Source organism: Gordionus sp. m RMFG-2023, chromosome 1, assembly GCF_954871325.1.
Source record: "Gordionus sp. m RMFG-2023 chromosome 1, tfGorSpeb1-WG-v2, whole genome shotgun sequence".
Classification (NCBI taxonomy): domain Eukaryota; kingdom Metazoa; phylum Nematomorpha; class Gordioida; order Chordodea; family Parachordodidae; genus Gordionus; species Gordionus sp. m RMFG-2023.
The window spans coordinates 25389504-25461592 of record NC_088775.1 but is presented as its reverse complement, the minus strand read 5'-3'; the positions used below and the strand labels follow the sequence as shown (position 1 = coordinate 25461592).

At 26.4% G+C, this 72089-nt stretch overlaps 2 protein-coding genes across 3 annotated transcripts in view; one reads left to right on the top strand and one right to left on the bottom strand.

Annotated features, from left to right (window-relative positions):
• Nucleotides 1–33793: 33793 nt before the first annotated feature.
• On the bottom strand, nt 33794–61832 carry LOC135931585 (uncharacterized). Of its 2 annotated transcripts, XM_065468812.1 has the most exons (10): nt 61694–61821; nt 51038–51199; nt 47804–47943; nt 47098–47267; nt 45712–46859; nt 40817–41054; nt 39627–39774; nt 36580–36732; nt 36096–36283; nt 33794–34612 (listed from the first exon to the last, which is right to left on the bottom strand). In XM_065468812.1, the coding sequence occupies exons 3-10, from the start codon at nt 47841–47843 to the stop codon at nt 34487–34489; spliced, it is 2211 nt and encodes a 736-aa protein (XP_065324884.1). In that variant the 5' UTR covers nt 47844–47943; nt 51038–51199; nt 61694–61821; the 3' UTR covers nt 33794–34486. The 2 variants fall into 2 exon arrangements, with proteins under 2 accessions (XP_065324884.1, XP_065324885.1); XM_065468813.1 differs by lacking the exon at nt 51038–51199 and having other exon boundaries at nt 61694–61832.
• A 5017-nt stretch (nt 61833–66849) lies between these two features.
• Nucleotides 66850–72089, top strand: part of LOC135923490 (metabotropic glutamate receptor 1-like) — a 9657-nt gene continuing 4417 nt past the window's right edge. The window contains exons 1-3 of the mRNA XM_065458272.1: nt 66850–67125; nt 67442–67605; nt 70310–71864. Of these exons, the coding sequence (XP_065314344.1) occupies nt 66850–67125; nt 67442–67605; nt 70310–71864 (1995 nt within the window). The remainder of the gene's footprint in view (nt 67126–67441; nt 67606–70309; nt 71865–72089) is intronic.

The window sequence follows — 72089 nt, the reverse complement described above, 5'->3', positions numbered from 1 at the left end:
CCTAGCCTATAATTTTATTTATCCCCAAATAGGGGCACTTAGCCTATAATTTACTTATTTACCCACATTTGGGGGCACTTAGCCTATAATTTACTTATTTACCCTCATTTGGGGGCACGCAGCCTATAATTTTCTATTTACCCCAATTTACGGGCACATAGTCTAGAATTTTCTTATTTACCCCCAAGGGGGCACGCAGCCTAAAATATAATATTTTCTATTTATCCCCGAATGGGGGTGCGCAACCTCTGCCATTATTATTTTTTTTTTTTGTAATGTAATTTTTATAAAAATATTTATTTATAATGTATATTTATATATATTATTTATTATTCAAGAATAGTTTGACTAAACAAAACTTTTAGATGAGATTTATTTTGTGAAATGTTGATCAGGAATAATTTACCAACATTGTATTTAGAATATTTATAGCGTGACCATATCATGATTTATAGTAGGTGTAGTATTGTCTTTTGTTTTTGCGGTTAATAGCTGTATGTTTTAAAGCTTTAGTGATATTACTGTGTTGTGAGTGTTTTAGAGTATGACATAATATTAATACTTTCCTATATAAGTAGTTTGTGTAATGGGAGGATATTAGGTGAGTTCCAGATTTGGAGATGAGAGAAGGAAATCTGATATTAAGAATGTTTTTTATAGATTTATAAATGAAAGTTTGTATTTTTTTGAGATTGGATTTTGTAATATACCTTTGTTAAATTTATTTATAATAATATTTGCCATAATTTGTTTATAGAGTAGTATTTGTTAGTGGTTTTTGTAAGTTTGGATGTAATATTGGGATTAGTGGAACCCTTATGGTCAATGATGACACTTAAATAATTAAGTGACTTAGTGAATAGAATATTTTTATTATTAAATAATAAATTGTGATGTAATAAGGAATTTGATAGAATTTTTGTTTAATAAAAATTAATTTTAAGGTTCATATGATATAAGTTGTTAGAAATTGTTGTAAGGTTGTTATTAATATTATTAAAATCTTCAGTAATAATACAAATGTCATCTGCGTAGCAGATCCATTCGACATTTTGAAGTTTACATGAATTAATTAGATCGCTAATTAGTAAGTTAAATATATAAAAAGCATCTCTGTTTAAAACCACATTTTATTTTAAAATATAGAGATGTTAAATTATTGGCTTTAGAGATGTCAATGGAATAATACAGGTATTGATCATGGGCGGACGGCGACACTACGATCTGGTGGCCATTTTTTATACCCCCCCCCCATTTTGCAGGCCTTGGGCTCGGTTCCCTTAAATGGCTTTTTTGAACATAATTTTTATTGTTTATTATTTTTGAAAATAAGTTCAAAACTATTTACATTTTTAATAAAATAAAAGAATAGTATGACACGATAAACATATAAAGAGCTTATTTTGAGTACACTTGGAGAAATTTTGAAATAGGCTGAACCAAATATTTCATCATAATACTTTATTGGATTCAATAGACATCAGATTTTTCTTTGCATTGGAATGTATAAATAAATTATTTAATTATAAAACAATTTTGTGCAATGTTTTTCAAAAGAATAATATGTATTTGGCAGAGACTCTGAGAATCGCCAATATTATTGTATTGCAACTTCAAACTAAGAAATAATATTGACCATGAATCATGAATTTTTTTGATTGTTGAGGAGAAAGCCAAATTTATGAATTTGAGATCCTCAAGCTTAGACTTGCACCAAGAAAAACGAATCATAATATAAATACGAATCAATTGAGGATTATTATAAAATAACAGTTTATATTCCACTTTTGGACACATTCCTGACTCAAATTCATGAAAGAATTATGGTTCGCCAAATGGCGCTATCTAATTTACAAATTTTATTGCCTATAAATCCTTCAGAGGAAATATTAAATCTTAATCTCAAAAAAATTAAATATTTGGCTGAATTTTATTTAGGGGATATTAATGTATCTAGAGACAAATTGATTTTTGAATTTAAATCTTGGTACCAAAGATTAATTCTACTAGATAAAATTCTGAGAAGCGCAATAGAAGATTGCATAGTTTAAAATAAATTTTGCAGTGTTTTCTAAATATATTAAAACTACTACATATTTTGGCAACATTACCAAAAATCACAAGCACAAATGAAAGAATCTTTTAGTTATTAAGGAGAATAAAAATCTAAAATTTTAATCCAATATTTTTTGTTATTTATTATATATACCTTTATTTTAAATTTAGTTATAAATTTATTTTAAAATATTTATTTCCAATATTTTTTATGTGTCCGAAATTGATAAAATAAGATTGATTATAATAAATTTTTAATGATGATTAGTTTTAGTTAAAAATATAATGCTCCAAAAAATCTATTTCAATATAAAAAAAATTACGACTCCTTCCGTAAAAAATTCTTGACTACGCTCCTGATTGTGTTTGATATCTATGTTGTGTATAATTGGATCATATCATAAATAAATTGTTTAATTTTTGCTAATTCTCTATTATTTATAGATTTAGTATTTTAGTTAGACAACTCTTAAAATACACAGAAAGAAATAAGCATATTCTAATTTATTTTCAAATAGTATTAATCAAAACTTGAAATTCAAAAAATATATCAAAATTTTAGTGCCCAGGCTGGCTTATTAAAATTGATTTGCTAGACCCTGCCTGATATTTTTTGCACAATTTACCAGGCCTGGCCTGTAAAATTTTTTGCCTAGTCTGGAAATTTACTTAATAAAATCCGAGCATTTTAGCAAATTTCTAAAACCCACTGGATTATCAATTTTAGACCTGAGATCGTCGGAATCGCATTTAAACTTGTGTATACATATATATATATTCTTAAAATTTCAGAGAATTTCATTACCATTAACGTAGCAATTATTTATCTAAGGTGTGGGGGGAAGATGGGGGGTTTTCACATATTGGGGGTGGGGGGGGGGGGGGTGGGCTTCGTTTCCAAATTCTTATCTGCCTGCAGAACTAGTTAAATACTTTAAATACATTATGATTTTTGTTGACTCAAATATTTTTGAATCTTTATGATTCAACTATTTTTTTTAGATATTTCATGTTTTTTTTGGTAGATTTAATAGATATAGAAGTAAAATACTTATATTTTCATTTTAAAACCGAGTTATATTTCCAAAATTTTTAGTGCACTAATTTTAAAGCGATAATGTAATGCTTAAGCAGTATAACTTTAGAATGCTTTAATCCTTTTAATAGATAGAATAAATAAATAAAGTTAACAATATAAAAAAATTTCTAAAAGAGATTTAACATAGAAATAAGAATATAGAACCACTATAGTAATTATAATAAAAAATTAAATAAACAAAATGCATCGAAAAATTAATATTATATAATTATAAAAAATAAACTTTTATCATATTTTAAAATATGAGACTTGACATCCCTGGCTATAGCTTTGATACTTTTATAAATTAGTAATGGAGCTTTAAAAAAGTAGTCAAATATATTTGTGGTATCTTTGAAAAATGTGATATGCCAAATAAGATGGTTTGTTTATGGTGAAATCGAAAATGATTATAGATGCTTTTTTATCCTCAAGTGCTAATATTGAGCTATTGTTTAGTAAAATAATATACTTTTAATAAGTGTGCTTTACTTTTATAAATGGATAAGATTAAAAGTCCTTTCGATATAAATTATAGTTCCTCTGGGAAGTATTCTGTTTTCCAATTTTTTTAAATTTCATTTATAACAAATTTTTTATAAGTGAAAATTTGAACAAAAAAATGTGCCATAATATTATATATTCGAATTACGATTTTTCTTTTAAAATATATGAAGAAATTTCTGGGATGATTTTATAAAAATGAAAAAATTCAAAATAAATGGAAAAAAATCCCGACTTGATATCAATATAAATATTATGAAAAAAAATATAGAATTTTATCTTTAATATAAATTAAGAATAATTCGAAAGTTCAGAGCAATATTATCTGAATTTCATATGGTAGGTGGGTACTCTATTCTTCAGTCAAAATCATATCTATTAAAAAAATCACGCCATTCTAGAAATTTAGATTTGTTATAACCCTATGACACAATACCCTAAACTAATACGCGACATTTTGTTCAAATAAATTTATTTTGAATCAAATCATTCTTTTATTTGAGTCAAATAAAAATATTAAATTATATTCTATTTAAAATGGTTTATTTTTTCAATAGATATTTTACAAATAGATTTGGTAACAATAATACTGAGAATATAAAAAAAAACTTTGTTAAATCAAGCATAACGACTTATGTTGTTGTAAAGATTTATTATCTGATTGCAACCAACTCGTAATATTTGGCTCTGTTGGGACCTTAAAAATGGTTTTATCTAATTTTTAAATCATATTCAATACTAAAATTCAAAAAAATTTAATATTTTGCTTGAATTCCGAGCCAGTATACGTTACCATTTTTCTCTGTTATTATTTTTTACATTATAGCACATGATAAAAGTTGCATTTAAATTGGAGGAATAGTTGGATCATTTGCGATAAATAAATTTTGGTCATTTTTCTTTTTTTTTAATTATTTTTTTTAAATATTTTACTATAAAAAAAATTTTTACAAAATGTTATTATGAAATTATAAATTACGTTTTCAATTATCTTTATAATATCAATTTCCTTTTATAATATTTTTATAAATTTTTCATGTTAAATTAGATAATTACTTTTTATGTAGCATATATTTTACATGAAGAATATTCGCTATATTTTATAATTATACTCTATTATATATAGTTAATATGATACTTCATGCCCCTAACTAATTGTTTATATATAAATTTCTTGATTAAAAAAAATTTATATGGAAAAAAACCTAATTACACAATTTTCAATATAAATTTTTGATTCATTTTTAAACTAGTTATTTCATATTTTAAAATCAATTTTGAAGATAATTTTTTAACATATTTTAAAACATAAAACTATGTTAGACGACCCCTATTTCCCACCGTTTAAAAGAATATATACATAATCCCTGCGTGATAATAAATTTTGGACTAGAAACAATATATAAATAGGGTGTGATATATTGTAATTTTATTTACTTCATTATCTGGTGGTCATTCTTTCGTTATTAATATTTTACTAGCTTAATAGTTTAAAAAAACACTTTTCTCAATGTAAAACAACTCACTTCGATCCCAGATACACTTTATGACCAATAAGAAAAATGGGAAAAGGTGTTTATCCATCTCTCGTAACCCCTTCCAGTAATGAACAAAAAGCTTTTACTGAGTTTTAATGTATTTCGCATCTAAATATTAGAGATTGCCATCTTTAAGATATCCCTCTTCTTAGTTTTTCTCAAAATAAGAAAAAGGCCTTGATACTTTACCTAGCAAAAATATAGGTATTTAAGTGATAACAAGAGTCACAATAAATTTGAATTTAAGTTGCGATTAACCCTGACCCACCATGGAGTAAGATAATCCTTAGAGGTCGATACTTACTACCATTTTCCATTAAAACAATAAAATTGCTAATAGATAAGATTCTATAAAAAGCTAGATTCTTCATTCAATAATAAAATATGCCCTAATGGGGTCATTCTGATTCCCTGGCCTCGAGGGAGGCTATTCGTGAAGGATTACATGTGTTACGATATTTCTTAAACATTAATTAAAAATTTTATGATTTCAGCACAGGACTTAAAGCAACTTAATAAATATTCAGATTTATATTCAATCCTTTCAAATTTATATACAATGGTCCTATATTTGAAGGTTATATAAAATTAATGTCAAAAATCTAAATTTCTCCAAACCAATTTTTTTTATTTAAAACAAAAAATTGGAAATATTAGAAGTCCAAAACAAATTTTCCCTGTAGGGCCTACAATTTAGCTTATATTAAAGGTTTTATCAAGTTAATTTATTTTCTTATAAATATATTTATTTATTAGTTTATGATATTTTAATAATTTTTTTATATAGATATTTTAAAATTTCTGAATTTAGAATCCAATTTAATACAATACAATCTCAACATATTTTCTATGATTGTTGAATAAAATAATGGTGGATACAAAAATTTTAACGTTATATTTAATTCATTTGTTATATTAATATAATAAAAATAAGATTAAATTAATCTTTCTTTTTTTTAAATATATTTCCTTTTTTGTATGTTTACCTAATTTAATTATAAAAAAAATATTTTTAAATTGAATTTCCAAATAGTTTTAGTTTCATTTAAAAATTTACAAACGATTGACACTTTTTATTTAAAAATTATAAAATAGATTCTAAAAAAGGCGCCTAGTGTTATATCAGCTAAGCTGAGTATTCCTAATTTTAAGTTTAAGGTTTTAAACTTAGACATTTTAACATGGAAATTATAAAATTGTTTCATGATTAATAGGTGATGGTTTAAAATTAGGGATCCAGGTTAACAAAACCAAACCCTAACGGAACAAACTTCTAATTTCTGAATCGAGCGCATTCAACTGTAACTATAACCAATCTTTATATCAAATTCATAAAAGCTGTGAAGATAAAACTTTGTAATTTTCTTTAACCAGTTGAAACCCTATTTCTTAATTTGAAGACCATTTGAAAATTGATACTTTACCTTAACTTCTGGGAGTTATCAAGAGCTATGCTATATTATTTTATTTTTTAAATATCGTTTCAAATTTCCAACAGATTGTATCATTTATAAGCATTTTTTCTGAAAATTAGAAAATGAATTTAGACAACTATTAGTAGTCAGATATGTTTAAATATGTGAACAGATATTATTCATTACCGTTGTTATACGGGTAAGAGAAGACAAATAGTATTGTGGATGGAAAGGTTTGCACATTTATATTGTTCATTGTTCGAAAATATGAGCTACTGGAAACGTTTATATATTTGACCATTATGTTACATAACAATACGTAAGCTAATATTGTTTTTTTCGTCATGTAGATTTTAAAGTGGGCCAAGCGGGTTAAAAAATATTTTGGTTCTTTATTAGTTAATATTTATAATTAATTATTACAATCGTTGATCGGGATAAAAGACTTTCCTTTTTTTTGTTTAATAACGGTAGAGTTGGATAACAAACTAAAAACTATGTTTTGGAAGCATGTTGATGCAATGCGCACATAGAGAGAAAGGCATTTGGGGAGACATGAAATTTAGGTAAGCTATGATTTGTATCGTATATAATTAATTATGATCTACCTCTCTGTAATCAATATATAACTATGATTTGTATCGTATATAATTAATTATGATCTACCTCTCTGTAATCAATATTTAACAATGATTCAGCTAAAGGTTTTATGCATATTGATTCGGAAAAAAAGGTGTAGTTTCGAACTCAATAGGAATACCATGATAAATATAAGTAGATAAATAAATGTGGTTTCAATATGTATAAAATTTGATGATTGTAGTGAATATATTCAAGATATTTGCTATAGGAAAATATGGGTATATATAATAATTATAATAAGAAGATTTAAAAAAAAATTATTCGGCTATCCAAAAAACTTTTCAAAAATTAAATCAAATTATTTGAAACAATTCGATATGTTTAAAAATAACCATCTTACCATTGGATTTGATTCGAAGGAATTTATTAGTATTTTAGATATTTTCATTTTTTACTCATTATCATTTTTGCCATAAATATTAATTCTAAAGTAGAAAAATAATATGGGAAATTTATTTTATTCCTCCTTCCCACCATTTTTTCGGAAAATTTATTTAAATATTAATCCCACATTAAAAAATAAATTGATTTATTTAATATTTTAATTATAAGTTATTTAAAATAATTATCAAAAAATGTAATCGTTTAAAAATAAATAAACTATTTTAATAAAAAATAACTTTAACATAATACATTATCATTCATATAATAAGTTTTACTAATCATAATAAAATTTCTTCAATCAATCAATATTTACAAAAATTTATATAATTTATTTTGTTAGTAATTTAAATTCTAAAAAGGGTTGTAAAATTATTAATTGTTTCACTGGATAAATATAATAATAGTAATTATGACTAGAAAAACCTCACCACTACCCACCATCATTAAGCATCCTCAATTTTTATTATCCCCTAAATATAAAAGACATGATTAATAATGATAAAACGGTAACATTCACGGTTAAAGATATTTTAGCCGAAGAATTCAAAAACGTAAAATTTACTCAACAAAATTTATTCGATTCTGTATATTCCTCAACTATTTTACTGTCCACGGTGGAGTCCCATTTTGGAAGTAATAATCTCTTTTATAGTAGTATACTTATTCCCCCATTTCCTTTTCCGGAAACAAGTGACGCGAGTGAAATTAAAGATAATTCGAAGATTCTCAAAGATTTATTCTACAATGATGATGTCATGTCACAACGAAATTATTGTATAGAGGAAAACATTGTGACAACGCATCCCTTGAATAGCAGCTGCAGACTGACAAATAAAGCGCACCGGAATAAACGTAAAAGAAGAAAAGCAGCGATCAAACATTTCTCGTATCATTCCTACGATAATATTTTGTGCTTGACTAGACCCGATGAGCGACATCGCCAAATCATTAAAGATGATTATATCAGCCCTACAAAACTTGAAAATGGAATTTATTGTCATGACATTGGGACCCTTTCTCTAGATTTTAAAAATAAAGGAACATTCAATGATCCACGTAATTTAGAACTTACGGACTCGATAAGCGAAATATACGACAAATGTGAGGTTGAAGAAGAAAAAAGTGTTATGGCTAATTCGTGTAAGAATAATCCTAACAATAAAAACAGGAGAGCAAGAACGGCCTTTACCTATGAGCAATTAGTATCTCTGGAGAAAAAATTTAGGATCACTAAATACCTTTCGGTGGGGGAAAGGTTGAGTATGGCTATGTCTCTGAGTCTAACAGAAACTCAAGTCAAAATATGGTTCCAAGTAATATGATTTCTCCTTTTTTTTATTACATAAATAACATTTAGCATGACACATCTTTCATTTTTCAATGAAATCCAATTAAAATTAAACATATATTTTGAATTTGTATATAAAGTAGTAAAAAATTATGTTAAACAATACAATATCTGACTTTTTTATAATTAGAAAGAAAAAAACAGCATCAATTTTATTGAATCATTTCATATTTTAGTTATTGGGAGGGGAAGGGGAATTATTGGCTTGGTAAGCTCTGATCATTTCTAGTAATACTTTTTACTTTGCCAAATATTTTCACTAGTTCTGTATAATTTTGAATCTTACCTTATATTAATTATTATCCCAAATAGATTAATACATCTTATTGATTCAAAAATATGATTTACCTTAATTTTAAAATTTTATTCGGACACCTCGGACAAGATTTTAATTTATTTTTTATCTCTAAAATACTTTCCTCTAGCAGTGCTTATCTTATGACCACTTCTTTCCTTGTAAATTTTCTACTTTTTCCTCAGTCCAATATTTTTTTGTCATTTATTTTTAGATGGGACTAGAGCCTATTTTTAAATATAAAAGTTCAAATAATCGGACTGAGCTTTGAAAATAAAATGATCAAATAGGCCAGGCAATTTATTTTAAATATTTTATATTTTAAGATTGAGTCCGGCCTGTTTAAAATAGGTCCAATAACGAAGTTTAATTTTTATATTTTTAATAATGGAAAATAGGGATAAGACAAGATGTTGAGAAATTGGTTCATTAATAAGCTATTCAAAATTAGAGTTTGAGCAAAATTCTTTAAAATTTTATTTAAAGAAGATTTTTGATAAAATTTTATTTAAAGAAGAAAGATTTTTTGATAAAATTTTACCAAAATTTTCCAAATATTTTTTATAAAAAATCTTTTATAAATGAATATTTTGTAATATTTTTATTAGTGATCTGCATCGGGCCTACTTTTTCAAGCCCGGCCCGAAATTTTTTTAAAAAGGTTTTGCCGGCCCGGCCCGAACTCGAAATTTTTTAAAAAAGTTTTGCCAGCCCGGCCCGAACCCGAAATTTTTTTAAAATAATTTACCGAGGCGGCCCGGCCCGAATTTATTTAAATATAGAAATTAATTTTTACAATTACTCAAAATAAAAGACATATGTTATATGTCGTTTAGTTTTAATAAATAAAATCAAATATTTTTATTTTACATAAAATATTTTGATAAATTTAAGAAAATTTCCAAAGTCCGACCCGACCCAGCCCGATTTTTTTTAAAAATATTAGGCCCGGCCCGAACCCGATTATTCTAAATAAAATTAGGCCCGAGCTCGGCCCAAAGCCCGTTCAGGCCGGACTCGACGGGTCGGGCCTAACTTTGCAGATCTCTAATTTTTATTCATAAATAATCTTTTTAAAATGAAATCACAAATTTTTTAAAATTCTGTGCAAAATTATAGTTTTAGGCAAAGAGCAATATTTTTTTTCAAGATTAAATTTAACCGATAAATTGTAATGAAATAAGTCATTATGCGTATTGCCTCAGTTAATATGTATAATGCCTAACAAAGGGGTCAAAAATTATTGGTAACAATAATGTATCGTGATGTCATCTTAAGTTTAGATAATCAAAAAAGTCTTATATGAATAGAATGATGGTGTAAACAGAAATAAGTTTCCAAAAAAAGACGAATCTTGACACAGTCTAAAATCTTATTATAATTATAATATATAATCTTGTACATCATATAGAATAGAAGAACAAAATGGAAAAAACAAAATCCTGGACATGGAATAAATCATTCTTTCAAATTTGTTCACAAAGACTCTTTAAACCAAAATCGTGATAAAAACTTATTTGAAAATATTCGATATCCTCACGCGAATTCGAACGACTCTTACAATTCTTCGTTTTTATATATAAATCCTTTTATAAATCACGAGGATGGCTTAATTGACGGGGTGGATAAATCTAAATCCAATTCTTTCTACCTGGATATTCCTACATCTATCACAGAGAGAAACCAAAATATGAATTTGTCGTCCAAGGAAATGAACTATAGACCCAATTATAATAACCCTTACATCGCTAACCTTTCTTATCAATACCCTAATCCATCTTTTTTCTATTACTACTACAATCGATTTTTAAAAACAAAAAGTGATAGCTGTTCTAATTACATTTTTAATGCAACCGATCGTATTTCTCAATCAAGAGTTAAGGATAATAAAACCGAAGAGCCTAATTTCCAAAATACACGTGAATCAGATAGTTTATTGCCGTATTCAGGTCTCAATGAGTCGGTATCTCCATGATTAAATAGCATTTTGGTTAAATATGATTCATATTTCTCGTTGAAAATTACAAATTTTCTATCTCAGTCAGGAGTTAAGGATAATAATACCGAATATCATTAAGGTATTTAGGCGTGATTCATATATTTTATTGTTACATGCGAATTTTAATGATCTCCAGAATAAACATTTTTTTTTTTGAAATAATATTGGTTCAAATTTTTAATTCAGATTAGTTAAATGAAAACATTTTATTTTAGAAAAAATTTTGAAATGGGCGCTCATTCATGGAATGAACTATCTAGGTCATTTAATATTAAGTAGATGTCGATATCAGACTATGATTTACGAATAATAAATACATTATAATATATATTTAATTTATATGTTGAATATCATGTTATAATTATTGGTCAAATAATTGTTAATTTATGATAATTAATTTGGATGAATAAAATATTAAATCTTTATACTTTCATCTACAAAGATTTAATTTGTCTAATTTATATTTTAGGTGCAAAATTATTTATATGTTATTTTAACTTTATGCGAAGTGTTTATAGCTAGAATTTTGCAGGGATAAAGTATGAAGGGGATAATCAATTGGGGAACGCTAGGGCAGATAGTCGGATATATCAAAGCATACATGCATATAATTTTTAAGCTAAGATATAGAAGTCTCTAAGTCATAAATAAAAATATTTTTTAAAATATAAGACATTTCTGAAAATTTAAAAAGTATACACTATATGTAGATGTTAGAAAAAATATCTAAGCTTTTAAATTGTACTCCTTGCTGACTATTAGTGATATCTCATTATTATTATTTTATTGTCTTTGAGTATTATGTGATGAGAGATGGTGACTGTTTATAAAGAATTAAAACTTTTGGGCAATTTTTTTGGGTGATGGGAAGTTTATTGTTATTTATTTACTTTAATAATCTTATAAGCAATCTTCTAATTTGTGTATAACATAACACGATATTTTTCCCCAGAAACCTGGTGAAGGATGAGCCCTTTAATGATAAAAATGAATCCTTTTTATTTCAGTTTTCTATTTTTTAACATAAATACTTTGAAATAAATGTTAAATTTATTGAATATTATCATTTTTTTAAATTTTTGGGGGAATTTTATTTTCCTTTTTCACGATTATAGAATGGGGAGAACTGATTTTGGACAAAATATTATGCGTCTCAAATGTAAGATCTTAAATATCAAAGAGATGGATGGCATATTAATCTTAAAATCTCATTAGCCTTCTAAAATATTTGTCATTTAAAATTAAGGTAATTGAGTCAAAAAACTGACCCCCGATCACAATATAATATATAAAACAACTATCTGTCTTTCATTATTAAATATAGTTGGTCTAATAAATTTTTTAATTAATTCTCGCTTGTATTTTATAATGATTATTATATTAAAAATTAAAAAAAAGGATATGATTGTTGTAACTTTAAAGATTAAAATGTACTGTCGTGGAACAAGTCATAAAATTTCGATTATTTTCAGATTAGGGTTTTCATTAAAACACAGATTGAACCGTGAAATAATGATAATTTAAAAAGCCGAGCAAAATAAAATCATAGTTGCTTCATAGGAATTAATTATGAATCAACTTAAAAATGGGGTATAAAACTAGTGATGACCATACCTAAATATTAGGTTTTTTTAATGATATGACACTGTAATGCATGGAAGTTTTTGATTTTTTTGGCAAAAAGGGTGTTTAAAAAGCATAAGAATGGAAGATAGGAGAAAATATATCATATAATTTTATTAAATGTAGTATGTTTCGTTTTATAATTTTTTTTAACAAATATACAAATATACTTAAATTTTGGATAATATTAATCTAGAAAGTTTTTCATTACTCATAATTAAGCACAATGTTTAGAGCAATTACAGTAGACATTTGGTTTTAATTAAATTTAATATGATAATGCTAAGTACATGTTTAAATGATTTAAATTGATATTTTATTTTGTTTGTTTTATTTTTTTTATAATTTTTAAAATAATGTTTTGAACCTGCACTGCATTATATAACTTTTATATTATTTTTAAACATTTTTTTTTACTTTTTTGTTCAAATGATACTCTAAATAATATAGTTGACATGTGCTTTATCATATTTAATGTATAAATAATGCCAACAGGGTAGCTTGTTTTAATTATATGATAATTTACATTATAAACCTATTAGTGATATAACTGCATAATATTAGAGATCATAGTTGAGTAGTATAATGATAGATTGATAGTTTATCATTATCAATATAATATTATGTCTAAAATGAATGAAAGTGATGCAATAAATTTTGATATCATTAATAGGATTAGAACAGTTGCCCCTAAAACGGGGGGGGGGGGGAGGGGGTCCGAAGCAACTGTTTCTAAAAATTTTAGTAAGGCTATTAAAAATTTATAATGATGAATCAATGAAATTTTTAAATTAAACATCATTTTTTTACACCAAAGGGAATGGCAGAAAAGTCAATTGTTCAAGATGATATTGAGGATATCTGCGAATTTTACCATTTTAATTCAAGTCAAATTTTTGAAGAAATATTGAAGTTTCGAAACATTTATAAGATGACTAAAACAGGGGATGTAATTATTACACGTGACCAGGCGCGTACGCAGCGGGGGGGGACAGGGGGACAAATCCCCCCCCCCCCAAAGCCAAAAAATGCAGATGCCGGATTATATTTTTCAAAAATATTATTGTTAATATTAATTTATATTTGTTAATATTTATTCTTATCTCATATATACATATATATATATTTATATATTTAATTACATTTATTTATCACATTCATCTACTAAGTTATTTTATCAATCAATTTCGATTTCAAGTTTTCCTTGGCTTAATTTACCTATTATTTTCAAATTTTAGTGGCGTAATATTTATCTAAATTTCTAATAAAATAATAATTATCTCTGAAACTCCTTGTCCAACAGGGAGAAAAAAATTGCAAGCTTGTCCAACGAGATCGAGTCTCCGCCACAGTAACAGCTATTTTGGAGTTAGAAGAGCTGATTATTAAGCTATTACTGAAATATCACAATGGCTTGAAAGAAATATTTCCTCAGAAGCAAGAAAATTATTGGATTCAATACTTATTCCAAATTTTTTTTCTCATTAGAATGTATTATTTAATTATACAACTATTTTATGTAATACTTTTCAAAAACATAACATTGACTTGATTAAGAAGATGAGAATAGCGGAGAGCATTTTATTAGAACTCAAGGAAATAGAGCTAGTGTTGTTGAAGAATTTCATATTTTATATGTTATTGTTGAGTCAAAAGCAGAGCTATACGTGTTAAATATTTGTCCCCCTCGACTTGCAGCAAGCAAGCTCATCATCAAAACATTAATATAGGATCAGTAGAAGAGTATTATAAAACAAATGTCCCCTCTCCCAACCTTTTTCATATGGTGATAGAAAAAAATATAAATATTTGTTATATTTTTATCATGAAGATGTTAAAATATCCTAGGATGCCTTATTAGCTGAATAACTATGATTAAAAGATTAACTATGGTTGATACAGTCCCAAAAAATGCTATGGATGCTTTTTATTTCAAACACATTTTAGATTATACTCCCAATTATTAAAATGGTTATATATATATTAGCAGCTCTTTAGTAAACTAATGAGATAACATTCACTTTTTTAAGAAGAATAACAGAGCCTTGCAGAGGTACCATTTGCAGGACCAGGCCATTATTTTAAAATTTTTTCCGGCCCGGGTTTTTTTTAAAAAAATTTTCAGGCCCGCCCGAATTTTTTAAAATAAATTATATTTATTTTTGATATTTATAGCTAATAATGGCGATTTCAAATATTTGGTTTTAAAATATACAACTCGGCTCGGATATTTTTTCTTAAAAAATTTTCAGGCCCAGCCAGGGTGTTTTTAAAAAAAAAATTACGAGCCCGGCCCGGGTATATTTAAAAAAATTAAAATACGGTCCGGCTCAGGGGCCGGGCCTGCAAGTCTGTGAAAAACATACCTATGAAATACAACATCTGAAAGTAGATTGAATGATTTGGATCTTTTGAATATTCATAGACATTTAACGCCAAGCAAGGATTGATAATTGAAAAATTAGCTCAAAACATACAAAATACAATTATTCCTAAGAAACTTTTTGTGTATTAATTTATATTTACAACATTTAAATTTTTTATACATAAAAAGCTCAAAAAATTCAAATTTCAATTTTAGGTCATTTAGGTGATTCATATCGTGGGTTATATTCACTTTATATTTTATGATTCACATTTAAATGCCGGTTTATATATATAATTTTTTTAATTCACATTAGTTTAAAATTGTGTATTAGAAAAGTTATTAATCCTAATAAATTTATGCTTAGTATTTTTAATTAAAAATATTATTTCTTAAAAAAATTTATTATCCCCCCCCAGTCCAAATTCCTGCGTACGCGCCTGCACGTGACCTAGAGTTAGATTCTAAAGATTTGTCAGATTCTGAGAATTGTAAATTTATTTAATTAAAATATTTTTACTAATACATTATTTAGCTTTCTCTTTTGATGGTAATTCTGAGACTTATGATTCAAACTGGAAAAACTATTCGTTTATTTTACCTTATCGTCTACTTTAAAATTTTTCAGCTTTCCCTAATTTAACAATTTTAATATAAATAATGATTACCCATTCCTACTACCTCATGTATACGCCGAAAGGGCATGAGTAAAATTAAATTAATTAAAATAAGACTTCGTACCATGAAAGATCCATTTCTTTATAATTTAACCATTTAATTAATGGAAAAAATTTATTTAAACAATTAAATATTGATGAAATTATAAGTTCTTTTCTTCCCTTAATTTGTCTAAATGATTAATTTAAAAATAATATTTTTAAGGTATATATTTTCTTACATTTTATTTTTTATTATATATTAAAGATTGATGCAATAAAAATTATTTTTGAAATTTATGGGTGTCAAAAAAAATTAACCATTTTTTCGAAGGAAGGGGGTAAGGGGGTATATTCTGCATCCATCGCTCAAAAAGTGTAGGGACCATTTTAGAAGTGTGGAATATTTGTAAAATTTGATTGTAAATACGAATCGAATCGAATATTTGCATTAATTGGGAAAAAGTAATTTATAAAGATACGAAAATTAACATTAAAAAAATTCCGGAAGTAACATGTTATATAATGAAGAATAATCTCAAATATTTATGAATAATTCGAATATTTATAAAAAAATTTGAATACGAATAATTCGAATATTTACATATTATTTCGAATATTAACGAATAATTCGAATATTTATTATTATTTCGAATATTAACGAATAATTTTGAATATTTACAAATATTTTAAGGAAATTTTAAATTATACGAATAATTTGCTCGAATAATAGATGAAAAATTATCAGATAAATTTCCCTTATTCTTCTAGAATTCGAATAATTTGTTATATGTTTTCTTAAAATACAAATCGAATCGAATAAAATCGAATCATATAAGGGATCATTCTTTATAGGTATAATTGTGATTAATCGTTGTTCAATATTTAATTAAACAAAAATTAGGATTTCAAATGTTTTATATTTTATTCTAGCAGAATGGCTAAAGTGGGATAATATTTTTTGTAGATATAGCGGAAGTTTCAATAAGATATTTATGATTTTACTTAAGAAAAGGGAGAGGGGTCAAAATTTTCTAAAAAAAATCAATTAAATTACTAATATCCAGCATTCACAATTTTAGGACAATAGATTTTTAAAAGCGTCTTTAAATTAAAATAATGGAAATCATATTACAGGGGGGGGGGGGGGTATTACTAAATCGTTTCCATTTATTTTATTTTTTCTTTGTTTTTTTAATTTTGATTTTAAGTTTTCCAGATATCACATATCTCATTTATAAATAAATATATATTTCGAGAGGGGGGATCAAATACCTGGCTAACCCCCCTTAATACGCTAATGGATTGCTTCAATAAATTAGAGATGGTCTAATGGTAGCATAGTTTAAACATTTTTAAAATATTAAAATATTTTAAAATTTTGTTATATTATTTTTATATTATTATTGTATAGCGCACTTTAGATTAATATTATTAGTGTTGTTAAAAAGCCTGGGTCAAATTTTAAAAACAACCAGATTGAAATTCTAGCCAAAATATATTATGTAGGATAGTGATCTGCATCGGGCCTAATTTTTCAAGCCCGACCCGTACCTAAATATTTTTAAAAATGTTTTGCCGGCCCGGCCCGAACCCGAAATTTTTTTAAAAAAAATTATAAATTTATTTTTATAATTACTCAAAAAAAAAGACATATTATATGTCGTTTAGTTTCAATAAATAAAATCAAATATTTTTATTTTACATAAAAAATACAATATAAAATTGAGAAATTTAGATATATTTAAAAAAAAAATCCAAGGTCCGACCCGACCCGGCCCAAATTTTTTAAAAAATATTAGGCCCGGCCCGAATCCAATTATTTTAAATAGAATTAGTGCCGGGCCGGGCCTAACTTTGCAGATCTCTAATGTAGGACTCGAGATTTGGCATAGAGGTGCAAACCTTTCTGCCATCTTCGAGCAAAATCTTCAGGCTAACACAATATTATTTTGGCTATAATTTTAATCGGGCCGTTTTATAAAAATAGACCTAAATCGCTTTAACAACACTAAATATTATGCATGATAAAAGTTTATACAAAATATGTTTATAATTACATTTCAAAATTTAAATTTTTAATACCGAAATTTTATATTCAATCTAGTCTCGCGGCATATTTAAGGGATGTCAATCACTCATTTTACCCCCACTCTCATTTTTTATATATAAATGGGATTAAATATGTTAACTGAATAGTATTCCATATTTACAAGAGAAACCTGACAATATAATTATAGGGAAACTTTTGTAGTGATAAGTATAAAGAATGTCGTTTATAGAGAATAATTTTATAGAGGAAACAATTATAGAGAATAACTTTTATAAAAATATAGTTTATATAGAATCGTTTTCAGAGAATAATTTTGCAGAAAATATTTTTTGAGAGAATGCCATTTGTATAAAATCAGTACAATAACCATTTTCCTTCTGATACTTTATTTATCAATGAGAGTAAAAATAGTATTTAATAATGTAGTTTAACGACTTCAATAGGCTTATTATAAAAGATCATGTTAATTCATCAATATTTATATGGAAACTTACTATTATTTTTAAATCAAAGATTACCAATATAAACAATCTCGATAATTTTTCATATATTTAAATATATTTTAAAATTAAATATTCCATTACTATCAAACGTGTTACGAATTATTTATCAAAGCAAAACATAGATTATATGATCATTGCTCTAGACTTAGGAACAAAAGTGCCTATTTTATAGGGGGAGGGGATATATATTTCTTTAAATAAGGCTATCAAAAATTCTGTTTACTCTTAGAAACACTTAATGTGCTGTGAAACTTCTTAACTTGAAAGTCTTGGTTCATAATTACACAGGTTTCGGTTGAAAGAGCAATTTCAGAATTGGAATATATTTATTGGGCAAAGATATACTAGATGATTTTTTAATTATATGTTTGTAATCCTCATTTTATATAAATATTGACAATAAAATTTTTGATTAACTTTAAATTGTCTTTTAGTCTTCTTATTACTTAATTTTTTATATGTATATATATGAATATACATATAAAAAATAAAATAATTATTAAACTTTTATTAACCTTAAAATATTATTGAACCTGAACCCTAATTTCAATCTTTGAACGTTATTGATTTTTTTTATGTGACTCTGATTGTGAAAAGGAGCAAAATGGCTTCAATTGCAAGAAGATAGTTGAGGGCTTGGGTTTAATGAGATGATAGAAAGGCTAGAAAGATATGGGAATAGATCAGGCGCGTACGCAGGAATTTGGTCTTGGGGTGGGGGATAATAAAAATTTTTAAGAAATATTGTTATTTAAAAATATTAAGCATAAATTTATTAGGACTAATAACTTTTCTGATACACAATTTTAAATTAATGTGACAAAAAAATTAATATAAACTGGAATTGAAAAACTATAAAATAAATGTGAATTATAAAATATAAAGTGAATATAACCATGATATGATATGAATCACTTAAATGACCCAAAATTGAAATTTGTATTAATTTACATATAAAGTATAAAATTAAATGTTGGAAATATAAATTAACACACAAAAAGTTTCTTAGGAATAATTGTATTTTGTATGTTTTGAGCTAATTTTTCAATTATCTCATCCTTGCTTGGCGTTAAATGTCTATGAATATTCAAAAGATCGAAACCATTCAATATACTTTTAGAAGTTTTACTTCATAGGTAATTTTTTCAGAGACATGCCGGACCGTATTTTAATATTTTTAAACCCCGGACCGGGCCCGAATTTTTTTTTTAAAAAACACCCGGGCTGGGCTTTAAAATCTTTTTTTTAAAAAATATCCGGCAAGGCTGTATATTTTAAAATCAAATATTTGAATTCGCCATTATTAGTTATGAATCAAATATTTGAATTCGCCATTATTAGTTATGAAAATCAAATATTATAATTCGCCATTATTAGTTATGAAAATCAAAAATAAATATAATTTATTTTAAAAAAATTCGGGCCGGACCTGTAAATTTAATTTTCAAAAAAGCCGGGCCGGGCCTAATAATTTTTTTAAAAAAAATTCAGGCCAGGCCGAAAAAAATTTTGAAAAAAATTTAGGCCGGGCCGAAAAAAATTTTGAAAAAAATTCAGGCCGGGCCGAAAAAAATTTTGAAAAAAAATCCGGACCGTGCTCTGCAAATGGTACCTCTGCAGGTCTCTGTTATTCTTTTTAAAAAAGAGAATGTTCTCTCATTAGTTTACTAATGGGAAGAGTTGCTAATATATATATAACCTTAATACATTAGGAATATAATCTAAAATGTGTTTGAAATAGTGCAAAGCATCTATAGCATTTTTTGGGACTGTATCAACCATAGTTAACCTTTTAATCAGATATTCAGCTAATAAGGCATCATAAGATACTTTAACATCTTCATGATAAAAATCTAACATATATATTTTTTTTCCTATCACCATCTGAAAAAGGTTGGAAAGGCTTATGTGAGTAATATCTGCGGATTGGTAAGTGCTGCATGATGAATTAAAAACCATTAATTTATTTGGGTTATAAATGTATCTAAGAGAGGGGACATTTGTTTTATAATACTCTCCTGCTGATCCTATATTAATGTTTTGACGATGAGCTTGCTACAGGTCGAGGGGACACACGTATAGCTCTGATTTTGACTCAACAATAACCTAAAATATGAAATTCTTCATCAAAATTAGCTCTAATTTCCTTGAGTTCTAATAAAATACTTTCCGCTATTTGCACCTTCTTAATCAAGTCAATTAGTTGTATAATTAAATAATACATTCTAATGAGAAAAAAAATTTGTAATAAGTATTGAATCCAATAATTTTCTTGCTTCTGAGGAAATATTTCTTTTAGTGATATTTCAGTAATAGCATTAATAAATCGGCTCTTCTTACTCCATAAAAGCTGTTAATGCTTGATGGCGGAGACGCGATCTTGTTGGACAAACTTGCAATTTCTTTCTCCCTGCTGGACAAGGAGTTTCAGAGATAATTATTATTTGACTAGAAATTTAGATAAATAATACGCCAATAAAATTTGAAAATAATAAGCAATTATTATGCCAAGGAAAACTTGAAATAGAAATTAATTGATAAAATAACTTAGTGGATGAATGTGATAAATAAATGTAATTAAATATATATATGAGATAGGAATAAATATTAATAAATATAAATTAATATTAACAATAATATTTTTGAAAAATATAATCCGGCATCTGTATTTTTTGGCTTTGGGGGGAAGGGGGGGGAAGGATTTGTCCCCCTCCTCCCCCCCCCATCTGCGTACGCGCCTCTAATAGATATTTTTTAAAGTTATCCAAGATTAATTTTTGAAGTAAAACAAAACTTTTTATATTTACTTCTGTCTTGTTTTTCGTTTTATTTATCCGGAAGAAACAGAAATACTCATAAATAACAATTTGATTATTGTATATTAAAAAATAAGATTAAATATGATGGGCATATCTCAAATCTAAGGATAAGCCTGGCGAGTGAAAAATTTTGGCAAATATTTTACTTCTCATAATGTTAGATTAAAGAAAATAAATTTCACTTTTTCAACTCTAATAATAAATCATTTTCTCTAGACATATATAGACCTAAAATATATTTTAATTCTAAGAAAACTTGGATATCTTCTTGTAGCGATTTAATATTTTCTAAAAAGGTTATTTTGAAATAATCTTGGCATTTTAATTGGATTCTTAAGCGACAAGCACTAACTCTACAGAAGGTAAGCTTGGATTCATACAAGTTAAACTATTATGCTGAAAACCTTAGCTATTTCTGTTTTGTCTTACATAAAACAAAATATTTGCTTCTTCAAATAAAATTAGTTATTGGATATCGTTTTTAATTATTTGATATGAGTAATTTTATTTTGAGTAAACTACAAAAGTAAAAATCTTTTCAATGAAAATTATTTATCGTTTGGTAAATCATAAGGAAATTATAGATATCTAGACCTGTGCGCCGACGAAATATCGGCGGCCGGCGCTATTTTTAAAAAATCTCATCGACGGCCGGCGGCCCGCCGATTTTTAGCAGCCGTCAATAAAATCGGCTTAAATCGGCGCATAAATTTTTATAAGATAAATTTTTTTAATTGCTTATTAATTTAAAAAAAAACAAATAAATATACACTATTCTACAGATATCTCGGCATATTTTTTAATATTCATTTAATAGAAAACTTATTATATCCATAGATTTCTTAATTTTATAATTATCATGTATAAAAATTATTATATCCATAGATTTCTTAATTTTATAATTATCATGTATAAAAATTATTTTATTAAAATTTTTGGGACATAATAATGATCTCCTTGAATTTAACGTCAATCCAGCGGTAGAGAAAACTCTTTCATTAGGTATGCTAGTCGCCGGAATACAAAGAATTTTTTTGGCGAGCCTGGAAAAATTGGCAAGTTCACTCTTCTTTTCTCTTCATAAATTTATAACGTCCATATCTTGTGAATGTCGTTTTCCAAGAAAACTGTGGCATTCTTGTTCTAAGTCAATCATAATTTATATTTGTTGAATGAATTTAATAATTCATCTTCATCCTCATTAGCTATATTTACTACCTGATTATCATCATTCTCTATAAGTTTAAGTTTTATTATAAATTCTGAAGCTGAGCAATTTTGCTTTATTAAATACTTTGTCACAATTGTCAATTTTTAAAATCTTGGATCTAAAAGAGAAGCCAATACCTAAATTTTAAATAAAAAATAAAAAAATATACTTAAATATAATTACTTGCAGATTACAAACCGGAAATCGTAACGCAAGGTTTTTTTTAGCATATTTTCCTTAAGTGAAATAATTTCAGAACTATCACTATCATTTACTATTAAATGTGTTTCAATTTCACTTCTAAAAAGTAACGTCAAGTTTAAAGTAAGCCCTTTTTGTACTGAAAGAAATTCGACAGTTTCTTTAAATTTTGAAAGAAATGCTAATAGTTCTTCTACCAGATCAGATTCATAATTTGATAATTTGAGAAAGTGTTTCACAATTCTTTTCAAAACATTATTAATTAAATTCTTATTTAATCCAGATATGCTTTCTAGCATAATTAAAATACTATGACAACGTGTTGGGATATTTAATTTTAAGGTTTACATATGCGTGGAATTATTGTTATTATTATCATTGGAATTGCCAATTTGAAAACGGGTATCCGGGTATGGATCAATGCTGTCAAGATCTAACATGTCTGATGTTAAATCTATTGTACTTAAGCATTTTCTTTGATATTCATCGAATTCAAATTCAACCTCTGCGTTTTATATCTTAGAGCAGTAATAATTTCTCTATTCTTTTTGCAAAAAAATTTCCAGACTGGATTTTTTATTATCCAGAGTTAATACTAAAATTATTTAAATTATTAAAGTAGATGCATCCATTTTAAAAATATGTAAAATTATGGTAACTTTTGGAATTTTAGATTTTTGATTGGAATTCTATAATGTCGTCAATATAATTAAGATTTTAAAATAGTAGAAAATAAAAATTCATCAAAATCCTGATAGACATTAAAAAATTACAAGAGTGATGTTGACCAATTATTAGAATAAAAAGGTAGAAAGAAATTTCTGCGCCAGCCGTGCGCCGCCGATATGAAAATCGACGGCGCGCCGGCGTGATTTTCTTAAACGACGGCGTTTTCGGCGTAACCAAAAAAGGCCGGCCGGCGCACAGGTCTATAGATATCCCTTTTATCCAGCAATGGGCAAGATTTTTGTCCATAATCCCGCCAGCCCAATATTTTTTTAAAAAATTAACACCCCCTCCATGCCCGTCCATAGTTTTTAAAAATATGTCTGCCCGCCTATTAGTCTAAAATTCTTTACTCGCACCCCGCCCATTAGTCTAAAAGATTTTACCCGCCCGTCTATTACTTATAAAAATTTTAACCCACGTCTGCCCATATAAAATTTAATTAGCTCATTCTTACAATTTAAACATTTAATAAAAAAATGATTTCATTGCAACATTACATGCCTCAAAAAGTTTTATAATTTAGGAAATTACTATATTCAAAAAAACATTAAATTTAATACAGATAAGAAATTTTTTTGATCAAATAAAATTTGTGAAAAAAATATAAATATAAAATAATATTTATTGATATTATTTGTAATTAGAAGCAAAAATAATGAATCCACAATTGTTCTAAATAAATTTTCTCTACATTGCTTTCTATGTTTTACTTTCCAAAGAAATAAAGAATTCTGGATTCAAACATGTTCTTTTCTAAAAACCTTCCAGCTAGTGCTAATTCCTCGTTCAGAAGAAGCCATAGTTGCTGGAATTGCCAATATTTTTCTAACTAATCTTGATAGCTTTGATAAATTTTTTTCTTGCCGTTTCCACCAAAGTAGGATATCATGAAGTGAGATATTTAAATAAAAAGTAAAACCATTTATAATAAATAAAAAAAGTAATTTAAATTAAGTTTATAAATTGTAAACTACTAAACTAGTAGCCTAAAATTGCTAAATTATACAAATCAAATCGTTACTTTCGGATTTAAATATTTTGTTATATCATAAGTAGAGGTGCTCTACTCTGTAACAACTCATCCTTCCATCTGTTATAGTTTTTGACGGATGTATCTTTTCAAGCATCGTATTAATAATTTATTAACCTTAATTTAATTCATTTTGCTTAGGTGGAATCTAGTAAATTTTCATCCATGTCAATGTTATATTCTTCCAAGCAAATATAATCCTAAATGTTTTTGATATATTTTTTTTATTTAAGTAATTTCTTCCGATGGCAAAATCCTCAGTTATCGCAATTGATATTAAAAAATGTTGAAATTTTAGGAAGCATATATTTTTTTAAATGTTTACTTAATGATTTTAAAGAACAAATAAAAGTTAAAAAAATTTTATCCCGCCCTCCTTAAATTTTTTTAACTCGCCCACCCGTTTTTAAATTTTTTAGCCCACCCGCCCACCTAGATTGGAAGACGTGGGCGGACGGGTTAAAATCTGTCCACTTTAAGCCCCTAATTTATGGTAATGTGAGACCTTTACAAAAGGGTAATTTTTTAGATCATCACCCTATTTTTATGTTTCTAATAAAAATTTCACCATATTAAGAGAAGGAAGTTTAATTAACTAAAGTTTGAATAACTGTAAATATGCAATGATAAATAGGGGGATAGGGGTATATGTCCGGGCCGTGCAGTATGGTCAGCTATGAATGGATCATATGCTCAACCCTATTTTCACAATAAGTCTATGTATTAAACCTTCTTACATCCCATCCCACATGCAATTAACTATAAATCGCGATTTTTAATAGTATTTAATTACAATAATATTTCGATGCGAAGAAATCTAATCCAGTTAAACATTACATTACATTAAAACGATTTTTTTTTAATAAGATGATATTAATTTAATAATATATACCAATATAATATGTAACGATATTTTTTCTTATAATATTATTATTATTATATTTAATAGAAAAGCAATTATGAGAATACAAGATAAAGATGAAGGGAAAAAAAATGGAAAAAATATAAGGATTAAAATATTTAAAAAAAATATATATTATTATAAAATTAATTTATAATCATTTATTTCATTTTTTTAATATATTATGTTATTTTTTTTATTTTACAATTTAAGTCTCTTTATTTATAACTTTCCTTTTTTTTATTAAACTATTAAATGTATAATATAAAAATTATTTATAACTTTTTCTTAAACTTTTAATATTAAATAAATAAGTTATTATATAATAATAAAAATAATGAGGGGAAGAGAAAAAAGATTATTACATTAAATATTAATCTATGAACTATTTAGAGTCAATAAAAATTCTAAAGTTAAAAAAAATTAAAGACAATTTTTATAATAATTATATAATATAATACTTCCTACTAGCCAGTCATGACCGAATTACGAGTGCTAGTTTAATTTAATGTTTAAATTCGTTTCTAACGTTTTTTTTAAATAATCAAATCAATTTCTTATTCAAATAATTATTATCTTAGAAAATTATTCTACTAAATAAGATTTAGGTTTTTTATAAGTTTGATGAATTAATAATAAACATCCTATATAAAAAAATTTAAACTTGCACATATAGTCTATCTCTATTGCCTGAATAAAGAAAATCTAACACCCTTCCTCATCATTTTGACGGGATATTTAGTTTCTGATAAAAAATTGATGAAATAAATTGAAGAGGTATTGATGTATAAATCTGAAAATAATAAATTATTTATGGCAGCAAAGTAGAAATAAACATATCTAGTAAATTTAATAGAGGCAGAAAATTTCTTCCAAATGATTAGTTAAACAATATGTTGGAATTCAGATGCGTTAAAAAAATATTCTTATATAAATATTGACGAAATACCCTATAATATATCTCTTATATATTGACAGAACGAAACATTATCAAATAGGTAGTGCAAACGAAAAAATATATTCATAATAAGAAAAAAAAATTGGCATGTATTTGACCTTTGGTCCACTATAACTAAACCTATGCACCGTCATCTCACATCACAGCTGCTGGCTAGCCATATCGAGAAGACCCTCCGAAAATAGCCTGCGTTGACAGGCTAGCAGCTTATTTTGATGGAGAATGTTTAAAATACTATTCAATAATATTTTATATATTTTATTTTTATATTCATGAATTTAAATTATTCATTATATTTAAATTAAATATGAATTTTATTGATATGTTTTCTATACTATTATATATATTTTCATTTTCAATCATTCAGTCATAATATTTAGTAGAATTAAACCAATTAAAACACCGTTTATAACTATAAAAACAACGTCTTCTACTTATAAAATCCCAGTTATGTGTTGTGAACAGAGTTGTTAAAAGACACATGAATCTAGATACAGATACAAAGTAGAATAACATATCTAGATACAGTTACAATTTTTATTATACTTAAAACAGGATTCATGTTGTTCTAGAACAGAAACTCTGATTATGAGAGCATAAAATACGTAAATAACATTTTAATAATTTGTTCTCATTCAATTCGAACATCATATAAAAAATATCAATACCCCTATTTTTCGTTTTTTTGAACAAATTCTCATTAAAACGATCATTTATCATAAAAAAAATTTTACATTAAACTTATGATCTGTTAATTGAAATTTAACGGAATATCTATAAGTTAAAAAATTCTAAATAAATTTATTGCATAAAATAATTTTGTGAAAGGTATAGTTTTTAATAATTAATGGACGTCATGGCAAGGATTTATATATTCCTTTATATGATAAAAATATCTTTCTCAGTCTTGAACTGATATCAATAATTTAAATATGGAAAAATAATAATATTTAATGAATATTTCTATATTTTTTTATATAGTTTTAATATTTAGTATATGGTGAATTTCATATCAAATCAACCAAGGTTTCAACCCGATCCCTTTCAATTTTTCTTAAATTGCGCATTCTGGTAGTATATACTATAAATAAGAGAAAAAAATGAAATTTTACCTTCCAATTTACCCGCCAAGATATGGGTGATTAAAGCGCGGAATTTGACAAAATGCACCACATTTATTTTTAAATATAGAATAATTATGTTAGAGAAATAATTTAAACTTTATTATGTAGTTTAATAATAGTTCTTTGATATGACATAAAAATAAATATAATAGAAATCAGATTAATATCGAAAACCGGTTGTATAAAACCGGAAATTGCCATATAGTTTAAACCATGCTCTATCCGAATTAGAAATTCATAATATTATGGATCAGAGAATAGTTCTAAAAAAATTCCTATATTTTTTCGTATGTATCTTGTTTTACAACAAACAGTGATAAAAATAGCATTAATTTATACTCATATCATACAATTAGGAAAATTATTTAGAGGCATAGCTGAATTTCAATCCATATACCATGGCTATGGGAGTTGCCTATGGGCAGTGGGGCAGTCCAGCCCATGAAGGTATTAGAACAAAAGAATATTTTAATTATACTTATCTAAGGTGAGCATAATGTTTAATATAGAATTCTATAAGTAAACTTTAAATATCGAATTGAGCTAAAAAATTTATTCAGCCTATATCACATACAATTATATAATTAAAATAATGATTGTTTAATTTAATAATTCATAAATAAAATAAATAATTGAATGATAATAAATAGTTGATAGATTTTAATAAAACAATCACAAAATTTGTATAATCATTAAATATATTAAAATCCGGTATCTAAAATAAAATTTTCAAAATTTCGAATATTAAATTACTTGATTTCTTTACAGTGATTGCCTTGAAATATTGATCTACGATATATATTTTTTAAATTAATATATAAAATAAATTTTAATATAATATTTACAATGTCGTGCTCATTTTCGTAAATCAAAATGTCTGACTTGTGTTTTTAATTAAATAAACTCGGGCATATTGATTAAAATATTAATATTTTTACTTGTCCTATTGGTCCTAGAACAAGGACCAATCTTTTTTGAGGACCACAGTTCAGTACGTTTTTTTACTAATATTTAAGTTTTTCTTATCAATTAATATATATTTTTTTTACCTATTTGTAATTTAATTTAATGTTATTTTTCCAGAAGAGTTATCATCGTTTTTGTATATTTTCAGTTAATTTTTATTTTGGAATAAGAAAACTAATTTTGTCAAAAAAACATTTTACTTATAGTTCAAATAAACAAGAATTAAAACTAATAAATGAAAATATTTTTTTAAAAAAATTAAAGACCGGTCTTTTTTAGGATAATCTGGGCCAATTTTCTTTAAACGCATTGGTACGGTCCGATTTGAGGGTAACATTTCGGTCCTGACTAAAGACGCGACCATGACCTTCACTAAAATAATTATTGATAATTTTATTTAAGAAATAAATTTTGATGTTATCGCATATATTCTAATAAAATTTAAAATTATCAAATCCATCAAAACTGTCAAAACTGTCAAATATATTTTTATCCATAATTTCATATGATCCTGTTTAAATTATATTTATTTATTTATGTACCCATAATCGATATCCATCCAAATCTTTATTTTTATTAATTCAAAATCAAGCAAAGAAAATCAAAGGTCCATCTTTTTCTTTTAGAAAATATATTGAAAAACGTCCATAAATGTTAATTGAAAATCGACAGATGCAACAAGCCCCCTCCCCTTTTCTTGTGAAATCAAACTGTGGTAAAGAAATACAATTTACGCATATATATAACCTAAGTAAATGTTCACATAAATTCGAATAAATGATCTAATATAAAAATTATTATTATTATTTATTTTCTTTAAATTTTCTTTTTTTCTGTTCTAGGAAGTTCCATATTTTTTCTTAACCATACTTAATAATTGTCATGATGCTTTTGAATATCATTTAATTAACAGTGATTGGGTCATAGCTTGATTGATATTGTACTGTTGATTATCATTTAATTTTAACGGTTAGTGGGTCAAAACATAATTGATCCATAACATCATTGATCAGTCAGGATCATTCTATCTTAAGCTTGGTATTATTAATCGAGCATCATTGTAGTTGATTGGACATAATCATTGTAGTTGATTAGACAGAATATTTACAGTAAAAAAAGTCAGTCAAATGTGTTTTTTTTAAATTATATCCAAATGTATTCTTTATTCCTTCCTTTTAACATTACCTCAGATACACTTCTTCCTTATCAGTCATAATCCTAAATTTCAGATATTAACACAAAATATCTGATCAATTATTCATCTTTTTATTATGATGGATTCCATTTCTTTCTTCCCTTTTCTTTGTGTCTATAATAGTATTACATATTTATATACCAAAATTCCAAAACTAAACAATATTCCAATATTATCTAATATATTCTTTCATTATTAACCTTATATATATATATATACAATATTACGCATGCATATACATAAACTTTTTACAATATTTTTTGAACTATCTATAACCCATTCTTGACTTTTAATCCATCTTAACACGTGTTTAATATCTAATTTTACTTATTTTTAATTCTAACTTTCATATCTGTGATTTGCATACTTTTTATTTCATCACATTATTCTTCATATTTAATTTATCAATTGTTCTTTTTCTATATTTCCAAACCATAAAATGTTTCATATCTATAATTTTCATTTCATCATTTTTATAAAAATATCAGTATTATCACAATATTCCTTTTTTTCACATTATATTTCAAAAATTTTTTATTCTCTCTCATTATAGATCCAAAATTTAAATATCAAGCAATCTTTCCTGTCCATTAAGTGAGGCTCTTTTTTGATGGATACCTTTACTCCATTTAATGTTAAGTCTTACAAAATAATACAAAATAAAATTTATTATCAAAACACTACGTTTAAAAGTTAAAATCAAAACATATAATACTAAAAATTATTACTACCCCACCATATCCAATGGTTCCCGCAAAAAAATCTCCAAAAGTAAACTTTTATCCCAGTAATATATAATAGTGCCTCCATTTAATCACCAACTTCTAAAATAAACCTTAAAAAAATAAACCCAAACTAAAAAAATACACTCTTTTTAACCTAAGTTTTACTTTTTATTACTTATTTTAATTAGCTCAATTAAGACAAATGAAGCCTTTTAAACCCATACCTTACTCTCTATATTATCTTTTAACTTGCTAAATACCTAAATATTTATTGTAAAACAACTTTTATAAAAAAATTCTTCTTAAACAAAATCATTTGACTTTCCCAAATTTTTATTATATTTTCCACAATTCAAAATTAACTTTACTTTTATAAATTTATAAAAATTTAATTCTAATAATATTTTTTTATTTAAATTAATTCATTACATATATCTATATTTCTCTTCCTAATCGTAAAGAAGGACTATCAACTATCTCAACAGAATTGGAAAAAGTTAAGTTGTTGGTGAAAAAAGTCCATAAAAGTCCTTATTTGATGTAGGATTTTGTCGTATATTTGCAATTGTAAAATTTCGTTAGATGTGTTGTGTTACCAAATGGAATTCAAAATATCTTATCCTCAACAAAATCAATAAGGTATTAATGGTATATAATATTTAATTTTTTGTTTGATTCTATAGACTATATAAGCTATAATAAAATTGGGCAAACATAGTATTAATGACAATTTTTACATTATAGCGAAGAAGTCAAATTATTAAAAGACTGAAGAATTTTTGTACTCTTTCTACAAAATTACATGTGAAATTAGTGCCAATTCTTCAACTATAGGCATATCTCTATTATATCTTGATAACTGTTGGTATCAAATATCGAAACCAACATTTATACAGTAATTATTGAGATATCACGACTTATGTTGGCAAAATGCCAAAAATATATAAATAATATGGAGTATTTTGAAATATATTTATGTAGTTTTTTAGATCTAGGGATCAAGAAAATTTTCAATATGCATTTTATCGTTAAAATTTTGCAATTTGTAAAATTTTTGATAGAAAAATATCAAATATAGAATTAATAAATCATCTTTATCAGACATTTTGATATTAATATGGAAAATTTAACCATATTTTGAAAATTTAATGGAGATTTGGGATAAGTTTCGTATCTCTCAAGACTCAGGAAAGTTATACAATTCTTAAAAATTTTGAGTAGTATTTTAGGCCAGATTTAATAGTAAATAGCCAAAAATAATAAATGAGCAAAAATATACTAACAAATTAGCAAAATGTCGGTTCGCCTAAAAGACCATAAATAATAGTAAGTAGCCTAATTTAATAATAAATGAGCAAATATAGTCAATTAGAAAATTAATAGTAAATTAGCAAAAGTACTAGCAAAATACCTAAAAGCTCGAAAATGTACCAAATTTAATATAAATGAGCGATTGTTATGGTAAATTGAAAAAAAATTAAGTGCTAAATATTTTGATACTTTTTTAAGCGAAATGACTTAGGCAAAGCGTATCTCATATTAATATATTTATCATTCACACTATATTTTTTTAAATTAGGGGATATCGAAATCAGAAGGTGCTCATTTGTGTCAAAGTAGACATAGAAAAATTCAGAAACTAGGTCTAGAAATCTAATACAGGAGTGATAACTCTAAATTTCCAGAGGCATTAAGAACTGCTTAGACTTTGTTCCATTAGGTGATATGGCTAATGCAACGACATCCATAAGAATGGTTAGTTCTAATATGATACTGATATTCACGACTGTTTTGATAAAAATTATGTCAATGGAGTATTAAGACAAGAGATCGCAAGGGGAAATTTTATAACCCAGACACGTCGAAATGTGGCTAGATGTTCACCGGAAAACTGAAATTTAAATCTGAGTACTCTATTTGATGAATAGCATACTTGCAATGCAACAATCATTTTTCCAATCTAGTTGTCATTAAACATCCATCAATCTAGCTATTGATTAAAAAATAAAATGCTAGAGAAACAAAACTCGAACGATGGAGGATTGGTAGATGGACTCACAGTATAAAAGAACAAACTATAAAAAAAACTTTTCATACTGTGATGGTGTGAAATCTGCCTAATTTTACAAAAGTTATTGCTTTAATATTAGATGCAAATCTATTTGATTATTATTAAATATATCTTATTTCAAAATTTAATTTATTTAATGCCGAATTTGTATGAAACTTGTATTTCTAACCAAATAAATTTAAAATTCAGAAATATTAAGTATAGGAAATATAATTTTTAAGAAAATTAAAAAAATATATCAAGGAAATATTTTATGTATAAAAATAATTTTGGCGATTTTTTTTGCAATTATCAGAGGAAACATGATCTTGTGACATTTAAACATATTTTAAGATTATTTTTATTAAAATAAAATTTTATTTTCTCAAATTTATTTATCTAAAAAGTAGTGAAGGTCATGGTCCGGACCGATAAGGACTTTGACCACAAATAAAAGATCTGTCCAAACCGTGATTCAAATTAAAAATACCAGTCCAGGGTCTATTCTTTAAATTTTGTTATTTTAAAAATATTTTCGCTTTAATTCTTGTTTTATTATTTTGTTAAGTATAAAAGTTCATTATATGAATAATGTAAAATACAAATATTTAATTTAAATGTAATATTCTTTTTTGACAAACTTTTCGTTTTCATATTATATCATTGCAAAATAAAAACAAACTTATAAAAACTAAAGTTACTCCCCTACAAAAATATAAGAATTAAATACAATATTAAAAAAAGACCTGCCTGGACTGAAAAATAATTAAAAAGTGGTCCAGACCGCAGTCCCCCCAAAAAACGCATGATAGGACCGATCTTTGACTTTCACTAATAAGGGCCAAAATTGCGAGATTTAGAACAAATGCTCATAGAAATGTATATTTTAAAATGCAAATCCAAGCTGTAGGAGCTCAAGCTTAATTTTTTATTAGAAAACGGGTGGAGACTAATTTGTTTAGCCGGGTTGGGCGGATTTTTTTTAAAAAAATTTACTTATTTAATAATTTTTTTTAAAAAAATCCGGGTTGGCCCTGACAGCTGCATAACTCTGCTTAAATATTAAACCATTGTTTCTCGCAATGTTTATAAAAGAATAAACAAAATTATGTTTTCCTCTTTTTTTCCTTACTCCTTTCCTTCACAAATTTAATATTCAAATTGATTTAGTTTTTAATTAATAAACAGGAGGTAAAAATGGGACTTATTATACTTGGTACGTTTATCATATGATCCAAATTTTATATTAGATTTTTTTGTATTTACGGTCCTGAAACAAGTTCACAAATCAAATATTAATTAAAATAGTGCTGCTACTCACTCGTCAATTAACGTTTCCTCTAAATTTTATGTATTTCATAAAACCGCCGTTGTTAAAAATAAGGCAAAGTTTTATTTCATAAAAAATATATATTTATTATGCCCAGTACAATAAATTTCTATTTAAAAAACAAGGGATAATTGACTATAATAAAATGTTTAAAATCCATAAATAAGTCAAAATTTGAGGGAAGAGGGGGGGGGGGGATATGAATAATATGTGTAAGTAAAATAAGGTATAACGCAAGATTTAACAAGCATACTGGATAAAATGATATCTAAAAAAATGGACCGTTTTGCAATAAAGAAAAACAAAAGAAAATAACAATATTGTATATTTATAATATAGATACAAAATTAAAATACCAACTTAAAAATATTTAATGGATATTTCTAAAGTTTACATTGTATAATACAGTAAATTATTCGAACATCTAAAAATAAGATTATTCAATCAATTACAGATGACAGTGACGCGGTTAGTTAAAAAAAACTTTTTCTAATTTTGATTGGTTTAAATTTTTTATTAATAATAATATCTACAATTTATATAATATATTTTTTTAAATGATATTTTTGTTTATAAAAAAATGGATCGTTTTATCTTTTAAAAAAAATAGGATCATTGGTAGGCGGAAACAAAAATTTCCAAGATCTTCTTTTTTTTTAAAAAATTAATCTATATAAAAAAAATATATAACAAATATTTCAGTTTATATTCCTTTTTATAATGCAAACTAACTATTGTTATTTGTTTGATGTGTATAACGGATAAAAAACAAACGAAAATGTTAAAATATTCAAAACAAAAGATGCTCGTATAGCGCCACTAAGAGCATCAAGCCGACCCCGACGATTATCCCTAGGTTTTGACAGAATAGTGACCAGGCTTGAGATCCAACCTTGATTTCCCTAAGTTCCGGCAGCTAATTTTTTTTAAAAAAATATTTAGAATGATGTGTATAGTATTTTTTAGTTACAAATATTAAGGGAGTTGAGAAATTTATTAGATTAAATAGGTTTTTTAAGTCCATATAATAATGCGATATCATAATCCTTTCGCATCATCGAAATAGGAAAATTTTTAAGAAAAAAATAGGAAACACTTGAAATGACTGAGTTTAAAACCAAATTATTTCGTTTCAATCACATAATATTATTTATTCCTGGGACATCTATACCACTCATTTTACCTAATAAATAAGTTAACTTTATGAAAGATTGTGGCTTATTAATTAATTATGATGGCAAAAACAAAAATAAGGATAAAAAAACTAAAAATTGAAAAGCTTTAATATGTAGTCTTCATTTTTATCGATCAACACCGACCAATAAATCAATTATATGCTATAGAAAGAAATAGGAATATAGATTCTTTAATAGAAACAGTAGGGTTGGCATAATGAAATCAATTTTTTTCGAAATGAATTTTATAAAAACATTTAACTACATATTGCATAAAGTTTTAAATAATTGATATTTTTTGTTAATATAAATCATTTCATATATTATGTTATATTTTTTTGGCAAATAAACTTTTATAGAAATCATTTTAATATTCTTAAAATTAAAGGAAATATCAAGTATTTTTATTTATTGCTGCCCTATTTAATTATAAATTAATATCAGACCTGCAGGTCCGGCCCTAAATTTTTTTAAATATACCTGGGCAGGGCCTAAAATTAAAAAAAAATACCCAGGCAAGGTCGAATATTTTAAAACCAAATATTAAATCGCCAATTTTAAAAAAATCTGGGCAAGGCCAGGTATAATTTTTTAAAAAAATAGGGCATTTGTAGTGATTTTAAGACAGTAGTAGATATAATTAAAGATATTTATTTAAGTGGTAATAAAATAATGTTTATTACAATTTATAAGTGTGTATATATATATATATATCCCTCGGTAAAAGTTAATTGGAAAAAAAATATTTGAATATTATTTCAACAAGAAAATAAATTATCGATACTTTAAATATTTAATTTATAGCCGCAAAACAATATACAAACAGATAATATAATATTATAAATAAAGGATCAAACATGATAAAATACTTTTTTAGTCAACATTGCTAATTTACAATGAACTATTTATTCATAAATTACACAGGAAAATAGATATATTGTAATAAAATAAATACATGTTCCATTAATAACTTTGCATCATGAGTTAACTTTCTCCAAAGCATAATTTTTTAAAATAATGTTTATTTTATAAAAAATTGTCTAAATAAAAAAAGCAATTTAATCAAATAAATCGATTTTTGCCACCCTAACTGCCAAACTCTAAAAAGTAAGAATAATCCTAAAGTCCCTATTCAACAAAACCTTTTAATCCATTTAAGCGTGAATTAGCAAATCTGATGGAACATGATGTTGTCGAGTGTATAAGTAAATATTATATAAAAACCATATCAACAAGTGAAACGTAAAGGAACATTCCAGCGGTCATAGCGAATATCCATTTTCGGGCCTCTATCGACGACGCGATCGATAGCGAGAGGTAAAGTCCGAAAAAGCTGGTGCAAGCTGCGAATAAGTTGACCACGAGGGCCATCTTGAAAGACATTCCCGTCGAAACCAGAACGGCAAAGTCTCCTTTAATTTTTTTATTACAATTTATTTATCATGTCTTCCACCGACTGTTCATTGTATTGTAAAAAACAGTGCTGTAAACATGTTACATCAAACAAGAAAAGCGTTACTAGCTACGTTTAAAAAAGGAACGAATTACCGTTACTCGTTACCTTGCATAAAAAGAAAGGCACTACTCGCCATTTAAAAAAAGTAACACGTTATCGTTTAACAAAAAATCTGAAGAATGCTCAATTCAAAATTAAGAACAAAATTTAAGACAAGTTTAACATTAGTACTTTTTTTTAAAGTCTACTAACCTAATTCGTGGGGTAGTTCGTGGCAAAACACGGCGAAAGACGTAGAAAGGCCTTCCTTGATGGAAGAGGAGAAAGCAGCTCCTATGGCGATGCCGTCCACGATGTTGTGAGCTATATCACCGACTATAAGGAATATGGAAAGGCTTTGAAGACCTGAATTGTATTATTTTAGGAATTTATTTTAAATAATCTTTAACCTTTCTTTTTGTAGTTGTGGCATTTTGCTTATATGCGCAAAGTTGTTAGAGAGGTATTACATGTAGTTATACACCCAGAATGTTACTATTTTATAGTGTTGTTAAACGGCTCATTTTGAGCCAATTTTTAAAAACGGCTTACTCAATATTTTATTAGGAAAATTATTATGCAAGCCTTAAGATATTGCTTAACATCAATTAACGAAATCTCGAGACTTATGCAATATTTTTCTGGCTAAAATATTGAGTTAGCCGTTTTTAAAAATCGGTTCAGATCGAGCCGTTTAACAACACTACTATTTTATATAAGAACTTTGCCTCGTATTTCTTTACAATCAAAGTTCTTTACAAAAATAATTAAAAATCTAAAAAGGAAACATAATATAAAGATTATTTCTAGGGATGTAAAAAAAATTTAAATATAAAAAACGGGGAAAAAACAAGGCAAATCATGCTTTCAAAATCATTTTAACAGAATGTGGCAAGATTAATTTTTTTAAAAAATTAACTCAATTTAACAAAAAAAATTTTATAACTTATATTTCTTTATACTTGATAGATAATATATAACTATATTCCAATCAAAGTTCATTATATTAAAATGGCAGTGGAATAATTACATTTTAAAATAGTATTTGAATTTTTTTGTTTCAAAAAATAAAATTCCTGGTCTCTTATTTTGTCTCCTATATTTTTTTAAAATTTTAAAGTTCTGCAAGACATATGTACAATGGAAGAGATAACGATTGGTAAAAACTAAAAAGACATAATTTGTTAATTTAGAATTTTCTCAGCTATATGAACCGGAATCGAATTAGCATTTTTGGAAAGTATGTGAAGTCCCAAATAAAGGATTTAATTGAAGTCCAAGATATTGAAGTTAAATCATTTAGCCTCAGGCTATCTATCATCTGATGATAAATTTGCCGACTCTATGGTATGTGAGCTCTTAAGATTATGGCTAAATAATTGAATTAATCATGGCATGCTTCGCCTGTCTGCTTTAACTATATACATATATACGGAATTAAGACCATGTATCCCTTTGAAATTATCATACATTTTACAATTTATGCATGGAAATGGTTAAACGATGTTAAATCCAATTCACTCGTAAAGGCAACTCTTAATTGTTCACCTAATAAGAGGTCCTAGGTTACAACTTGGTAAACAAGCATTCATGAACTTTTGGTAAATCAGCTTCGAGCACGGCCAAAGATACCCAGCAGTAAAGGCCGACTTTAAAAGGTTATTTTTGAGAGTGATAAAAGAAGATTGATTACTTTACGTTGTTCATCAAACGTGATGACAAAAATGAAGAAAGAGATATAAGGTATAATGGATATAAATCGTAAACTCCCATTTTGAAGATAATTATGAGAAACTCCAGTTAAAATCTCCAATTTACTATTTAAAAAATTTTTAATATATTTATAAAACCTTTATGAAAAAAATTAATAATTTCATAATTTAAAAAAGAAAGAAGAGGATTTAAAAAATGTGTATAATTTTTGGTAAAAATAAATATATTTTAGAAAAAAACCTAGGTGCGTATTATTTGTATTTGTGTAATATGTTTACATTTATTTTAACATATCTACTTTCTTAAAAATTTCTATATTACTAATAAGTAATAACTATATATGATTAACGAATTTGACTTAAGATCCAATATAGATAGTAGGTGGCAATATTTTGAACAAATGGTAGTCAAATATATCCTATTCAAAATTTACGAATATGAAAAACAAATCAAATATGAATAATAGTTTTAAAAAACTGATAAATAATAAATTAGTGATTTTCATTCTCATCATGGATGGAATAAAATATCTCCAAGCATTTGGGAGAATTTCAAACATATATAATAAATTATTCATTAAAATATTCAAAAATGGTAAATTTTATTTTTTCAAGTATTAAATAAATCTTGTACCACAAGATTTAATGAATGTGCCATTCACAATGAACCATAAAATTTTCATTATTAAGACAAGTTTGTAAAACTAATATCTTTCCACTAGCGCTAAAGAGTCTATCACAAAATTGGCATCCGCAATTTTTGATGTCTAAAGGATATCTAAGTAGATATATTTTTGGTTAAGATAAATAAATACTAAGAATTTGTTTCCCATATAAAATCCAAAAATTATTTTATTTATCTAATCCTCTTCCACATAATAAGACACGAAAGCGACTCTTTTATGGTGGATATATCAATGGTTTCATCAGCAATTCTGCAATGATCGAGTAGAATGCAGCAGATTTTATAAGGTTTCACAATTCTCCTTTGCAATAAGTAAGACATTATGGTGAAAATTTCATTAGTTATTATATCATGTGATATTCACTTGTAGTTACTGTATCAACATTCTTTTAATTCCAAATTATCCTCAGCTTAGCTTTAATAATTGCATAAAATTTAAGTTTTCATCATGTGCGATCTTGATGCCAACCCTTCTATTGCAAGATAATAATAGATGATATTATTTTAATCAATGCGGTGCTTGACTTTTTCATGGATTTGTTTTCGAAATGATTCCGTGATTTATTTTTTTTCCATGATTGGAAATTTTTCATGAATTATTTATAATAATTCATCTATTTTTTTTAAGGAGGCCGAGCAAGTGAGAAGAGGGGAAAGAGCATGGCAATATATAAATAATATAATATATGTTTTTTTCTTTATGTTTAATTTATAGATAAGATATAATAATTCATCAATTTTTATGTGGAGGGAAAGTCTCGATAGAAATTTGTCAATGGGAGCGAGAGCCATGCTGCCCCCATGAAGTCAGCGCCTATGGTAATTAGCTAAAAATCGATCACTTAATAAAATAAATAATTTACCACAAAGCGGTAGGGAACGATTGCCCCTAAATTCGACTTGCATTGTTTGCTTATTTTCGAATTCATTCATTTGATCTTTCGTCTTAACCAAGGCGCCATTGTATTGATCGTTTTTATTAACCGGGAGATTAGTTGAATCTAACAAGACCTATAAAAAAGGATAAATTTGCCAAAAGTGTTATATATATATATATGATTATTTATAAAAAAAATATATGAAATACGATTAAATTATAATAAATCCTAAACAATACGTGTTTGGAAATCGAAATTAGATTTATTTTTTCAAGGCATGCATAGCTTCTATTCCCAGGACATATTGCATATTTCTTGAAGGCTGATGGAGAAATTTTTTAGACTACTCAAATTAGAACCTAAATTTTTAAATATTCTGGACCAAACGCGGGCCTAAAATTTTATTAGAATTAGACCGAGTTCAGTGTTGAAAAATAAGACATATAAAGTGATGTATATTTATATACGTTATCATTTATTGTTTTATTATTTTATTAAATATAAAAGTATTTTATATTAACAATATCAAATATGAATGAATAATATATTAAATAATACAATTATTTAATTTAAAAGTAAAATATTTTTTTTAACAAACATTTTGTTTTCATAGTATATTCCAAGATGAAAATGAAGTAAAAAAAATCACAAAAACTAAAGTAACTCCTCTAGAAAAGAATATATACAAAAATTTACTAAAAATTATATAATTGAATAATAAGGCAAATTTAAATATTAATGAATGACAAGCCCAGAATGAAAAATAAACATTCCAGTCCGCTCTAGGACCGGATCGTTGACCTTAACTAGAGATAAGGACAAAGCAAATGGTGATTTTTACAAAAAAAGTTCAATTTATATTTTCTTTAATTAAAAATTTCGGGGCAGGCTCACGCCTAAAAATATTAAAAAATTGAATTTGTACCAACTCATATGTTCTTTGGTTATTAACCTATAAAGATATAGTCTACAATCATATTCGCACCACGCAGGGGCAAAGCGTATAATTCTTTTCCATGAGACCATAGGTTTGAATATACCATAATTAAATTAAAAATAAAGAAGTAGCTTAATAATGATAATCACTCAATACGAAATGCCATAAAAAAATGGCATAAAATATTTTGAATGGTAGAATAATGTAACATTTCCGAAATAGAGTAAAGAAAAAAAACCTGATCGGACAAGTAATTCAGATCAACCGCAGGAGTGCCTACGTCCGTTTCACGTGAGGTTGGTGGTGGTACGGGTGGTACCTCGTTGATAAATGATTCGGGATTGTCGTAAGCAAAGGCAAAGCTTGTGTTATTTTGGACGGCTAAAAGTTGACGCTTTTTGGAGTTAATGACATCGGCAGCTTTCATGATGTCCCGGTGATGACAGGTGTTGTGGTCATGGCGTGATTCGTGATGCCTTAAGAGAAAAGTGATGAGGGGGGGGGGTATACAGTTTAAAATAATATATGGGCTAAGAAACAATTAACGATGTATGAATTAATTATAATGATGGGTAATATATTATAAATCTTTCACAAAAAAAACAGAAGATTAAATTATATTATAATAATTACAGGGGCGTAGCCAAGAAGAGATAGGGACAAATTACCCCTCGTAGCAAAAAATGCAGATTATATTTAAAAAAAGGTTGTATTCTATTTTAAAAAATTTCTAAACCAAATAATAGTTACAGAAATTATAACTAATCTGATGCACCTATGATTGCAAATAAAACTATTGTCGAACAAAATAATCAATCTGAAAAGGTGAATAAAGAAAAATTAAGTCTTTAGGATCATGAGGTTAGTTATTATTATATTTCAATATTAATTAGAACTACAATGATCCGCAATTATTTTACCGATCTGATATTTATCCTAAACGGCCCCGATACCGATATTTATGTTGATTTTTTGTCATTATTTTATGCTGGCTGGGGAATCAAATTTTCAGGACATATAATAAGGTAAAATTCGTTCAGTTATTTAGGTCAAAATTATGATCCTTAGTTAAATTTAAAGTTAAACTAAAGGAAGAAAAATGTAAGTGAATTGTTCTTCAAGGCACGTCCGGTACTGTTAGAGTGGAAAAGTAAAAATGATGAAACTTTAAATAAATTAGTCACCTATAGTCCCTACCTTAAAAAACGGATAAGACTATTAGAATCTGTGGGAATTTACGAAAAACGATAAACAATGAATCTTTAACTGAACAATATATCCTATCAAGAATTGATGAAACATTGGCAGCCATTGGAGGAGGAGCACATTTTACAACTGTCGATTTATATACCTACCATGAAATTGAATTGGACGTAGACTCCAAGACATATGTGGTGATCAATATCCCGAATGGATTATATAGGTATAATAGACTACCATTTGGAATTGCTTTAGTCTAGCTATATTTCAAAGTGCCATAGATTCCCCACTAAAAGGTCTACTAGGGACAGCAGTTTACTTGAATGATATAATAGTAAGTGGGTTAACAGTAAAGGAGCATGAAAACAATTTGCACAAGGTATTTAAAATATTAAGAGAAACGAAATGTAATTTTTTTGCGGAAGATATCGAATATTTAGGGTATAAAATTAATAAAAAGAGTAAATCGCTGACTAAAAAACATTTAGATGCAATAACGAAAGCACCGACAATAAAATAAAAAGGAGGTTCAGAGTTTTAATAATTATTACCATAAATATATACCAAATTATTCAACAATAGACACACCACTATATAATTTGTTACATAAAAATAAAGAATGGAAATGGGAATTAGAACAAGAGGAAGCGATGAAGTTGCTAAAAAACATAATCATACAGACAACGATATTGGTACACTATAATCTAAAGATATACATCACGTTAGCAACGGATGCTTCAAATTAATGAATCGGTGCAATATATTATCTCATTCTATTTCATCGGATAGTGATAAACCTATTGTGTTCGCATCAAGAACGTTATCGGCTGCTGAAAAAACTATGATCAGGTGGGAAAAGAGAATTGTGACTTATAACGACCGCCATTTCAGGAAATTTTTTTTAAAGAATTTAATGTAAAATACACCAAACATATTTTAATATCGCCATATCACCCAAGATCCAAGGAGGAAGCGGAGAGATTTGTACAAACGTTCAAAAATTTTCTTAAAAAAACTGGATAAATTTCTAGTTGCTTTAGAAATACTCCGCGTAAATCACAAAATCTTCACCCGCATCACATAAGCTAAGATTTGTACCACAAGGCCCGTTTAATAAATTTAAACTACAATATAATGAGAAGGAAGAAGATAAAACATTTTGTAAAATTATCTTTATCAATTAAAAATAAATTTAAATTCCATATATCTGACATAAAAATTAAAATGCTTTAAAAATAATATATTATAATAATTCAAAGTTATACAAAAGCTAATAATTTAAATTCATATTTTTTATTTACTATATTTTTCTTAAAAAAAACAATGGAATGAACAATAGACAAATAAAAAAATTCTGGGTAATTTTCTTTTTATTCACATTTTATAGGAGTTATGAAGATTTATTATGAGAATGGGATATCACATTTACAATATTTCATCCCATTCAAGTTAGTTAAAAAAATTAATTAAAAATGTGTATAAAAATAAAAATAAGAGGTTTGACTAAACTGCAAATTCTTGGGTAAAATTTTTTATATATATACTCTATTAATTGAGTTGAGAATCATTTTCTTATGATATAAACAAGTTATAAAAAATAAATTACTATGTATATTCAATAATAGTAATATAATTATATTTCATTTTAATCTATTAATAGATGATTAAAATATACAAATCGATAATATTCAATCCGCAAAAAAATGTATATCGGCCGATCTGGTATTTTTTAACGTTCAATATCGGCGCCGATCCGATAGTAATATCGGTGCAGCCCTTATATTAATTATAATTATTACTCTTGGATATTTTATCCAATGGCCCATGATGATATAAAATTAAAATATATTATAATATTTCAATGACTGCATTTTCCATTTTTTTTGTTTTATTAAAATTTTATAATTTTTAGAATTTATACTAAGTTCACAATAATTTTTTAGACAATAATCTCTCCTTAAGAGAGAAAATCCTACTTCTTAAAAAGCTAGGCATAAAAGTAATTTTTTTCATTTTAAGTTATTATTATTTTTTTAAAAAACTTGAATAAAAAAGAAAATTAATTTTTATTATAACAACACTAATTGGATTTTAGAAACAAAATACATGAAATTCTTTAATTTAAAAATAATTTTATCTTCAAAACTATATTCATAGATTTATATTCCCAAAATTCATGTGGTTATAGAATGCAAATGATTATGGATTGTTTATTCTGTGAGACATAGTGGGACTTACTGTAAAATATGTTTTGTTTGCTCCAAAATATGCCAGGAAAAAATCAAATTAAATTTAAAACCCTAGTTACTCAACTATTTCGTAAATATAGGAAATCCATTGAATTATTATTATAAATACACAATATAATAAGAATTCCCATTGAAAGAGGTGGTGTTATTTCTATATTATTGCATATAGATAAAAATAGAATCAAATTAGCTAAAGAATAAAATTTATTACTGAGGCAATTATTTATTTTGGAGTGCAGGACCTATCATTGCGTAGTCATTTTGACTCTGGACTATTGAATATAAATACTAAATAATGATGGTAATTTTTGAGCATTAGTTCTAATAAATTATCAAGTTCCAAATCTTTTTATCAATATTTAAAAAACCCACCCTCCCCATAGTAAATTCTCTGGCTACGCACTAGAATATTTATTATATAAAAGATAACATAAGTTATATAAAAATGTAAATTTTAATTGAAGAAAAATTATAATATAAATAACTCAAACATTTGCGATTGGCAGAGTCAACCATTTTATGAAAAAATAAGGTTCAAAATGTCCAAAAGCCTTCAAACAAACTTCTATAAGCAATGGATGACATTTTACTGAAGAGGCTTAGTGAATGAAAATAGGCATTTAATTTCAAGCCTTAATCAAAGAACATTCGTAATAAATTTTACATGATCATTTCAATAAGCTGCAATAAAATATTGCATGCGAATTATTATTTGTTTCTATAAGGTTTCATAACAATATATATATATATGAAAGGTTTCATTTGTCTTTAATTTCCAAGATCAAAAGCTTCTATTATTAAACCTTCAAAAGCGAAAAGAAAGATTAGCATGAGAGATAATGCAACACATTATTTTCAGTGATGAATCAAGATTTGCTTTGGAATATGAGATGTTTTGATCACACAAAAAAACGAAGCCTCAATTCGAATTGTCTTAAAGAGTAGTTAAATTCTCCGCAAATGGTGTGGGGTTATATGGTTGGAAAAGGCTTAGCTGTGTAGTCAATGAAATTTCACTTTTTAAATAATCGAAGCGTGGTTTCCACCCGGGGAATTAATTTTTCAAAAGATAATGCTTCATACCATTCATTCAAGTAAATTTAAAAATTTCTATTAAATAATAATAGTAACTGAATGGCCTTAAGCAAAGTGGCAATGAAATATAATAGAAGAATTGAAGATAAATTTCTATCTTGGTTCAATCTCCATTCACTAAAAGAGATTTTAATATAGTTCGAAACGTTTATTTTCATTTAATTTAATCTATAGCAATAATAATTATACATATTTTATAGCTTATATCTTTTATAAATCATAAATAATTTAAAGGAAGTTTTTTATAGCGTATATGTCAAATTTAAATGATGTCTTAGACATAATTAATTTTTAAAATCTTTGACCTGCATAATAATTTAACGAACTATTTAACTTTGAATAGTATATATTTTTTAAAATTGCATTTTATACATTTTACATTTATAATAAATAGTTATAAAAATAAGAATTACTTTTCACACATATTTTGTTGTAATGGGAAAATAATTATTATTGATTTAATTTTAAAAAAAGTTAGATAATTATAAATAAATGGTCGTAAATTAAAAAATTTTGCATGTTTATCAATATTAAAAAGAATCTAATTATACGAAAAATAATTATAAAAATTTTTAAAAAAACTTCGCACCTATGTTCAACGCGTTCGACGATTTCTTTAGAAGGGGCACACTTATGGCGTTCACTATGACAAGAAGAATTGCTGTCGGAAAGATCGGATGAGATTTGAGGTAGCACGATGGCGGATGAGGATTTTATGTTTTCATGGCTACTTTTGAGGCAGAGGCGGAGTAAGACGGGTGTATCATCGCTCATGGAACTTTTATCTATAGCGGAAAATTCGAGGGGCAAAGAAGGGCTAGATCGGGAAGGAAGCGTAACAACAGAGCTCTTCCCGGGAGGTGAGGAAGAGGGAATGGGTGCTAAGGATTTTTTGTCTGAGAACCCTCCGGTTAAGTTCTTGTCTCTGGAAGAAGATAATGAGGAGGTAAATGGTTCATCCCGAGCTTTGACGTTGCAATCACTACGGATAAGGTCGAGATGGTTGTCGTGCTTCTCCAGATAATGATGCGGGCATAGACGGATTTCTTTATTACCTCGTTGAGGATTTGTATTAGTGGGATAACGTGTTTTTTTCCCGGTTAAAACAGAAACAAGTCGTGCCGTCCAAGCAGAAATGTTGGGGCCAACGCGACGATTGCGGTTATGTTCATGAAGGCCGACTTGACTACCGCCGTCATCGTCATCATCAGCTGCTCCTCGAGAAATGAATTTAACAGTGTCGAGTGTTGGAGGATCAGGAGTGCCGTTCAACACGATGGGCATGCGAATTTTGAGAGAGTTGGTGGAGGCTGTGCCATCATTAACACCTGCTGCCACAGAAGTTTTAGAGATGGATACTGGTTTAAGGGATGCGAAGGCTGAGACGGGTATAATAAGGTGGGCGTGACCACCATGGGAGTGACCTTGACCATGATGATGGTGGCGAGACAAAGTGGGATCATCAGATTTATGGTTGTTTCTGGAGTCTGTGCGCTCTTGAAGCCATCTAAGGAGCAGCTCCATTATGTGAAATACAAAAATGGTCGCGAGCACGACAAGGAGCTTCCACACGAAATCCTGACTGGCAGGGTGGTGGTGATGGTCATCGCCCAAAAGCTTCTCCGCCAACCTACCAGAGGGCGTAGTCGAGGCGGATGCAGAAACCGAGTTATTTGAGATGAGGGAAGACAAATGAGAGTGAGTGTCGTGACTATTATGCTCGTGAAGACCTAGAGCCTGAATTGATGGTAAAATATTTTTAAAAAATGGATACAAAATTAATTGAATTGAAATATGCGTTAAGAAGGAAAAAAAATTAACAATACTATATATATATTCTCTTTCATTTTTTTGTTGAGTAATAACTAATCACCTTTTAATCATTATACAATTACATTTCTTAGCGGAAATTTTAGGAAATACATTCTTTTCTTGAGGATTCAAAAAAATAATATAACGATATTAATTATTATACTTGTGGAATTAGATGCAGAAAGGCGTCACCAGACATAGTTCCAATGGCCAACGCTATGAGACCCAGAATCAGGTAAGAGTAATACGTTTTAGAGAGGAAGGGAACTAGGACAACACCCAGCAAGGACAAAAGGCTTATGAGCAAAACGGCCACCGTTCCATATCCATAACCTAAATGAATAGATTTCATATCAACAAGATAGTGTGATAGATGAAATATTAAATAGATCACATGTTTCACGGCCTAATATTCGAGGTGAAATACGTTATTATAATAACTCTCTTGGAATTTTTAGGTAAAATTTGATCAAAAATCTCTCTCCAAAAAAAATCTTCAACGATTTTTGCTCAATTATGAGAAAGTATAAGAATTAGGATAAATTATAAAATAACGACCGAAAAGAATTAATATAGTATTGTTAAAATAATTTAAATGGAAACCAGCCAATTGGAGATCTAAAACGGGTTTGGGTGGGCATTTCTTTTAAAGGAGCTGGGAGGGGGGGGGGGGGGGGGGTAGGCCTATAGGCATATCGTTAAATTTATTTTTGAACCACGGACCTAGCCAGAGTTGGATAACCCTGAGAGTCACCTTTATATTAAAAAAAAAATACTCAAACAATTCAAGTGATTTTGAATGCAAACAGAAAATTGATAGAAGGAAAATAGCTAATATTTGCAAAAATAAATAAGTAATCATGGTTAACTTTGAGCGAGATTCGGAGGCGGTAAAATTTCCAAAGACATGCTTGATTTTTGGGGGAATTATGTTTATCTTCAGATATCTTTGAATGGGATTTTCTTTTTCTTCAAAATTTTTCAAATTTAAGTTTAGCCCTTTTCGAATCTAAATGATTTTAAAAATAACATATAAAATTAGAACTAATTTCATGGAAAATAACGATTAAAATTTCTAAAAAATAATAAACTTCGAATAATTATATTTACTTCCTGATCTAAAAACTTTTTTTTAAATAAAATTTTTCTAATTTATTCAACTCGAATCATGGAAAATAATTCCCCTATTAATTCTTTTAAAAAATTATCTAAAATAACCCTCCTCCCTCTCAAAAAAAGGAAAATAATTTTGGGCTTGTCATTCAAACTTACTCAGTCAATATTGATATTCATTAAATATATAAGTAAAAAAAAGAATTTATTGAAAAGAAGCAAGGAGGGAAATAATTAGTGTTTTAATAAAATGTATAAGGAACTAATCGTAAAAAAAAATAATATTGATGACCGTAAAAACGGCGCGGTAACATACGAAATAGTTTTACAGCTTGATGTGTAAATAAATTTGAATATTATGTGTTTATATATAAAAGAGACCTGCAGGCCCGGCCAAGGTACAGGGGCATATTTTTTATATAAAAAATACTAAAAATCTATAAGTAGTGTTGTTAAACGGCTCGTTTTGAGCCGATTTTTAAAAACGGCTAACTCAATATTTCTTCCAGAAAAATATTACGCAAGCCTAAAGGATTTGCTCATAGGAAGAATAAAGGTCCAGACATATATTATAGAAATCTCGAGGCTTAAACAATCTTTTTCTGGCTAAAATATTGAGTTAGCCTTCTTAAAAAATCGGCTCAAAATGAGCCTTTTAACAACACTATCTATAAGCAAATCAGAGAGATCTGCAAAGGTAAAAATTTTAGACATGCATTCGAAAAAAAATATTCATTTTCAAGCCCTGAATTTTTTTAACGTGATTTTAAATTTCGATATTTGGAATAATTTTGGTTATTTTTGGCGAATTGTTTCAAAGGAAAATTGAAAACATGACCAATAAAAAAATTAGGGCTGCTGATATAAAAAATTTTAATCTGATATCGTCCTATATTTCTACAACCCATATGATAACCTATACCGATCCGGTATATAGATTGATTTTTACACTTACCATCTATCGTTGTTTAAAGAATCGATTTAGTTGATTTTTAAAAACGACTAAATCAAGATTTATTTTGACCAAAATAGTGTTATCTATGCCTCGAAATTTTGCTAATAGATGTCCAAATCTTTCTGCATCTGTGTAGGCAAAATGTTCAAGCTTGGCTAATTTACTATTGGCTAAAGTCTTAAGTTAGCCGTTTTAAAATATTGTCTAAATCGACGGGTTTAACAATACAAACGGAATAACTCTTTAGATATTTCATAATCCTTTTCTTGATGTATATAATTTGACAAAAATTAATATGACATTTTTAGTTATTTCATATTTTAAAATAATTTTTACAAATGAATTTTGGTTACTTTTTATTAATTTATTATTATTATTATGGAATTCTGTATAAAATAAAAAAATATTATATAATTAAAATTATTAGAGGTGTACCGATACCACTTTTTGGAGGCCGATTTGATATTACTAATATTAAATTGATATCGGCCGATTACAGATCAGATATCATATCTGATTTTGTATTCTGTAAATACTAATCGTTTTAATTTTTAATGCATACATTACATCTACTCATCTCATATACTTTGTAATAGTATAACATTTATAATTTAACTATATTATAATAGAAGTCATTGATATCGGCCGATTACCGATCAGATATCATATCTGATTTTGTATTCTGTAAATACTAATCGTTTTAATTTTTAATGCATACATTACATCTACTCATCTCATATACTTTGTAATAGTATAACATTTATAATTTAACTATATTATAATACAAGTCATTTAAATATATAATTGTGAACAGTTATAGTTTATATTCATGAATCTAAAATATATTATAGTGATCAGTTATTCATGAATCTAAAAACATTATCTATTTACAGAATAAGTAATAGACAAATGAAATAAATTTTTTTTAATTAAGACGCCATTTTATTGGAATGGAAAGTTTTATAATAACGGTCGATAACCGAAATTTTAAAAAAGGTGAAACATCGGCGCTATCCGATCGTGCATCCCTAGAATTATATATAAAATCATAAAATACCCAAACAAATAAATATCGGATCGGTTTTTTATAGTAAATATCAGCCTAATTTGAAATTCAAAAATCAGCCCAGGTACGATCCTTAACCCTTCAATACTCCTAAAAAACAATAACATAACTGCTCCAGACGCGTTTAATAAACCCCAATTTCAAATGAATATATCTTAATTTATATTTTTAGGTAAAATTAAACTAACCATTATAAACCCCAATGGAGTATTGAAGGAGTAATATAAGTACAGCCCTAAAATATATATAAAATATATATTAAACCATTTTTCAATATATGATTTTACATTAATTAAAAAAATTTAGGTTGATCTGATTTTTTCTTTAAATTGAACCAGGAATTTGTTAACATTTTTAAGCCAGGTCGAATTTTTAAAAATCATTTCAGAGAAAATGAGATTTTTAAATAAAAATCGCTTACAAATTTACCAACAATGTTAAAAAATAAAGCAATAAATGTAATGCCTTAGCCAATATATATTTTGTTTTTTAAATAAAATTTAGCAGAAAATATAAAATACAAACTTTCGAATCTAAGACTTCTAATTCCTTAGAAATATTATATAATCAAATATTTTAAAATTCAACTATTGTTACCTTTTTTAGGAACACAATTATGTTTTGCTTAAATTTTTTTGTTTATTATTTTTGATTAATATGGTTGAAGAGAATCTCTAAAAATAAAATTATCATAATTCTTAACCAATCGGTATATTGCATTGCAAACATAAAAATTTAAAAAAATGACTCAAAGGTTCGTGGTAAAAATTCACTGTATTTTAAATTATTTATCTTGATCGTGTAATTTTAAAATTCTTAATATTCTAATTGCCGGAAATGTATTCCAGTATGTGCGGAATAGCTATCCTTCATTCGCACATTTATTTTGAAAATATATAAGCGTATTGTCTGATTTTTATCAAAATTACCCAGATTAAGAGTTTTTAGCCAAAAAATTATGGGTTTTACCTGAGTATTGTATCATGAACCAGATTATCCAATTTAAGAATATAATTAGCTAATTAAATTGTTATAAACAGTTGGGCAAAATCGGAATTAGGTTGAACCTAATATGCGCACGTCAAAGAATATCCACTAAGCGTTGAGACTGGAGTAATTCATTTCAGCCTTCTTTATATTTTCAAAAAATATCCGAGTTTGAGGTGAATAAAAAATTAGGTTTAACTGTTTTTAGCTAGTTAAAGGAGCTAAAAATTAGTGATCTGCAAGGCCCGACCCAATTCATCCCTGGGATCCGAATTTATTTTGATCTTAGGTGAGTCTATTTTTTGAAAATTTTGGTTTGGACTAAGATACATTTTTTTACGGGCCGGACCTAATGACATTTAAGCCCGATGCAGATCTCTACTAAAAATTCAGCATTATTCAACTATAATTATAAACAAAAAATTATTCCTAAAAAATTAAAATCAGCCTAGTCCAATCAATCAAATTGGCATCGCCAAATGTTCTTATTGTTTAATAACCAAAATCTAATTCGCGACAGACTCACATGTTGGGGAGTAAATTTTAAAGGAAAAAGACTTTAAAATATATATTATATTAATATTCCAATACTAAAGAAAAGGTAAATATTTTAAAACTGATTACCTTTTATATAAAAAAAATTAATGCCCCGCCATCGAAAATATTAGATTTCATAACCTGAAACCAAAAAAGGTAAAAAATATTTCGAAAATTCAAGATTAAAATTATATATATTTTTTTAAAAAATAGAAAGAAAATGATATGGCAAATATAGATTTAAAATAATCTTTCATAAATAAATTAAATAGTATATTTTTGCGACTAGCTGTGATAAAATTCGTTTTTCTAAAAAAAATCATTTTTAAAGTGAAATATTTAATTTTTTTTATATTTACGTCCACTCAATTTAAAATTTATTTTTTTTAAAAATAAGGATTTCATTTTTTTGCTCAGCTGTTTCCTTCAAAAAATAATTTTGGCACAATTTCCTTTCCGACTATGGTCTAATATTTTATTTTAAAAATTAGATAGATATATTTTATATCTCGGACTCGGATAATATATCTCTTCCATGGCCTAATTACAATAAATACTTCAATTTAAAATAAATATAGAAATAAATATTAAAACATTTGTGTAATTATTGTCATCCAATAGTGGATCGGGTTAATAGATTAGATTGATACGTTATCTTATCGTTATCAAATTGATTATTTATATTTAATATTTTTAGATTTAACCATAAATATATATTGCTAGGGCTTTTACAGAGTGAAATAAATATAAATAAACCAATATCATATTTAAAAATCGACAGAAAACTAAGAAATACCATTCTTTTCTGAATTTTTTGACGAAGAATTATACCATCATCAGCTCCGGTGGCATGCGCTTTAAAGAAAATTCGGAATTTATTACAAAACGTTCTTGCTTATCGAACAAAAAATTTCAAAACCGCTTCCCAATGAAAAATAATAAAAATAACAATATCATATTTTATATCTTACATATATTTTTTTCAGAGACCTGCAGGCCCGGTCGTACCGGCCCATTATATCCGGGTCGAGCCTAAGGAATATTTTTTTAAATACCCGGGCCGTGCCTTATATTTTAAGCAATAAAAATAAATATAATATATTTAAAAAATATCCAGGCCGAATCATAAAGCCGGACCGGGCCGAATTTTTTAAAAAACTGGGCCGTGTTAATGGTACCTCTGCAGGTATCTGATATTTTTTATAAGAAACAATATAAATTATATACGTTATTTGGGGATAGGCAAGTAAATTTAAATATTACTATTTAGGGTTTACGTTAGTTAGGTTAAAAAAAATATGACGGTTAAATTAGTTTGTGGCGTAAAAATATAACTTTCACTTCTAGTTACAATTTACTTTAAAAAAATGTAAGGATTGGTAATGGTTCTTAGTTACTAAACTTCTAAAAAAAATAAGAATATTTAGTGAAACGAAATGATAAAAGCTAATACGAGATAAGCATACAAAAACTTTACCATAAGAACAATAAATTTATCTAATGAAAAAAATATGAAAGATATAATGTGGTTTATAATAAAATAACTCATTTTTCAAATAGATCATGGTTTAATCTTTTTCAGTTTGGTCTAGAAATTAATCATAGAAAGAGAGGGAAAATGTTTACCAGGAGAGTAATATGATAAATTTATATACCAGATAAAAATTTTCATTCGTAGTTCGATTAAGTGAAAAATTAATTATAAATGAGTGAAGATATTATATAAATATTTTGTATCCTTATTCATAATAATGTTGGAAGCGGATTATAGATTTTAGGAAGGGAATAGTCTTTGGGGTCCGAAGATCTGTTATCTTCCTTATTTCCAGTATTCTTATTTATTTATATTATAAAAGTAGTTTTTATTATATCGATTAAATATGGTATTTTTTCTTCCCAAATTAAATGGATTTTATTTTAAAATAGGGTTAAAAAATCACGATTATAATGATAAAGTAATACTAATTCATCCAATTTTTCAAAATATGTAAATTTATTGATACATATATAAATTATGTCCCAGTTTGACTTATAGCTAAACAGCCGGCTGTTAATCTGGCTATATAGCTTCGACTAAACAGCTGAAAAAGTAAAACGAAAAATACACAACAAAATACGAAAAATAAGAATGACACCAAAAACTTCAAACAAACGAAAATAGGGTGTCCTAGTTCAAAAACTGCCTAGCCCATACCAGGTCACACTCTTAAGGCTAATGCATTACATTTTTATATATTTATAGTTTGAGCAATTTAGTTTAGTAATAGTAACTTTTGCCCATCCATGATTACATAAAATTATCCCCGATAAAACAGCACATTTTTATTTAGTTTAGAGACCCTATTTTATGTCTTTATTTCAATCATATTTTTTTGTAACTTTGCAATCCGATAAATGTGAATCCAAAATTTATGCTTAGCAAAATTTTTTTATGAAAACATAAAATTCAAAAATTGTTTGAATAAGTATTGACAAAAACTAATAACTTCTCCATTGAAAATTACAAAGAACTCTCATTTCCAAATTGTGTATCTCCATTGTCATGCGCAGTTTTGGGGGGTCAGGGCCACATAAGGTTAAATAATCAGATGCACGAAAATTTTCAATAGTTACAGTTACAGGTGTTGATTGCCTTTTTACTGCAAAATTTAACAACCAGCAAAAAATATATCCGTAGAAATATCTGCTACTCGAATTCAATTCGTGTTGATAATAATTTATTTTTCATTTTTTTAAATAAAAATATTAAAAAAAGCTATTTCTCATACTTTAAAAAATTTAAAGGGATATTCCTAAATAATATTTTTATTCAGTAAAAAATTATCAAAGAGTTGAATAAAAATTATTGTAATAAAGTGAAGAAAGTACCAAAAAAAATCATTTTTTATTTAAATATTTTGAGCCGGTGTAGTATTGTAAAAACAATACCATCTAAATTCAATACGGTATTGATTCTACAATATTGTAAAATCAATACCGTATTGATAATTTATGACCGAACCTCAACTTTTAAGAATAAAACCTAAAATTTATGAATGAAATCGGTACTTAAATTAATAATTATATTTATATCAAGCAATAACAATTAAATATCAAAATAGGAGAATATAAGTAACAGAAAAATATCATTTGCTGCCAATACTTAGTGACAGAAAATATCCTTCTTTTACTGCTTTAAAATATCACAAATTTTTTATATCAAGCTAGTACAGATAAATATCAAAAATATTCTTTATTGCTAATACTTATAACAGGAAAATATTTTTCTTTATTGCTTTAAAATATCACAAAATTTTTAATGAATCAAATTGGTACATTTAAATTTATAATTATATTTATATCAATTGCTGCCAATACTTGCTTTAAAATATCACCTAATTTTTAATGAATCAAATTGGTACATTTAATTTATAATTATATTTATATCAAGCAATAACAATTAAATATCAAACAATAAGAGAATATAAGTAACAGAAAAATATCATTTGCTGCCAATACTTAGTGACAGAAAATATCCTTCCTTTACTGCTTTAAAATATCACAATTTTTTAATGATCAAATTGGTACATTTAATTTATAATTATAATTTTATATCAAGCAGGAACAAATAAATATCTAAAATATCCTTTATTGCTAATACTTATAACAGGAAAATATTCTAATGCTTTAAAATATCACAAAATTTTTAATGAATCAAATTGGTACATTTATATTTATAATTATAAATTTAAATCAAGCAATAACAGATAAATATCAAACAATAAAAGAATATCTAGTAACAGGAAAATAATTCAGGTAAAAAAAAAGTAATTTTAGATGTACGGCAAACAATTTTATTGTTAAAGAAGATATTCTTTATAGAAAAATAAAGAATAAAGAAGGTAAATGTGATCACAAAATAATAATTTCTATTTATTTATTAGCTTTAGTATTAATGGATGAAGCAGAGAAACAAAGGGTAATATCTGTTATTCACCAAGGATCAGATATATCCTAGAATCTAAAGCTATTGGTTCCCACCTAAGCATTAATAAAACTCAACTTAAACTCTCTGAAAGGTATTTATTATGGTGTTAATTTGTTAATTTTGTGTTTATAGATATTGGTGGCCAAAATTATTTCAAGACACTATTGATTTTATAAAATCATGTGATAGATGTCAGAAGGCCAATACAAGATTTTCCAAAATTTCTTCTACTTGAATCCAATAGATATACCACCTCTTCCATGGGCTCAAATAGGAATTGATCTTTGCAGCCTGCCCACTTCAGAAGAAGGCTACACATGTATTGCAGTTGCCTCTGATTATTTCAATTGGTTGAGGCAGAACCTATGAAATCAAAGACAGCTGAAGAGACTTGTAAATTTATCTATGGTCTGATTTGCCGCCATGGCTACGCAACTGCAAATAGATACAAATCAATGATCAAGGTCGAGAGTTTGTGAATGAAATGGTCACTATATAAAATGACAGGGACGGAGCAACGTATGCAGTGCATATCATCCTCAAGCTAATGGTTTAACAGAAAGGAATAATCGTACTATTCAAAACTTAATGTTAAAGGTTTTGAGTGATGATCAAACACTATGGCCTAGGGTTCTTCCGGGGGTACTGTTTGCAATGTGAACCAGTGTCCACAAATCTACAAGATTCACCACATTTTATATGATGTATGGTCGGAACGCAAAGCTGCCATCAGACTTAAATTCGAAAATTGAGCCAGATATTGTTAAAGAAATCAATAATAATAATGACTTTGAAGAGAGTGAATTATTAGAAAGAATAATGAGCCTATCAGTCATATGGAAAAGGGCAAAAGAAAATATACTTGCTGCCCAAGATAGACAAAAAAGGGATTATCAAAAAAGGCAAAAGGATAAAATCCCTTATGAAGTTGGGCAACAGGTCCTGATCTGGAACTTACGACGTGCGGATAGAAAGGGTGGAAAAATGTCCAATCACTGGCTTGGTCCATACATAATTGATAAGGTATATGAGAACGATCTTTATAGTGTGAGTAATAAAGATAATACTCTATTAAAGAGAAAGTATAACAGGTGTAACCTCAAGCCCTACTTCCAAAAATTTAATATCGGGGAAGAGGAAAAAGAAAATACCGATATTAAAATAATATTATATAAAGAGCCGGATATTTTCCCGTTACCTTACCTTGCTACGAATAATGCATGGAAGAAATATCATGCTCAGAGGCTAGGCATTCTCATTCGTCATCAAGAATAAAAAGACATCGAATTAAGAATTTAAGTTATCAACCTAAATTTGAGGCTGTTCTTGGTGACGGAAATTGTTATTATCGCTGCTAGAGCAAAGAGATCATAGGCAGCGAGGATTACCATGCAATTATAAGGGGATCTATAATCTCTTATATGATGCTGTTGGAAAATAATGATATTTTTACTGATTTTATGGGGAAGGACATAATAAAACATTTGGTTGATACAAAAAAACATCAACTTGGAACGTGGGCGTATGAATTAGATATCGTAGCATCTGCTACAATTTTCTAGACGCCAATTATTTTTTATTGTAAAAATGGAAATGAAATGAAATATATTACATATTCTGCATTATCAAAAATGGACTGTATAAAAAATTTTAATTTAAATATATATTTGATAAATGCATCTTCAGATCATTTTAATCGTATTATAGTGTAAACACTCAATTTTTTGTGATAATTATGTTTCCTTTTTTGGAATATATTTTCTTTTTATAATATTTTTCTTGTTTTTTTGAAATAAAATTGTGTATATCCTTTTTATTTAAATAGTATTAAGAAATCAGCCAGTTTTAATATTATTGCAATAAAATATATATATACAAACAAAAATAGTTGTTTCAGTTTAAAAGAATAATTTAAACATTAAGATTTGATTTTAAACTTAATTTTATATCTGTATAAAAAATTTTGTATTCCATAAATATATGTGTTAAATTTTAATCAGCTAAAATATAATTATATATATACATCTAATAAATAAAATGACGATTTTAAGAGGCCAAGAAGAGGAAATGATTAATTAGAGTGATAGATAGTGATTGAGATGCTTTGACATAATAGAAAACCTTATTTGTTTGTGATTTGCTTACATTAGTCTACTAAAATTTTAAGGCTTGAGATTCCAATAAATACGATGTATGAAGAAAATTTGTATACATTTTATTTATTTAAAATTTTCTGCAATAATTATATATACATCTAATAAATAAAATGACGATTTTAAGAAGCCAAGAGGAAATGATTAATCAGAGTGAGTGATTGAGATCCTTTGACGTAATAGAAACCCTTATTTGTTTGTGATTAGCTTACTTTTGTCTATTAAAATTTTAAGGTTTGAGATTTAATAATATGATGTATGAAGAAAACTTGTATATATTAAACAAATAAAATTTATATAGGATATTAAGAATTGTAAAATAAATAAACTCCCTTAAAAAATTATATAAAAGAATAGAAAATCATTTATATAATCATAAAAATATTTTATAATTTTAATGGCCGCCAATATATTTGAAGCGATGAATAAATATATAATAAATATTTTAAAACTTTAATGGCCCCCATATATTTGAAACGATGAAAAAATATATAATGAATATATATTTTACAATTTTAATGGCCGCCGATATATTTGAAGCGATGAAAACATCTCTAAAAAATCAATACGGTATTGATTCTACAATACCAAAATATCACTACGATATTGAATCTACAATGATAATATCAATACGGTATTGAAACTACAATGGGTATTGATTTCACAATCCTACAGCGGGAAGATAAGGAAGGCTAAGTTAAAAAAAAGGAAGATAAGGAAGGCTAAGTTATAAAAAGGAAAATAATATTTTCGGTAAAGGGTTCCAATAAGAGCGATATCTTTCATAAGAAATGGAGAAATTTTGTGCACCTTGACCGATATCGAATAATTGATTTTATTTATTTTAAACGGAGATATTTCAGATTACATAATTCCTAATCTAAAAAGGTAAAAAAAATAATTTAATTTTGTCAAAGCTTATATTATAAACTTAATAACTCGTTTTAAAAAAAAATAAAGAAAGGAAAACATTGTTATGATATAATTATTTAAATCCAGATATTTATATTTTTTTTTGCAAATATTAATTACGTTTTAAGATTAAATTCGATATTCATAAATGAAATGATATATTATAATAGTAAGCAAAATACAAAATTCCACGAGGTGTTACATTTAAAATATATGAATTATTAAGGAGAAAGAGATTAAGGAAAAGAATTGGTTAGTAAAATAGAACATTCAAATGAAAATTGGCGAACCGTAATATAAATGGGTAATGATGTAAAGCGTTGAACTTTATTAATTTTTATGTTTTATTAAAATATTAGATAGCGTCGTAATTTTATCTTTATATTCAAAAAAATTTGATGCTTTCGAATAGCGTCTGTGCCCTAGTCGGTACAGGTGTGTATCACAATCCGATTGTTCTAAGTTCGAATCCAGCAAGTATCATGTTTTTTTAAGGCAACTAAGTGATTTTGTACTTATGGGGATGTGAGGGGGGAGGGTTATGATACACCACTTGATTCCGTTAATAATTGTTAAAATATATCTTGATTGTTCTTTAGCAAGTGAGCTAACGTCATATAAATTAACCAATATTATTTTCAAAATATAAAGTGGATAGACGAAAATGGAAAAATTTGAAACTGATGTGAAGGGGTGAAAGATAAATAATTTTGGCCATTTGGGTGAAGAATAGGATATTTTATTATGGTATATCAGAAACGTGAAGGTCCGTACCAAATCAACTTTTGTTATAAGAAAAGAACCAATACTCTTGGTATCGTGGAGATTCTTTTAGTTTTAACAGACATTTTCGGCACATACTAAATTATATTAATTATTTCTTTTTAAAATTTATATTTTTTTAACTAAAGATTTTCTTATTATGAATATCCATTTGGGTGGCTCCTTTTCTGTATCCGCTAATAGAAAAAATACACTGCTGCTAGTTGAAATAAAAATATTTTGGGGGTAAGCGGGAAGAAGATAAAAGATGTGATACATATTTATATTATTACATCTCTTTTTTAAATCTAAACATTAAACCTTATATACATAAAAATAAGAATCTTTAAAACGAATCAAACAATTTGCTCTTTCGTTATAATAAATCGAATAAGAATAGAAATAAATTATATTTTACAAATAATTCATTATCCAACATTAGTTTTTGAATAGGCCTGGTGCCAAATATTGTTAGAATCAAGTATTTCTTAAAAAAGGTGGCATTGATGGATCTGATTTACAAACCTACATCAGACCTTGACCTATATGTGGATTCCTAAATTAAATTTTGACAAATTTTCAGTAAGGAGGATTAATGATATTAATAAACTAGACTGGTAGACAATTCATTCACAAATAAAATATATCTAAAAAAAGTGTATAGAATGATTTTAATAAAAATTACAATTTTTAAAATTAGTAGTAGAGATTTGCAAATCAAACCTAGGCCATTTAAAAAATTTTGGTTCGGGCTGGGTAGGGTCTAATATTTTGCAAATAATTTTGGGCCATCCAGGTCAAGCTTAAATTCTTAAATATATTATTACATTTTGTCAAATAAATTGACATATTTTTTAATTCTTGCAAGAAATAAGGTCTATATTTTAATAAATTCTGGCTATGGGAAGACAACTAATTTTTATTTCGGGTCAGGTTTTTTGGGACAAATAAATAATAAATTTGTTTGAGATTGGGCCAGGCTTAAAAAATTAGACTCAATGTAGATCACTAGTAGGTAGTAATTTATTTAATTTTTTTAAATTATATAATTTTATCACATCATTTATATTTTTTTATCTTGAATTTTTTTCTTAATTTAATTTTAACTAATTTATTAAAATCAATAATTTTATAAATCACCTGATTTAAATCAAAATTTTTATTTACACACCTTGAAATTAATAAAAAATTACATAAATTATCTGCTTCTTAGTTCAATATGATTTTCACCTTAATACCTGTTTTTTTACCTTAAGCTTAGTGCATTATTGTTTACTTATCGATATATAAATATTAATCATTAAATAATAACTATTTGATAAAACCTCAAGTAGAAATAATAAGTATATTTTTCAGGCATACTCTGATATCAGTATTGTCTGATATTCACAGCATCAGTCATATTTATATTGGCTGATACTTTCAATTATAACATCATTATTAACCATTATAAATTTTTAAAAAAAATTAGCCATCAAATTTCTAAATAGATAAGAAAATAAAGTGTTGCTAATTCTTTTACTTCTAAAATTTTGTTATAGTAATAACTTAATTATGAAGAATATGCATATAAAATAATAATGTATAGACTACAGGCTTCATTATAATTGAAAGGTTTCAAACATTTTTGTGGAAATGGAGACTGGGAAAGTCATATATTTATTGAAATTAACATAAGTTTTATTTTGCAATATATCTCAACATTGTATTGGTATGAGCAAAAAAAGTGTTGTAAGTGAATCTATGAAAAATTTTCCTAAATAAGTTTTATTTTACATTAACTTATATCGTTTATAAAACTAAATCAAACATATTAATTTTAAGTTAATTATTGTATGATATAAATTCTAACTAGGAAATTTATGATATTATTCTAATTAAATGTTTTCAAAATATATAGTAATGCAATTAAATTTTTTTTTAAAATATGATCTATAATAAATGATAAAATTTATAAATTAGGTGCTTAAGAAACAATAAGTCATATTCTATTAAGAATAAATTTTCAATATAAGAATTGCCATTAGAGATTAAAAAAGCCCACTTTGAAATTACTCTTGAATATTTCTTTGCCCAGTCTATAAAATATTTTTGCATTAGTTGTCTAGCTTGAATATATTTTTTTATGAATAGGACTTAAATTTTCCTAATACAAAGCTTTAATTAAATTTAATAAATTCCAAACCAGTCTATAAAATATATAAGATCATTTTACTAGAGTTTGGATCAGGCTTGGCAGATTAATTACCAATTTTAAAAAATTTTTTTACTTTTAAATTTATCAATATTGTAAACTATATATTTTACTTTTAATGAATTATAATCGTGTATTTCCAATTCCAATAATTACATCATCATAGCAAAGGTTGGTCAAAATAATTAACAACTTTAAAAATTGTAAAACTTGCATGTCTATAAATTTTTCATTTTTTTTATAAAGTTTAGGTAATACGTTGTAAAATATAAAAACCTTGATGGATTGTGATGTCAATCATCAAATATCCTAAAATGGAGGAGGAAATAAAGTTTGGCATAAAATTGGGAAGAAAATTACTAATTATATTTTGTTTATAAATATCAAATTTTTTCAATCAAAATATTTCAATGAATTAGTTTTAATAAGTATGATATTATGTTAGAAATTGAAGTAAACTATTATAAATTATGTAAGGATTTAAATTATGACTTATGCAACCCCAGTCAGATTTTATAAATAATTCACTTGACAATAGTCTTAGGACATTAAACAGGAGTGAAAAAGATTCCCTTTAACCATGATATCAGTTTAAAGAGATTTTGATTAATCCTTATAATAAAAAAATAATAATAAAATTATCAAATCCCGTTTTATGTATTGTATTATAATTTATATACTTATATATTTTGGTATATAAGTTCACCTTATTATTATTATAGTTAATGATCAACTCAATATTTATTTGCACATTTATTTTTACAATACATTAAATTTTAGCTTTATTGAATATATAACCTGCAGGCCCGTCCGGCTCTAAAAAAATTTAGATAGCCGGGCGGAATGGACCTAAAATATTTATTTAAAAAAATATCCAGACCTGGTCGGGCCGAATATTTTAAAACCAAATATTTTAAATTGCCATTATTAGCTATAAAAATTAAAAATAAATAAAATATATTTTAAAAAAAATTGGGCTGGGATGGGCCTGTAAATATAAAACTCGGGCCGGGTTAAAATAAATTCTTGAAAAAAAACCCGGACCCGGACGAGTCGTGCAAAGCTAATAGTACATCTGCAGATCTCTGATATGAAGAATACATCATCATTAATATTCACGCCTGTTGTAATTGTGGTAATATTCAAATTTACTAGATTAAGAAAAACGCCAGACAGGCAAATTACTTTTAAACAAAATTACGAAGCCGAAAGATATTCAAATCTACTCAAGAAAAAAGAATTTAATCTCGGTACAAATTGAGACTATGCAAATGTTGATTAAAGAAAAAGGATATATAATGGAGAAATTATGATGCGAAAAATGATGATTAAATTATTATTTTTAACTTAAATTTACTTTTTAATTTTTCTTTTTTTATATTAATTTTAATTTTTCTTTTATTTTGATTATGTTTTTCACTTTGTATTTAATTATGTTTATTATTATTTAATAAAGGATTCAACTATAATTTTAGTATATATTTCTTTTTATATTTAGGTTTTGATTTCCAATGTCAAATCTTGCTTTCTTGACAGTGATGCCGAAACCCGGGATTGAACCAGGGCAATTCTAAAAATAATATAGCACACTTTGAGCGAGGGCATCACCAGAATTTTCAATTTGTGGGGGCCTGGTTGTTCAAACTTTAATGTTCTTTATAAATATTTCTTTCGAGTATTTGCTTAATAATTTGTATTACCAAGAAATTTTGAGGGGTCTTCAAAGTTTTAATAGGACTTGAGTCCCCAAGAGCCCTAGCCTAGTGATGCCACTGGCGGCAACTATTTGAATTACGGTATAAAAACATTTTTGTGATGAATAATAGATTCATTTGAATATTTATAATTATTCTCATAATTTATATTCGGTAGTTCATTTAGATTTATAATATTATTAAAAAATTATTATGTTATTCAGAGATATTTATATCAAGGTAAAACTTCTAAATATAAAGAAAATAAAAATTCTCTGAGAATAAAGAAGATATATGTTTGAAATAAATAATTAACTAAAGAGGGAATATTAGGGAATTTTTTCACTAATTAAAGGTGAGAAATAAAAGATTTTGAAAGAACTTATCTTGCCGATTTAACAATAAGGTTTACAAAAAAAAAGAAGAGATATCTAATATTTAAACATGATCGTGAGATGAACAAAGAATACCATTTAGAGTTATTAAATATTGGAAAAAAGGTTTTGATTAATTAATAAATAAATATGTAAGAAAGTAAAAGTGATTCCTAAGACCATAAAATACTAATGGCTATTAGAGACAAAGATTAGCAAAAAAAAATAATCTACTAAATAGGTAATATCTTGAATTTTTTTCTGTAACAGATTGAAGAACATTTTTTTAGACAATTTTAAGAATAAAATTTTGAGGTTTACAAGAAAGAAAAAGTTATTAAAGATGTTGAGATATATATAATAATAAAACATAATAGTGAGATGAATGAAGATGATGGGTTACTAAATATTAAATAAAGGGATAACTATAAAAGGATTTTGAAAATCTAGGAAGATGACATGCTTCAATGCGATTTGGAAAAGAAAGATATTTATAAATGAGTAAGAAATAAAAAGAAAAAGCTAATATCATAAAGATATTAATAGCTGTTAATGGGAAGAAAAATAGCAATAAAAGATTAAAGACAATTAGTAGGAAATTTTAAAAATTTTACAATAAAACGTCAAAAAAATGATGAGGAATAAAAATTTTGGCAATTATTTTACCCGGTTTTTATAAATAATTAAGGTATGCCAAAAAGTAGCCTTTTTTTTAAAACGGCTAACTCATATTTTATCCGAAAAATATTATGCAAGACTGAGGATCTTACTTATAAATAGCTTAAAGTATAGGATAACTATTAGTGAAATCTCAAGGCTTAGGTAATATTTTTCGGGCTAATTTTGAGCTAGCCTGCTCAATTCAAGCCGTTTAACAACATTAGAAGAAAGAAGAGATGATTAAGTAAATTATGAGATATTTAATATTGAAATATAATTTAGAGATGAATGAAGAAGATCACGAAGAGTTATTGAATATTAAATACATAGAAAAATAAAATTTTGAAATCTAGCAAAGAAGACATGCTATGCGATTTGTAAAAATAATATAAATAGATGAATAAGAAATAAATAGCAATAAAGGGTTTAATTTATTTTATGAAAAAAATGTTAAGAGTCTTTAAATGGTGAAACGTAGAGATAAATTGCAATGAAGTGCTAACTATACTAATATTAGACAAATGGGTATTTAACTAAAAAAAATTGAAAGTACACGCAAAATAAGCAATTTATAAAAATTTAAAACTTCTTTGTAAAAATTAATTTTAGACAATTAAAATTTTCTGATCACCCTTTGAATTTAAGCAGTGAGAGCCAACGAACCGTTATAATTTAATAAACTGTAATAAAAAAAAATTTCCCTTATTCTTAAAAGGCGCCAATAAAAACTTTTATAACCATTGAAAACTAATTTTAGAACAGTTTTATTATAATATCTTAATTAAATTATGCACTTTACCATAGTCACTTCAACTAAAAAAAATGTACATAAAATAATTTATATTTTCGCCTTTTGTTAATAAAAAAATAGAATATTTTATTTTTTGAATTTATTTCATATTAATAATAAAAATAATTAAACTTATCAATTAATTTTATAAAATAGCATTATATTCAAAAAAATAACCCTTCACATATTAGAAAAATTTATAGAAATGGCAGACTATTTTTTTCTTCATTGTCAGGGCAGTGCGCATCCCTTGCTAGTTCCCTACACTCCATATTGCTTTATGATGCTATAGAAATATTAGCTTACATTACATTGCCATTCGTCTTTTTTCAATCAATTAAGTAAATTGGTATATTTGTTTAAGATGAGGTTTATCTTTGTTTTATATATAACTTCAATTGAGGCACTTTTAAACAACGGTTAAATTATGATTTTAAGCAAAAAAAATATTATCCAATTCTTGAGATTTCACATATAGATGGTCGTAGTTATGCAAAATGGCTCAATTTGGCCGATTTTTAAAAACAGCTAACTCAGTATTTTAGAAAAATATTACGCAAACTTGAAGACTTTGCATAGATGGCACAAAGAACTAGTGATCTGCATAGGGCCTAATTATTCAAGCCCGGCCCGATATTTTTAAAAAGTTTTGCCGGCCCGGCACGGCCCGAACCAGAAATCATTTAAGAAAAAATTTGCCGGTCTGGCCCTAATTTATTTAAATATAGAAATTAACATTTTTAAAATTATAATTTAAATTTTTTTTAAATTATTATACCCAAAATAAAATATATATGTCATATAGCTATTAGTTTCTATAAATAAAATTATATATTTTTATTACATAAAAAATTCAACATAAAAAATTTAGATATATTTGAAAAATTTCTAAGGCCCGACCCCATCAGGCCCAAATTTTTTTTTTAAATAATAGGCCGGGTATGGGTCGGGCATACTTTTGCAAATCTCTAGTTTGGACATCTACTAGAGGAATATTCGAGTAGGAAATATTTTTCTTGCTAAAAAATTGGGTTATCCGTTTTTAAAAATCGTCTCTAATGAAGCGATTTTATCAGATGGCAGAAAGGTTTGACTCCCTTTTGATTAAATCTCTAGGCTTAGGTAAAAGCCCCTAAATCGTAAAAAAAAAATCTTACTATTGAAACACCACATAAATTAGTATAAAATAGCTAATTCCATATACATAAATAAAACGTCTGCAAAATTAAAATAAATAATGAACTTTTCAAAACATTTTTTTTAGTGTGGAGTTTCAGATTTTTTGGGCTTCCTCCCGTATCAAATAAATCTGAAAATTTTTAAATAGTCCTAACACCAGTCGGACAAATATAGTTAATTAAAATTCTGGGCACATTTTTGTTTTTCAGACTTGTTTTGGAGACTTCTATTGTATAAATATTTTACAAATCAATTAATATAGTTCCTTTCAAATAAATAGGTAAATTAATATAAAACACATCTTAACAATATCTTTTATTTTAAAAATCAATATTTTTCAATGTATGCAATTAATCAATCTTTGGTAAGAACAAGGTTTCTTCAGTTATAAAGAATCTTAAAATATGAATTCCCCCCCCCAATAGAGATTGTTTTAGAAATTTGAGGGATTACCTTATATGCCAATAACATTTTTTTTTATATCTGAAATAATTATTTTTGTATAATTTTTTTTTAAATAAATTTTCTTCAAAATGTCAATTTTAAGTATATCTATATGCACTTTTTTATTAATGGTGTGTCATAGTGAAAATATGCTCATAGATTTTCCCATTACCGAATTGGTCAACCTGGAAGATATAAATGTGGGAGGTCTCTATGGAATATATGAAAGGAATACGAACCCTGTTTCTATGTGCTCGGAGGAATTAAATTATTTATCCATACTTAAAGCTTATAGTATGGTTTACATCATCGAGATGCTAAATAAAAATTTATTCCTACCCTCTCATAATATAAGTATCGGTTATTACATTCTGCCTACATGTTCTCATGTTGGAACTGCCCAAGTAAGATTAAACAAATCTTTATTTATTTTACATCATTGACTTTAAAATTATTTTATTAAATTTTTACAGACTTTCAATATTTGTATAGGATATAATAAGCATTGATTATTCGAAGGATTGTTCTATCTTTTAAATAAATTCAAAGATTTTATTGAGAGGAAAATTATAATTAATTATTTTTAAGAATGAATAAATATTTTCTAAAATGAGTTTCTAAATATCTTACTAATTTTATTTTTCAAAATAAAATTAAATTTCATAAAGATTTATTAGTCAATTTTCACCTGTTAATTTAAATAAAAAAAATGATGTGTAGATTCAGAGCATAATTCAAAACATAATCAGAAACAAAATTGGTTTGCCAGGATTAATCGGACCACTCAAAAGTCTAAGCGCCTATTACGTATCGCCATTATTATCATATTACCGATTACCGCACATAAGCCCTGAGGCGAGTTCAGTAGAACTCAAGGGACAAAAGTAATTTATTTCATATTTAATTTATTGTATTATGCAGTTCCTAATAATCTTTCTTAATAAAATTGTTAACTTTACTTTAAACTAATAATAACTATTTAATATCTTACAAAATTGTTTTTTGATAATTAAGGGTAAGTATTCAACAACTTGCTTAAATCTATATCCAATAAAATCAGCTTTTCCAAATTTATAACTCGCTAAGAAGTATTAAATTTTAAAGTTTAAAAATAATCCAATAATTTGATATAAATGTGCATACATTTTAGTATAGTGTTCTGTGTGCAATACATATCCTATAAAATTAAGAAAATTAGATCAAAAGCTTATTTTCGAATTTAATTTATCTAGGGAATCAAAGATATTTTGAGTTTAGGGTTCTTGTGAGTCCTAGGTTGAATACTCGAATGGTTATTTTTTCTATTAAAAATTTAGTATTTTCGTATATAAAAAAATTCCACATACACTATTAACCTATCTAAATTTTTCAAATCACCGAATTTTTAAATGATCAGAAATTATCCTTTAAAATTTTTTAAAATTTAATTTTACATAAACATAGTTTTTATAAGTAAAGTTTATAGTATGAATTTATTAAGTTATTCTAATTGTATGTGCGTTTGCCTTTTATGGTTTTCGTGATCCATGTTCCCTAATAGCCAACACCTATATTGCTAATTAGGTATTTGTTGTTCCTATAATTTTTTCGACTTGAAAATTATTGATTCCATTTTCATTATTTAAATTTAGCATAATTGAGTTTAAAATTTTAATTTGAAATAAAATAAATAATTATTAAATTTATTTTATATAATAGAACTAATTATGAAAACAAGGGAGAGACCTTAAAAATGTAAGAATTGGGATGATTAAAAAATTTAATAAGCAAATTTAGTAAAATGAAATTATACCGAAAACCCATATAAAATAGTCATTTTTTTTAAGGAATTAATAATTCCTTTTATATAGAAATTTGATTGGTAGATGAATAAAAATAATTTTTTTATTATTAAAAACTTAAAATAAAATTAAACCGAAAAATATGAAAAACATAAAGTCTATATTTATTGGAAGCAAAATAATCATATTCTTATATTACTTTAAGTAGTGTTGTTAAACAGCTCGATTTGAGCAGATTTCTAAAAACGGCTAACTCATTATGGTAGCCAGAAAAATATTGTCTAAGCCCCATTTCGCTAATAGATACCCAAACTGTTGTGCCATCGTTGAGCAAATTCGTCAGCCTTGCGTATTAATCTGGAAATATTGAGTTAGTCGGTTTTAAAATCGGCTCAAATCGAGCCGTTTAACAACACTAACTATAAGTAAAAATAATAAATATTTTTTAAAAATATCGTTTTATTGAATCGATCCATTCCATTTTCAAAATTTAATGAGGTTTCGAAATAGAAAAGTGAAATCAATCATCGGATATTTATTTCGGAGATTGAAGTAGATATTTTTTGACAATTTTAGACCTAGATATTTTTTAATTGCCACGTTTATAATTTATTTTTTGTATTGCTGATTTTGGATTCGGATTTTTATTTGAACAGGGCTGAAAATGAAATCATGGATATTTAATTTCCAATTAAAATAACATTCTAGCAAAGCAATTAACTTGAATAGAATATAGCAAGTTTGTATAAAAAAAAATTTATTTTAATTTTTAATTTATAACTTATAAAAAAAATATTTTTATGAGTATTTATTTGAATTTTAGAAATTTGTTTATAGGCGTAAATTTTCTTAAAAACTTTTTATTTGTAAGTTTATATAACCCTACATTCATAGTTAGCGCAAATTCGCTGCTGTGTACACAAAAATTAGTGTAAAATTATTATATTTATATCATATTTTATATAATTAGCCGCGAATTCGCGCTAACTGTGAATACAGAGTTAGGTATTTTTTTTCTTTCAAAATAAGAGGTATGCAAGTATTTATATTTTTATTTTAGTTCTGTTATCAACCATTTAAATATGGCCGGGGAAGCCATTTCAAAAAATTTATACTCCATTTATTATTGATCGAATATCCGGCTTAAATCTTGATATTCTTAAATTCATCCTAAGCACTGCCCATTAACGATTTAAACTCTTTGCTTTTATTTCATAACACGCCCATCTTGATGTAACCAGACTGCCAAAAATTATTGTATACGGTTCTCATGTTTTATTATTTACAATTCTTAACTTTTCAATATTTTATTATTATAGTTACTAATGTGTAATTCATTCTGCCTTTTATGCTACAGTATTTTAATTTTTCACAATTGCACTTTTTCCTCCTTACATTCGTTCAAAACTCCTTTCTTTCCCTACTTGTTAGACCATAATATTACATCTTCATCTTTATTTACTTTTTTTACTCCTCATCGTTTTTGTGCTTACACCTCAATAACAGATAACCGAATTTATTCTAAACTTGTGTTCTAGCATTTGATTGTAACATTTAATAAATTTCTTTTTAACTTTCTTAATATTATCTTTTCCATATTTCTTTGGTAAATTTTAAACTTGTAAGTTAATGGGAGGGCATAAGTGTTCCTTAAAAATTATTATTTTTAAAAAGTAAAACTTTCCCAGTAATTAATAATTATAAGATTTATATAAAGTGATATATAAAAAAATATATAACAATTAGCTAATTATCATATAAACATTTATACTATAATTATTATTTTTTAATATTAAAACTATACCAGATTCAATTATCTATTCCGAATAACCTCAAATCAAATATTGTATCTCAATGCCTTACTCAGTTTACTTAGACTCTTTCAATGGAGTGAAGTAGCCATAATTTATTCATCCACGCCATATTTTGCCTGGTTCAGGGATCAATTAAATGCTGCAACTACTCGCGAAAAGTTTTGCATTTGGCATGAAATCGAAATAGAAACTTTTAATGTCAATATGTCGAAGGCATCCTTTGAAGCTTTGGTGAATAAAACAAAAGCAAGAGTTATTTTTTTATTCCTTCACGATTATCAATTTGGCGATGTCTTAAAATCAATACATTCCATAAATTCAGATCCAGATTTTATATACATAGGGATTGATACTTGGCCATCGACAGAACAGTTAGTAAGGCTGGGCTTAGCAAAAATGGTCGAAGGAGCAATAACTGTTTTTCAGTTTGGTAGTGATTCAGCCAATTATTCTTCTTGGTTGCTAAACAAGGATAAAATTATTGATCCATATCATCCATGGTTTAATAGCATTAGGAATAGGCTTTTAAATCATGAAAACGATACCCTGTTAAATTTAAACACAAGTAATGGTATTAAATTAGATAAGAGAATTTCTCTAAGTATGGATGCCACCATGGCTTTATTGTTTTCTATTGATGATCTTATAAGGAAAAAATGTTCTAATATTAATAAAAGCCAATTAAAAAATTGCATAATTGATAACAATTTAAAGCCCTATCTTCTAAATGTCTCATTTTATGGAATGTCAGGTAAAATTGATTTTAATTCGGATCGATCAGTAAATAACCCATTAAGAATTGGTAACTTTCTAAAATTCAATAGTCGTTACGATTTATATACGGTAGGAAGTTATGAGTCTAACAAGGAAAATGGGAGTCAATTAAAATTGATTTCGAATTTCACATGGAGAAATTATACATACTACAATAATCTAACGGCACCAACTTCACGTTGTTCTGCACCATGTCAAATAAATGAATACAAAATGTCAACCTCAAGTAAATGCTGTTGGACATGTCGCACCTGTAACGAAAGAAGTAGTATTTTTACGCCACAATATCAGTTAAGAATGAATAATTTCCGGAGGTGCTTATCCTGTCCGAGCTACAAATGGCCCAGTTTAAACAGAACCGTATGTATCAACATGCCAATTATTAATATCAGACACTACACTAATTATTGGAAATTAATAAATGTTATCGCTTTTATAGGGATCCTTTTTGCTATTACTATGGTCATATTCTATATACAAAAATATCAATCTACCCCGTTCAAATTAGAATTTCGATCTTTATTGTATTTGCAATACGTGGGAATATTTTTTGGATTTATATCTGCATTTCTTGTAACTAGTCCTCAGCCGGATAAACCTAAATGTGGGATCGCATTATCTTTGTTCTTGTTATCAGTTTCCCTGATTTTTGGTTCTTTATCAAGTAAACAGAATATAATAGTTAAACGATTAAGAATTAACAAACCGGGATTCAAGGATATTAAATATGAAAAGCGCGCACTTATCACTGCCATTCTAATATGTTCCGTTCAGGTAAAATCTATATTTCAGTATTTTTTTGATAAAAAAATAGGATGAAAAATCAATCATAGTTTTGTAGATTAATTTTAAAATATTTTTCTGTTATATTTATTTGCTAAAATTCTAACGAAACATCATTATACATCTTTTGTCGATATTTTTTCTTTACCTTCTATGAGTGACCATAGAAAAAAGGAAAAAAGAAGTTATAATGGCCATCTTCATAAAGGAGTACCT

Excerpts from the sequence above, each read along its gene's own strand:
- LOC135931585 (XM_065468813.1), bottom strand. The coding sequence starts at position 47,843 with ATGTCTTTGGAAATTTTACCGCCTCCGAATCTCGCTCAAA. Across the intron at positions 41,055-45,711 it reads GTCGAACGCGTTGAACATAG|GCATCACGAATCACGCCATG; the intron begins GTGCGAAGTTTT and ends TTTTCTCTTAAG. Across the intron at positions 39,775-40,816 it reads TGAATTACTTGTCCGATCAG|GTCTTGTTAGATTCAACTAA; the intron begins GTTTTTTTTCTT and ends CCTTTTTTATAG.